The 72,089-nt window shown below is 39.7% G+C and overlaps 1 long non-coding RNA gene across 1 annotated transcript; it reads right to left on the bottom strand.

Moving 5' to 3' along the window:
* Positions 1-31,551: 31,551 nt before the first annotated feature.
* LOC109461246 (FMR1 neighbor protein) lies at positions 31,552-66,468 on the bottom strand. Its single transcript, XR_002139663.2, has 6 exons — positions 66,189-66,468; positions 49,684-49,803; positions 46,396-46,533; positions 44,969-45,065; positions 33,066-33,217; positions 31,552-31,583 (listed from the first exon to the last, which is right to left on the bottom strand). It is a non-coding gene; the product is annotated as an FMR1 neighbor protein (long non-coding RNA).
* Positions 66,469-72,089: the final 5,621 nt, after the last annotated feature.

The following is a 72,089-nucleotide window of genomic DNA, read 5'->3' as shown; positions in this document are numbered from 1 at the left end:
AATTAAAGTTTATTGGGGTGACAATTGTTAGTAAAGTTACATAGGTTTCAGGTGTACAATTCTGTATTACATCATCTATACATCACATTGTGTGTTCACCACCCAGAGTCAGTTCTCCTTCCATCACCATATATTTGACCCAATTTACCCTCATCTACCACCCTCCGCTCTTACCCTCTGGTAACCACTAAACTATTGTCAACAAAGGAACAAGACAAACACACAAAGAAACAAAAATTCAGCTCTCTTGTTAAAAAACGTCAAAGCTACCTAGAAATGTCCCCCAGTTCTAATGTCACATCAGACAATTGACCTTCATCCACAGAGTCCCAAAACTTAAAATGACCTACCTCCTATTGTCAATTACGCAAACTACCATCTTTGGTTACTTCAAGGTCAGATGACCCTCAGGCTGTCAAGGGTCTGAGATCCTTGAGAGCTAGTGTTTGAAGTGACTCCTGGGCGGAAGAAAGCTATTTCCCAGTTCACTGGAGGCTCCCCTCAGAGTGGGCTGAAAGTCATGAACATGGGGCCTCAAATTGCCTAATCTGCTCAGAAATCCTAAATTCACCCGCCCTTGAGGTGGCTATAGACGAGGTCCAACTGACATGCTAATCTACAGACAGCTGTCTGACATTAGATCTAAAAACTAGCCTCTAAGCAAACACCCTTGTGTCAAAAAGTTATGGATGGAAAATAACTTTGCTATAAGAGCAAGAAGACTATATGGTGCTGAGAGAAAAAAAAACAACAACATTCAACTCAGAGTCAGAAAAACGAGACTATTGCCCCTTCTCTGCCAAGCCATCAGCCCTGGGACCTCTCTGAGCCTCATCCTCCCCAGTCACAACTTAAGGAAATCAGGTGTAGTGATACAACTGTGGCAGAGATTTCTGGTTGTCCAACCCAATATCCATTCTTCCATTTAGCCTGAGTTATAGAACCCTGAGGATGAAGTGCTAAACTGGCTGCAATACGAGCACAGCTGACCAGCTTGGAGCCATGTGCAATGTTCAAAGGGCAGCCAGTTGCATGAGTCCCCACTGTTTCCCATGGTTTCAACAAACAGCAGCAGGTATTGATCCAGATCTGAAATTCAGATCTACCTCTGTCTGGGCTATTAAGTCCAGAAAGCATAGGCGTCAGGGGCTCAGAGTAGTTCATGATGCTATATGCCCTCATTGTCCAATATGTTACTTCTGGCCAATTTTTTTATTTCACAAATTGGACACTGTTTTATTACTTTATACCATCAGTGTTTCTTTAGATTTACACACATACCGGGGGTGCTAAAAAATGTACACATTTTAAGAGATGTTATCCATGTATTACTTTTTGAAGTTGAATTGAATGAGGGTAGCAATGTGCATGTAGTAGGACGTTCGCTCAAAAGATGGCGTTAATCAAATGAATGCTAGTGTCATTCATTGTATTACAATTTTAATTCAGTTGTTTCCTTTCTTAAGATCTGCATACACTTTTTTTGGCACCCTCTGTATTAACCAACACCTTTATTCATATTCCCTGTTATCTTCCAGGCTTTCTTTCTGGGATCATTTATTTTTCTCCTGTTTGAAGTATAGCCTGCGCTTTTTCCATTAGTGAGGGTTTTTGATAATAAACACCCAATTTTTGTTTTTCTGAACATATTTTTAATTGCCTCATTTTTGAAACATATTTTTGTTGTGTGTAAGCCTAGGTTGATAGTTATTTTCTGTCATCCTGCTGAAGATATCATTCCACTGTCTCCTCATTCCAATTGTTGCTGTTGAAATGTCATTTATCATTGCTATTCCTGTTTTGGTGATCTGTCTTTTCTTTCTTCCTGCTTCTAAGAGATCCTCTTTTTCTTAGATGTTCTGTGGGTTCACTGCAATATCTCTAGATGAGGATTTACTTTTTCTGCTTTGGATTCATTTTGGCCTCCGAACCTGAGAATCAGTTTCTCTGCGTAATTTTGGAAAATTCTCAGCAATTACTTCGTTAATATTCCCTTTTCCTCTATTATCACCAACAGAAGCACCAATTACATTAAAACCCTCACCCAATCCTTCCTGTCTTTGGTCTTGCTTTCATATTTCCCATCTCTTTGTCTTTCTGAAGTATAGAGGGTGCCAAAAAAAGGTGCACATATTTTAAGAAAGGAAAACTGTATTAAAATTGTAATACTCAATATATATCGATAACAAAAGATGAACACAAGTCACGTTTGACTTCTGCAATGATAAGAGGTGCTCAAAGTGGTTACCATCAGCGTCCAGACACTTCTGATTATGGTGAACTACTGCTTGAGCAACGTTGACCAAAGTGTCCGCTTGTATACATTATTTCAACATCCCTGGTATATTCTGGAGAAATTCTTCAGGTTTATCTTCTAATTCATGTATTTGTTTTCTAGCTATGTTTATTTTTCTGACTAATACAGTCATTGAATTTTGAATTTCAATTATTTTAAGGTAATATTCAAAATTTTTGTACTTTTTTATATTCCTTAAATTATTTGTAACTAGAGTTTCTCATTTATACCAAAATAACTCAAATTGTTTTGACATTTAAAAAAAAAAAATGAATGAGGAAGTAATTTTGGGGGCTCTCTAATATAACCATTTCACTTTACATATAAGAAAATGAGACCCAGATCATGCAAGACACCATTTCAGGGTCACACAGCGATTTAGGACAAAACCAGACTTGAATCCAATTCTCATAACCCCCAATTTCCGGTTCACTTCACCACACTCCAGTTCTGAAACAAGGCTCAGGTTCACTACACAGAAAAACGGTATTGCCACCTCTCCAAACCTGCACATTTTTCTTTTCTCTATACCTATTTTAGAATAGTCTGATTTCTCTTAGTGACAGCTCAGTCTCTTTTAAGGCCTGAGTTCAAAGGCTCCTCTTTAATTGATTTCCTTTTTTCATTCAAATTATCATTTCCATGATAACATGGAATGCACCTTAGAAGAGAGATCAGGTAAAATTTCCTACATGTAAGTAGTCAAACTAAGAATTTCTATGTAACACATCAAATTAACCATTCTAAAGTTTGTGCCAATCTTGTAGCCATACACTTTATAGTATACAAAGCATTCTCACATCTTTTACCTCTGGGCTCCTCACCAATCCTGAAGTATAGATACCCACAGGTTGTTATTACTCCAGACGTGGATTAGCTGGAAACTAACGAATCAAATATCCCCTTTTACACCTAATTTTGTTTTGTAATTTCTTATTACTTTTCTTCATGAGGGGCCCCCAAACAGTGTAAGCTTTGAGCCCTGTGGAACCTGGATCTGATGCTGCTAAACCCCATTTTACAGACAGCAACTGAGGCTAGGTAAAGTTATGTAACTTCTCCCAGATTTAATCGCCATAAAATTATGTATGTACAGCTTGACCTACTTAATTATTCTGAAGTCAGTATTTTTTAACATGCAGCATGGCAAAATTTCCCAAATACCAATGCATTGCAACGGAGTTGATAGTTGAGTTAAGATGACTCAATGGTAGATCATTCTGAAAAATTCACTGATGTTTTCCCACACCACCGCGCCCTTGCACCACTCAAGCCCAAACAGCTAGAGGGTTACACACAGACACATGCGCGTGTGCACACAGGTTAGGACTGTCACAGCAGAGACGTAGAGAAGAAAAACACATTAATGTCCTTCTCTTGAGTTTCAGCTTTTGAAGCCCATGGCAGAAATGATGACTGTCAGGTGACAGCCTGGCAGGAGTTCCTTGCACCACCATGGTATGGGATGGCACACATAACTGCTGGCAATGCCAAGGGCAAAATTAGACCGTGACAGCCCTAAATGATGAGAGAGAGAGAGAGAGAGAGAGACCCTTACTCCTAAGAAAAAGTATGACTGGAGAGCCCCAAAGATTCATGTGGTTGTGAGGAGCAGCCAATGCTGGATAGTAGCATGGACCGTATGGTGGGAGGCCAGGTGAAGGTGCAACAGTCTCAGAGGATGCTCCATGGAGGTGACAGTGGACAAGAACCATCGGGAGTGGTGTCCATCACAGCAGCGGCTGGCATGACCCTCCCTTTCCCCATGCCACAGGGTTTTATAAATCCCCTGTAACCTAGAAAACAGTCATGAAAAGAGGCTGACGAGGAGGATTCTGAGGGGAGCTAAGACCTGAAAGTGACAGAGATAATATTTTGCGCCATCTGGCAGAGTCAGGTCTTTAGAAAGAAGCTAAATTCACTTGTATAAATAATGAACTAACTTGTGAAACCGATTTGTGTGAGCTATGAAATCTGTATCCACTATATGATTATTTTTAAACCAAACATTACCACGTTGGCAGGAGAAGGCATGCTTTAGTAGAAAAGACTTCTACTTAGAATCAGAACCTCTCTCTTCACGTCCCAGCCCTGCCACTTACTATCTTTGTGATCGTGAGCATGTAATTTAAAATCTCTGAAACACTTTTCTCATCCATGAGCTGGGATCCCTAGCCTGTGTTCCTCTTAGTACCCTGTTCCCCTGAAAATAAGACCAAGCCGGACAATCAGCTCCAATGTGTCTTTTGGAGCAAAAATTAATATAAGACCCATTATTGTATTATATTATACTCTATTTTGTTATATTATATATTAAATTATATTAAAGACCTGGTTATATAGTAAAATTAGATGTGGTCTTATATTAGTTTTTCCTCCAGAAGATGCATTAGAGCTGATTGTCCAGCTAGGTCTTATTTACGGGAAACACGGTACCATATAGGAGAAATAAAATCATACAGGAGAAAGAATTTTGTACAATGTAAAGCTCTCTAAAAATATTAGGGGTTGTTATCAATCACACATTTTCATGCATCTTGTACTAGCCTTTCTTTTTTCAATGTGGGTATTATTGTCAGTGTCTGGAGAAACATCTGCTCTATAATGCGTTTTGTTCTTTTTCATGGAATACACCCAGAGACATGTGAGTGAAATAGCGCAAGTCCTTATTCTAACCCCAGTGTCCATGAGGGCAGCTGGATGCTGGATGCTGGCCAGAGGCAAGGCTCCCAGGTTTTCCAGCATATTCGTTACTCATGGCTGCTGTATGAAATCACCAGAAACGTACCAATTTAAAGCAATACAAATTTATTATCTTATACATTTACCTGGAGGTCAGAAGTCCAAAATGGGTCTCAGTGGGCTCAAATCACATTGTGAGGGCTGTGTTCCTTCTGGAGGCTACAGAAGAGAACCCATTACCTTGGCTTCTGCAGCTTCTAGAGGCTACCCATATTCCTTAGCTCATGGCCCCGTCCTCCATCTTCAAAGCAGCAGCAGAGTATCTTCAAATCTCTCTGCTTCCAACTCTCCTGCCTCCCTCCTACAAGGACTCCTGTGATTATATTGGGCCCACACTAACAAACGTGGACAATCTCCCCATCTCAAGGTTTGTACCTTTCATCACATTGGCATGAGTTTTCTGGGACTGCCATAACAAAGTCCCACAAACTGGGTGGCTTAAAACAATAGAAATGTATTCTCTCAAAGTTCTGGAGGCTGAAAAACTGAAATCCAGATGTCAGCAGGTCATGCTCCCTCTGAGGGTTCTAGAGGAAAATCCTTCATAGGCATTGCTTGGCTTACAGAGGCAGCACTCCAATGTCTGTCTCCATAGTCACATGGCCTTCTCCTTTCTGGAGATCCCTGTGTCCCAATTTCCCTCTCCTTGTATCGACGCCAGTCAGATTGGTTTAAGAGCATGCACACCCTGTTCCAATATGACCTCATCTTAACTACCTAATTACATACGCAATGACCCTATTCTCAAATAAGTCACATTGTGAGGTAACTTGGATTAGCACATCAACATTCTTCCGGGGGGAGGGGGCACAACTTAACCCCTAACACCATGTAAGGTAGCACATTCACAGGTTCTAGGGGTTAGGACATGGACACTGGGTTGGGGGGGTCTGTCCCCTGTATCCAGGTTCTCCACATGGCTTCACTCACCCACACCATGGAGACCTCTAGGCCTTGCAGAAGGGGCAAGGGCTAGCTGGTGACAAGGGCCAGTGTCGTGGCATGGAAGGAGTTTGGCCCTTGCCTTCAGCGAGATCTGGATTCAAATTGGTCTCTGCTCCCTGCAGTTGAGCAAACTCAGAACAAACGCTTTTACCTCTGTGAGACTCAATGACATCGTCTGAAAACAGGTCTAATAATGTTTATCTCCGAAGGGTAGCTGTCCAAGTCCATGAGGCCAGCCTATGAAGCACTTGGCCCATCGAAAGCACATATGAAATGGGAGCTGTTATCAGGTGTCCCCACACCCCGATGTTTAAGAAAAAAGTAAAACTTTGTTCCACATAATTGCTCCCATTGCTACTTTCATTCCACTTTAAAACAACAAATGTGTCTGTGTTCCCAGCTGGGCCTGCCAAGGCAGAGTAAGAGTTAAATGAAGAGGCCACAGGCCAGGTGGGGGCAGGGACCACTCCAGGGACCCACTGCCTCCCTCCTCAGGTCCTCCCTTTTCTCTGTCCACCTTCCTTGAACTTGGGTCTGAGCACTGCAGAGACCTCCAACCCCTGGGATGCCCCTAAAGCCAAGGGCTAGGGCATTTCTGAACATGCCAAAGTCCCTAGACGTAAAATTTTAAAAGAAAGAGAATCTCAACTGTCCATGGCCCCTGTCAATCTGCTTCAAGTCACTTCCTTGTGTCTCCGAAGACAGCACTGCCTCACTTGAAGCCAGTTTTGGGGCTGAGCCACATTTTTCAGGGAGAGCCGAAAGAAAGAGGAGACGACAGGACCTGGAAATCCTAACTTTGCCACCATTTGACCACAAGTACACAAGGCTGGGTGGATTTAAGACTAACGCAGGCTGTCAGGGAAATAAGAAAAATAACTGTTCTACTACCTGTGAACTTTGTTTCTGAGTGAAGTAATCAGCGAGGAAGACTCAGGAAAGGGATGAAGGACAGGCATGAATACACCAGGGGGTTCGGTTGTGTTTGCTGTTGGCCTTTAATCTGAGGCTCTTCAAAGCAATCCTGAACCCCATTTCAGCTATAGGTTAGAAAGTTGTCCTATTAGCAACGCATTCCCTCCAATCTCTGCCTTTCTCTTCACATGACCTTCTCCCTGTGAGTGTGTCTGTCTTCATAGAGCCGTCTTCATATAAGGACACCAGTCATGCACGAGGACCCACCCTACACCTCACTTTAATTAACTACATCTGCAGCCACCCTACTTCCAATTAAGGTCACATACTGAGGTACTGTGAGTTAGAATTTCAACATATCATTTTAGAGGAGACACATTTCAACTCATAACAGGTAAATCAGGCCCTATTTGCTATACCAACATGCAGCCTGCTGGAAGGGCCGTCATGGGCTACACCAGTGGTTCTCAACCAGGGGTGATTTTGCCCCCCAGGGGACACTGGGCAATGTCTTGAAGATATTTTTGTTGTCCCATCTGGAGCTACTGGCATCTAGTGGGGAAGAAGCAGGGATGCTGCTAAACATCCTACAGGACAGCCCCCCACAACAAAGAAGCATTGAGCCCACAGTGCCCAAGTTGGAACCCCTCATGGTACAGTAACAAAACCTCTTCTGCCTCCCACTCTCTTCCCATCAGAAGTGTCCGTCTCTAACCAACCTGCTGCCAAAACAGTCTTTCTCTCTCTCTCTCTCTCTCTCTCTCTCTCTCTCTCTCTCTCTCTCTCTCTCTCTCTCTCTCTCTCTCTCTCTCTCTCTCCATCACTGGTCCTGTGACTTCAAGTTCTGTTTACTCCTCTCCCCTTCAGACTTGCCAATTCGAGGCAAGGTGTTCAAATTGATGATTTCAAAGGTTTCTCTCTCTGCCATGCGGCTTGCTCCCGCCTCCCTGCGGCGCCAACAGATGAAGTTGTGAGGGCTGCTGGCCTCCCCGCATCTAATCCTGAGCCTCGGCAGCAGCAGGGAAGGTGGCAAATGTTCAATAGCAGTTGTTGGCAAAGAAGCACAGCAGTGGCCAGACCCGATGATGCCACTGCATGCGCAGAAGTTGCTTTAGCAAATTTCTCCTACATGGTCAGATTTGCAACCAGGACAAAGCCCTCTGCAGCATGTGGGTTCTGGGAACAGGGAAACGCGGAGCTCCTTTTGAATTCTTTGCTAGTTAATAAGTTTGGATGACTGGCTGGGATCTCTTTTTTCATTTCTGTTATTAATATTGGTCAATGAATGTGATCTGTGAAATGCAATGGGGGGTGAATATATGTGGCAGTAAAACGTAAAGCAGAAAATTTCCACATGAGTGTGGGTTTATCTAAAGTGAAATGCCTTCTGCATTGATTAGGCTCTGGTCGGCAAACCATCATAAACTACTCGTCAGTTTGTTAGATTACATTAATTAATTAACGATTGGGTAATACTTGCAAACTATAAAGCACCGATTATTATTAAATAACCTGATTAGGCACAAATATGATTTTTTTTTAACTGCTTATAGGGTCTTTGGGTTTCTATTCTTGTCTTTTCATATTATGTTTGTCAATCAAATACATAGCTATGTGTCAGAATTCAGGCATTCATCCTCCCAGTAACATCAAACAGTGACATATCCTTGTATTTAATTAGGGAGTAAAATGCGTTGTCTCAAAATTTACCATTTGGGTCCTAGTTACCTTTTGGTTTGGATTCAGGACTGAGGAGTTGACATGAGATTCCTAGCATCCTTCTATTTTTCAGATCAACTGTGCAAGAGAGCATTCAACCTTGGTCATAATCATAGTAAGGGGCCTAAGAAAGGTAGTTAGACAGGGATTTCAGACAGTGCTTTTGTCTGTTTCCAGGGCAAAATATCCTTCCCCAGAATCCTCTTCTAGTTAGTTCCCTTTGCCCATAGCTCCCTCGTGTGATTTGTCACTATAATTGTCAAAAAACTGCCAATGGCAAAAATCCAGCTCGTTTAGCTTTAGAAATGCCGTGCCTCCATTTTAAACCACTCACCTCCTAAGACCTGAGATTGGAACATCATCTCCATCAGAGAGCATGAAACATGACGGAACAGGGATTTGTTTAGGAAGTTTCTGCACATCTTTTTTCTTTTGGTATATTTTGCTTTGGTTCAAAGGAGCATGTCCCCTGTTTCTGGGAGTCTGGCACTTCAGGAAGTGATTCTGAACTGGCCTAAGGAAAGAATTCCATAGTTTTCAACTTTTATCTGAGTGTGAACTAGTGGTCAGAGACAGGGGTTAGTGCTCTCAATTCCTTTTACTTGTCTTTTTAGTTTTATAACTTAGTATTTTTCATCACCACTAGTGAAACATTTATATCATACAGAAAGTAACATGACCCGTGTACTCACCACCCAGCTTTACCAGAAGTGAAAATTTTACCATATATGCTTCTGAACTTCATGTTTTAAGGAATAAAATGTTACAGCTCAAGCTCCAAACCCCTCCTATATCTCCCCTCCTTTTCCCTCCCCAGAATAACCACTCTCCTGAAGTTGGCGTGTTTATTTCCCATGAATGTTCTTGTTCTTGTCTCTCTATATATGTATTCATAAGCAACATATGATATTGTTCTGGGTGATTTTTAATTTGCATAACTAGCATCCCACTGACCACATCCAGGCTGCTATCCTAGGGCATCTCATGCATGCACACAAGGACACATGTAGATTCATTGTAGATTCATTATAGCAGATTCATTGTAGTACTAATTGCAATAGCAAAAAGGAAGGTGAATGCAACTTAATCAGCAGGGGGATGGATAAAGAAACATGTGCTTTCTTCATACAGTGGACTACCATACTGCAGTTAAAAGAAATGGACTAAATACATGGATTTATACAAATAAATCTCCAAAACAATGTTGAGTGAATATAGCAAGTTGTGTAAACATTCACTCAGGATGACACCAGCAACTTACCTATTTAACTCATCCATAACTCTAATGTTTCTGATATCTGTCTGTTTCTTCACATTTAAAACAAAGATCAAAAATGGTATTTCAGTTATTTTATTTAAATATCTCTTCCACTTTGCCAAGCACTTCCATCTACACAGTGTCATTAATAACATCAAATGTGAAGTACAAACGTGTTCATGTGAAAAAGTGCTTCTTCAGTTTTTGGAGTCCCGAAGATTTTTCATAGACTTGGTTAGCTTGAGAAAGCTACTTGGATGGGTTATATTCTCATCTGTAGGACCATCTGCGTAATATGTGAAACTCATTAATTAACATAAGCCTCTGACCTTGGCCAAACCTCCCAATCAGCTACGCTTTGAACTAAAGAAGAGGAGAAAGTCCCTCCCCGGAAGGACCTCTGGGCCTTTCATGGTGCTGCCTCTACAGAAATCTCGCTCTATAAAATGACTTGAACATTTCTCTATGACTCCTCAGGGTAACACAGAAGTTCCTTGTTTCAACTTTCAAAATTCCTCTAGCAGATAAACTGATTCAGCGTTCATCACATAGTAGGACCTCAACAAGACAGCCTTAACACACAGTTCTTCCCAACTCTCTTCTCTCATCATGGAGAAGCCAAATAATTTGAAGGCAGGAATTATGACTCTATTCGCATCCTGAAAGGCATGGCTTTTGCACATGAACGCTGCTCAAACGTGAAGGAACTACAGAGCAGTGGCAAGCACACAGTCTGAAGTCACACTAAATAGGCTTGCCTTCAAATTGCTGATCTGCCAACTAACCTTGGGTTTGACTTGCCTGATTACTTGCCAGATTCAGAAAATAAAAATCTAGGACACCCAGTTGAATTGGGGGGACATATTTATACAAAAAATTATTCATTGTTTATCTGAATTTAACATTTAACTAGGCATCCTGTATTTTATCTGTTGATCCTTCTTTGAGCAAACTACTTGTCGGTGTTTCAGGCAGGTTTCCCTGCAGAAACGGCCCAAAGGGGAGCAGCATGCCCTATACTAAGAGTCACACATTGGATGGGCAGAACCCTGGCCTATCCTGCCTCTCCAGAGGATGGGTCCGGGACTCCTTGGCACTTAGTGCACTGAAGTCAGAGACCCTAAACAACCTATTCAGGACAACCCTTCCCAATGAAGAACAGTCCCTCCCCCAGTACTAATTGTGCCTTATTCAAGAAACACTGTATCAGATGCCTGTGGAATAAGGGTAACTGTGCTTATTTTATTGTTGAGTTGGGTGTTTTATACCGGATGGAAATTGTTCTCTTCTCCCTCCCTCACTTTGAACATGTATGGTCCTGTGCCACACATGAAAATGGTGACATTATGGGATAACAAAGCATGAGCAGAAATCACTCGAATTCTGTTGCCATCACTCCCGTGACAGGCAACAAATTCCCATCAGTGAATCCTCATGCTTTCCTGAGAGAAACTTCCTCTTTAACTCAGAATTTGTTCAGACAAAACATTGGACAAATACAAATGCATGCTATGTCTCTCCATTATTTTTTCCCAATATATGTCACTAGCTAAACCCTGAGCATTATAGGAATACACAGGAGGTACAACAGCTTCGCCCCACAATCTAATACTGAAAATAGCATACAAGGAGGAAAGATGAGAGGGTACTTGTCTTATGTCTGCTCCGAAACAGTTGATCATTCAATAATAACATAATAACCAGACAAACTTTTGGTGTGCCTGCATCCTTGGGTGGGTATCTTAGCTTGTACTAAAAATGCTCCCTTCCCCTTTTAAATGCACTATTACCCTCAATACTGCAGCTCCTGAATCTGGTCATACATTTGGCCAAAAGAGAGGGACTAAGGAGATAATGAGCGTCAAAGAGAAAAGAGGTCTCAGCAGTTCCATAAATAATTTCTGAGGTTCTCTTCAATGTCATGTAAGGGAGTGGAAGCTTTAGCATCAAACACCTGGGTTCAAATTTTGGTTCCACCATGTACTAGCTCTGTCACCCTAAAGTTCTTGAACCTTTTTCTGCCTGTTTCCCTATCTGTAAAATAGGGGTAGTAACAAATACCTCAAAGAGTTATTATGAAGATTCGAGAAATAATATGTGCAAAGCATTTCACACAATGTGAGACGGAGAACAAGTGCTCGGTAAATATCTACCATTACTGTGATCCTCTCAGAGAAGCGTCCCCTCTGACTTGAAGCCAACACAGCCAAAAGCAGACTGAAGTTAGCCTTGAATAATACATGTCTGGACAGTCAGGGGAATGGTCAATGTATCTTTTAGCTCAATAAAGACTTCCAGGAAGTACACACACACACTTCCCAAGCAAAACAATAGGATAGCAGTCCACATATAACCAAGATTCAGTCACATACATACTTAAAGATTTTTCATAAGCAACTTATTATTTGGGAAAAATTGTAATTCTCAATTGAAGGTAGTTGGCTCAGATGTCAGTGCCAATTACAAATGCCATTTTCGGATCATGGCCATCTATAAAATGTCTTCTATAAAAGGGGAAATATTAGTTTCCATTTTAGCCTCTGTCTGGAAAGAGTATCTCACTCAGTTTTACAAGTGGATGGCACTATCTCCATGTTTTGTGAACCTCAGGGCCTTCCTTATCTAGTTAGATCCAGCTGCTTAGCACTTTTGATTGATGATTGTCCTTGAAAGAATCCTTTGACACTCAGTATTCATTCCTACTCTCTTCCCTGCACTTGCCTATATACTACGGGGATGGAAAAACTACAAACTCTATTTCCCAGGCTCTCTTGCAGCTAGGATTCTGGACGTGAATTCCATTCAGCCAATGAGATGTGCTTGCACAAGGTTTGGAAGGTGGGAGTGAGGCAAAGGCCATCTTCCTGCTGCTGTTGTCACTGTAGGTCCAATGTCACTGGTCATCCCTGAGCTCTGTGGGGTAGAGAGGGAGTGAAGGCAACAGCAGTGGTGACAGGGACTGGAGCAGCAGCTTCCTAGGCTCTAGGTCGTAGTTATAGTGGTACTTCCTGATCCCAATCTTCTACTCCTTCCAAGTATTTTAAAAGCACTGAACCCTGACTAATACAATTCCCTTGTACTTTAAAAAATCTTTCCATCAACAATATTTTAACAGTAGTGAGGCATGAACTCTACCTCCTTAGGCTTTGGAAATATAGCCTCAAATGAACCTTTGCACGCATTAAATGTCTAAGGCTCATGTTTTATTCCAGAAATTAATGCAAAATTTGAATTCTGCTTCATAATTCATCTGCTTCATAATTCATAATTGTTTTAATAGGAAAACTTTACAATTTATTTACCTTCAAATAAAACATATCCCAGAGGAAAACGTGCTATGCTTATTGTGTATCACAGATCAATGGTTCCCAAGCCAGGATTTGTATCAGAATACACACAAAGCACCATTAGCTACAGGTTCTCAAGCCCAACGCTAGACCTTTGGAATGAGAATCTCTGAAGATGCATGGTGGACCATGGAATCTGACTTTCTAAAGTCCCCCCCACCCACCCACCCCCGTTGATTCTGACGTGCAGCCAGATTTGAAAATTATTTGTTTGGATCATCAGGAAATTATGTACCTGGACTTTATTACCTCAGTTTACCCAAACAGATTTGTTTCAGTGATTGAGTTGTGATTTGATATTTTGGCTGTGGTTTTATAGAGGGTAAATGGAGAAAATATTCAGTCAAAAGTTTCTGTGTCTTTTTAGAACATACAATAAAAAACATTGCCCAGTATGTCACTCAATGTTGCTTATATAAGATACCACACAATCAATTTCTGGTAATATTCTTCAGTTTGTATAAATACAAATGTAAATACAAACAATACAGCCAACCTATTTACCTTTTCTGTTTGGGACCCAGAAATCTCAGAGCTAAACTCTATGGTCTATTCGGTAGAGAAGTCATTCCCTATTTCTGGTATAGTTATTTCATTCTTTCTAAATGGTTATCTCATTTCTTCTAAACAATTTGGTTTTGTTTTAGTTTATGGATTTATTTTTATTGTTCCATTTCAGGTCTTTTAATATTGTAAACATCATCAAATGTAGAAAGGATACAATTTATAAGTTAATTAATTGGCTTTCTTTGGCTTTGGTCTGTTCAAGATGAATGACAGAATTGATTATACTGAGCAACAATTATATTCAGCATATGAAGGTCTCAGAGGATTGTGCCAACATATGCTCCCTTTAAATCATTATTTATTCAGATTACATTGTCATAAAAAAAATCCAGACAACAGAAAAATATACAAAGTAGAAAATGTAAGTCCCCTTGTATTGCAATACTATTCCTTCCCTCACAACAAAAATGAACCACTTTAAGTAAATTAGTATATAGTCTCTCTGATCTTATTTTCTAAACATATAATAGCAAATACATATTTCAAACTAGGATCATACTTTACATACTGTTTCATAACGTGTTCTGTTTCTCTTACTATTCAATTTGGATACCTTTCCATGTCAATATTTATAAGTCTGTCATAATTTTCAACAGCTACATACAATCTATTCTATGGATGTGTTATCATTTATTTCACTGGTTCTTTACTGAACATAAGCTCTTTTAGCCAACAGCATAGCATGACATGCTGTTTCCACTGGGAATGCTGGGGGGAGAAAAGTTAAAATTTCCTTTCTAAAGACATGACCTTTTACTATAGTCTTGTACTTTTAGTCATATTGCTAACTAGGAGCTCATAGTCCCTCAGTAAGGAATTCTGTAACACTAATAAAGTGGAGAGAGCGGAAAATGGTTTAAGAACCCAGTAAACGATACTTTAAAACAACTACACACTGCCAACACATCTTAAATGGGCATTCCATTTTCCCTTGGTTGATTCTAATACATGATCCCTTTTTGAAAATCTGTACCACCCAGACAGCCAGATCAAGGCACTTAGCAGGGATTTTCTTTCACAATCAAGTCAATATACAAGTTCTTAAGACAGCTAGCTGCCAAGTTGTTTTCAATGCCACAGAAAATAAAGCCTGCTCTTTGGTCAATGCATCAAAAGGAGAAGTGTTGTGTGGTTTGGCTCTCACATTGCAAGCTGCTCACATTGCAATTTGTAGAAACCAAGTCCTAATATAAACCAGGAACTCTTGGAAGAAAACAAGAGGTACAGGTGATACTCACAGGAGACTAGACGCTTTCTGTAACCAGAAGAAGCTTGTTCATGTTATCCTAAAAAATGAACTCGTTCGCTAAATATTTATAAAGAGAAAGTTTTAATATGGCTAGTATCTCCGTTGACCAATAAACTATTTTTCATTGTAAAGATTTTGTAGGGGGTCAGATGGCCACATGTCTTATTGGGGAGACCACCTCAGGGTCAGTGGTACAGCCTGACACTGCGCTGTACACCTGAAGCTGAAGCTGAATATTGAATGTCAAATATAATGTAATATATATATATATATAGTCCCCTGACTATATGTGTGTGTGTGTGTGTATGTGTGTGTGTGTGTGTGTGTGTGTGTATACAGTCCCCTGACTATAACATATATATATACATATATATAAATTATAGTCAGGGGAGGTCGAGTACAATATAGGAAATACAGTCAGTGGAATTGTAATATCTACATACGACATCAGAGGGGTAATAGATGGGGGAGGCGGGTTATCACTTTGTGAGGGGTATAAATGTCTACCTATTACACTGTTTTGTACACCTGAAACTAAACAAATGTAAAATGAAATAAAAGTAAAAATAAATAAAGTATTTTTCTATGGGAAGTAAAAAATGAATAAACAGAGACAAATGACTTATCCTGTTTGGTAGGGACTTGTTTATATGACCACACATATTTTGCTAAAAACATTTTATCTTGGTATGTGAGTTTGGGGAGTGGGGTAGGGAGGGGGGTCACATAAGTGTCACACTCACACGTAGGTCTGTCTCCAATCCATCCACATCCACTTATTCTTACATCAATCCATTTAACAAATACCCATTGCCAGGGGGCTTCACTAAAGTCAAACACTTTCAGACAACTTATTAAAGGGAAAGGCTTCATCTACTACCAACTCTGATGTGGTCGAATCATTGACCTAGTGCTACTTTCTTGAGCCCCTCAAGGTCCTCTCTCAGTTTTGCAGGTGATAACCGACTACTTTGGGACATGGTGAAAGTTGTGGATATTCTTACCAGAAAAAAATGCTCATAAGACAATATTTTAGTTAAACTTGAAGAGTTCTGTGGACCAAATCTAACAAAATGGTATTTATTTCAGTAAACACCACCTGTAGAATGATACGGCCAAATGGCTTTTTGTGGTCATCTTTATGTATAACTTTTCATATAAATGTATTCACAAAGCAAATACATCCTTTGTTGGAGCTCACAACCTGCTTTTCAAATCAGAAAATAGGGTCACCTTATAAAAAAGGCTGCAAGGAAACAGAGGCTAAGAGTGTTCCTCTACTGCCACCTTGTGGATTTTTGTTGAAAAAATATCGTGAAAGGCTACAAGGGGTTTTTTCTTCTAATTTTTAAAACCTGTATACCCCTCACCTATATTTGCCAACTCTTAACATCTTGCCACACCCACTCCATCTCACAACACACCCACACCCCATTTCCCTTTTTCCAAATCATAGAAAATTAGGCTATGTTCATCATTACCTCACCACAAAGTATTTCAGGATGCATTTCCCAAGATAAGATCCGGCTATTTACTACATCAGCAGACCAAATAAATAATTAAATAAAATAAAATAAAAACCACCATATATTCAATATCCAATATACAGCCCGTACTATGTTTTCTTCTATAGTCCCCCAAATGTCCTTTATGGCTTCTGCTTTTCCCATCTTGGATGCACTCAGAGCATTTGGCTGCTGTTTCCTCTAGTCTCCTACAATCCAGAACAACCCCCTGCCTCCCTCGATTCTTCAGGACATCAAATCTTGGGAAGAGTCCGGGTCAATTGTCCCTCCTCATGCCTAACATTGTAGAACTGTCTGTTTCTTCATGATGAGATTCAGATCAAACAGTTCCAGCAAGAACCTCACGTAAATGACACTATGTACCTCCCAACGGGTCATACTAGAGGCACACAGTGTCAGGCCAAACCACTACTGGTGCTGCCAAGCTTGACCCATTATAAGAGCACATTTTCCCTTTATTTAAAGTACTCTGTGGAATGATAATTTGAGACTTGTTCCCAACATTCTCCCCAGTTATATGTGCATCAACTGAGGCTCGTGACCTGAACCAATTTTTACTTTGGAGGTTACAAAACAGCAATTTTCTGATTATATCATTATTCCTTCTATGTTTAATAGTAGGCATTATTCTCTAAAAACAAAAACAGAGCTTTCCTCTTTTTGTCTCCTCTCCTTTTCTGTTCTTTTAAATAGCACCATGGATTCATGGATTGTTTTTAAACTCAGTGTATTAGGAATATCACCATCATTATTATTTTTAATGTTCAAATTATTCCAGACTTAGCCAGTGCATGTCCCTTCAAGTTAGCTCCTGTGTTCTAGAACTTCCATCATGCTCTAGTCATTTTCTTACTCTATGGTACAGAAAGATACCCAGGTTTGTGTTGTACTTTCCTTGAAACCAGCCATTTCTTCAAGGAAACCTGATGCATCTTAGTGGTAAATGATGTATAGAAACAAAGAGCTGGGTGCTAAGTGTTTTCACTGCTCCTGGAGAGTTACTGCTACTGTATCCTTTCGATCCATGTACAGAGATCAGGGGAAACTCACACACATTTAATCATGTGTTCAGAAGACTTCTTCTATGATGGAGTGGCTTTGTAGCACACCAACATTTTAACAAGAAAAGCTAGAAAAGTCGGGTTTTTAAAACTATCTTTCGTGAAGGAATCAGAGGGCTACTGAGGCAGCCAGGACTTAGAGACCAGACCCAGAAAGAAGGGAAGCTCATTAAGATGAGCCTTACTTTCTGCACACTACTTTCCCTCAGGATTTGGCATGGAGCATGAGACAAAGAAGCCAGTAAATCATCTTTAGGTCACCTCATGGGGCTGCGAAGACTGTAAAAATGAAGTCTGGAGCTGCCAAGGCAGCTGAATGTTGAGAGAACAAGTTTCTAGAGAGCTAGGAGGACACACAATAGACTTCAACACTGGGATTCTTATTGGATGAAGCCAGCATAATCCAAACTTGAAAATAAAATGTCAAGAAATGAAAATCATATAATAATTAAAGGGGGCAGGACAACACTTTGGGAGTGATAGATGTATCTATGGTCTTGATGGTGGTGATGGTTACACGGTGTATACTTATCCCCAACCTCATCGAGTTGTATACATTAAATGTATACATCTTTTTACAGATCAATAATGGAATAAAGTGGTTTAAAAAAAGAAATGAAAATTATAAATAATATGTGTGTGTAAATCTAATCCAGTGATATTTAACAATGAAAATACATCTCTACCAAACGGGGTATATGGGAAAATCCATTAGTGTAATTTACCATATTAACAGAAAAAAAGTAGAATATTATAGGACCACTTCAATAGATGCAGAAAAGTTATTTGATCAAATTAAACTCCTACTTGTGGATAAAAAAATCAAAAAATAAAATAAAAATAACTCTTAGCAAAATTGGAAGAAAAGGGAACTTCCTTAATCTGAATAAATAGCTATAAAAAAATCATAATTATTGTTAAATTATTTTTTAAATTTCCTGAGATCAGAAATAAGACAAGGATGTCTGCAGGCAACAATTCTATTTAACACTGTACTGAAGGTCCCAGTCAGTGTAATCAAGCAAGAAAAAGATATAAAAGGCATAAGGATTAGAAATGAAGAAATAAAAACTATCAAGAGAAGGAAGAGCAAACTAAAGCCAAAGCAGGCAAAAGGTTCTTTGAACAGATCAACAAAACTGACGAATGCTTTAACTGCACTGACCAAGCTATGAGAGAAGGCTCAAATTATTAAAAATCAGAAATAAAAGAGGGACCATTACTACCAACCTTACAGAAATAAGAAAGAATATAGAAATAAAAAGAATAGTATGAAAAATGATATGCCAATCGTTTAGACAACTTAGGTAAGAAATAAATTCTTAGAATGGTAGAAGTTACCGAGGCTCAAGAAGAAATAGAAAAGTTTAAATAGATCTTCAAAAGTAGAGATTCATTTAGTAATTTTAAAACTATCCTCAAAGAAAAGCCCAGGTCCAGATGGCTTCACTGGGTTTCACAAGGTCTATGAAGCAATGGAAAAAGAGAGAACACTTCCCAACTCATTCTATGAGGCCATTCTTACTCTAATACAAAAGCCAGAAATTGACACCACAATCATGAGAAAACTAGACCAATATCTATTATGAATATAGACACAAAAATCTTCAACCAAATACCAAATCAAACAACATAGAAAAAGGATTATAAACCATCACCAAATGGGACTTACCTACCTCAAGAATGCAAAGTTGGTTTAGCACATAAAAAGCAATCACTGTACTACATCATATCAATAAAATAAAGAAAAACAACACATGATCAACTCAATGCACACAGAAAAAGCATTTGACAAAATCTAACACTCTGTCAACAACAACAAACTAGGAATAAAAGGAACCTTCCTCAACCTGATAAAAGGCATCTATAAAAACAGTACAGCTAATGTCATACTTAATGATGGAAGATTGGCTGCTTCTCCTAAAGATCAGGAACAAAACAAGGTTATCCATTTTTATTCAACATTGTACTGGAGGTTCTAGAAAGGGCAATCAGACAAGGAAAAACAATAAAAAGCACCCAGATTAAAAAGATGGAAATAAATCTATCTCTATTTTCTATTTCTATCTATATATAAAAGATGACGTCTCTTATTATACATATAAAATACTAAGACGTGAGATTGCTGTCAAAGGATTAAACTATTGCTAAATCTCTCTCCATAGGCATCACTGCAATTCCACACTGCCACTAGCGATGTTAGAGATGACTGTTTTCATAGAGTATTGCCCACAGAATGTGTTGCCAAGTATGCCAAAACGCCCTATCCTCATTCACAGCTGATGATGTTGCTTCCTACTTAACTGAGAAAACTGAAGCAGTAAGAACTTCCAGACTCCCATGGCCACAGCCTTGGGTCCCATACTCTCTGCCCTCTTGCCTCTTCCCGTGGATGAACCGTCCTTGCTCCTAGCTCATGCCACTTACCCCGTTAGAGCTCCATTCTCACCTGTGGAAGCACACTGTCATGCGGGACGGCCTGCGGGGTCTCTGGTCCCGCTCCCCACATAAGAACGCAGGATGTGGCTAGGCCAAAAAGGAACACCCACGGAGCCATAGGTAGGGGGTACATGCCACTATGGTCTCACTGGAGGCTGGATTCATACGACATGCGACCTGCTGTCCGCTTTTCTGCCAACCAACCTACTCTCCTCAACTCCCCTCAACTCTCCAATGTAGCCACGGCAGTTATATTAGTGGCCAACGACTCAATGGCCACAGCTGACGGCCAACCAGCCACAGCTGACAGCCATCTACTTCCCGAGCCAGCACCTTTCCACATGAGGCCGAGAGCTTGGAAACTGCTCTCTGGGGCTCTGTCCGCACAACATCCTCCAACAATTTTACTTACACCCTTTCTCCTAGATCACCGTTGTGCTCTCTACTGAATCGTTCCCATCAGCATACAAATATGCTGTTTACTTCTCCCATGACAAAGACAGAGACTTCCTGGTGGGTGGAGACACTTGAACAAGATGGGATGGGAAGGGAGAGGGGGGATAACATACCTTATGCTCTTCATGAAGAAATGGAGGGATTCTCTGTTAATGATTTTGAAGCATATTCACCTGATAACAGTGCTCTACACCAGTGGCTCTCAAGTTTTAGGGTGCAGCAGAGTCACCTGAAGGGCTTGTTACAGCAGAGTTTCTGAATCAGTAGGTCTGGGTGGGGCCCTAACATGTGCATCTCTAACATATCCCCAAGTGTTACTGATTTTGCTGTTCCCGGCACCTCACTTGGCAACCTGCTCCACCCCTCTTTGTCCATTTGACACAACACGTCTAAATTCAACACAATCTACATTAATTGTGCATTTGTCAATAAACTTCAAATGGGGAAATGATCTCTTTTTTTCTAATTATAAGCTACATAACCTTAAAAAAACACACAACATTCCTCTTGGTCTCACTCCCCTCCACCTACCAACTACTGTTTGATTACCTTGTTCCTCTCTGAAGCAAAATCTCTCAAAAGAGCTGCCTGTTACCTGCTGTTTCTAATTCTAAGTCTTTCTTAAACTCATTTGAAGCAGGCTTTCCCTCCTTCCATTCCATCCTGCTGCTCTCATCAAGGTCTGAGATGCCCTCCATGTTGATAAACTTTCAAGTCTAAACTCTCATCCGATTGACCTATCAGCAGGATTTCACCATGGACACACCTTTCCCCTCTCCTCCCTGACTTCCAGAGCACCGGACACTTTGGGCTTCCCTCCTACATCACTTGACACTCCCAGTCTCCTTGGTGGGTTCTCCCCTTTTTCCCTTCATCAATTTTGGCATGTCCCAGGCATTAGTCCTTGAGCCTCTTCTTGAACTATCTTATTCATCCTACCCTGTGGTGATAAATACCATCTACAGGCTGACAATTGCCAAAGGGTTTTATCCAGCCCTAAACTCCGGACTCATAGATCCAGGGACATCTCTACTTGAATATCTAATAATCATCTCAAGTTCAACATGGTTCATTCCTGATTGTTGCCTGTTCCTCCTGCAGCCCTCCCCATTATCAGTACTGATAGCAACTCCGTCTTTCCCATGCTTCCTGGATTACTCTCTTTCTCTCACACCTCACATCCAAACTGTCAGGAAATCCTATCACCCCTTCCTTCAAAATAGCCCCACCATCAGACATCCTTAACACCACTTCTCACTTGCTTCTGCTCTGGTTGGAGCTCCCTCCATTGCTGCAACAGGCTCCTCACTGGTATCCCTGCTCTTTCCTCCTGCCATTCTACAGTCTATTCTCAACACAAGCCAGGTCCCATGCCCCCTCTGCTCGAAACCCCACACCAACTGCCATTTCACACAGAGTGAGAGCCCACATCCTCCCCTGGTCTATAAGGCCCTATTCGTCTCCTGGCCCTGACCACCGCTCTCACCTCCTTGCTCTCTCAGTCAGCCACACAGGCCTCTTAGCTGTTCTGCAAACATGCAGGCACATTTCTGCCCTGGGGCCTTTGCCCAGCTGAACATCGGGGGCAATGTACTTCCCTTAGGTATCAGCTCCACTAACTCCTTTAGATCCTGCCTTGCTCAGGATGCTACCTCCCGGTGCTCCCAACTTGCTACTTCCATTCAGTCCTTATTGCACTCAACACACACTATATTTTGAGGAGAAATGGAAAGAATCTTCTCCCCATAGGACTCCAGACTACTCTACGGTGCCAATCAGAGAAACGGGCACTCTGCTCACCCATCCATCACCAAAATTTTGCCCACAGAGGCCAGACATAAACCAAAGTCCCCCAGGGGCCAGACACAAACCAACCTAGACCCCATGCCTGATTTAAAGAACCTATAAAAAGGGATGCCCAGATATGTGTGAATCTTAGTTTTTACTCAGATATAAACCTCTGCTCCATATAACATGATGAGATTGGATTAGGCAATTTTGGGTCTTTTCTACTCGTAAATGTTATTACACTTAAACTTATCTTAAAGAGTTAAGATCCATTTTACAACGTACTAATTATTTTTAATGCTTATTCCAAGTATGATCCTCTACTTAAAAAAAAAAGTAAGTCAAATTGCCTAAAAGCTATTCTGTGAGCTATTTTATCATGAACAGGAGTCCCACATCTATCCATACTGGGTAAAGGGCTTGACATTCTGATTGGTCAATCATTCAATGCATTAGCTCATTTTTCCACCCTCCTGTGAATCAACTGGTCATTTGACTAAACTGTCTGAATAAACCAGTTGTAAAAGGACATTTGGGAAGACCGTTTCTCTAACTGCAATGGGATACTGTGGCCTATATAAAAGTGGAAATGAAATCTATGTAATTTTACTAACAATTGTCACCCCAATAAATTTAATAAAATAAAATTTAAAAAACAAAAAAAAGTGGAAATGAACAAGGATCTTAAGAGTATATTTAGCTTTCCGTTGTCTAACGCGCTATTTGTTAAAATAACCTCATCTCCCAGCCTTGGTGCTCAACTAAGACAAAGCAAACAGAATAACTACGGGTCAGGTTGGCTTTTTCTGGGAGATGGAAGTCTATGTGACCTAATTTTTCTTGTCTATCTATTTATTTTAAACTTTTATTTGGAAATAATGATGGGCTCACACGAAGTTGCAAAGATAGAACAGAGGGGTCCCTCTTAGCCTTCATGCAGTTTCCCCCAATGCTTACATCTCACATAGTTACAGTCTAATATCAAAACCAGGAAATGGACACTGGTGCAATGTGTATGTGTAGTTATATATCATCTTATAACACGTAGGCTCATCACTGCAATCCAGATACAGAACTAGTCCATCACCACCAAGATCTCCCCAGTACCACTCCTTCATAGTCAGACCTCCATAGTTAGACCTCTCTTCTCTACATAACCTTTTTTTTTTTTAAATTTATTTAAGGCATATACTGCATCAAGCAGAATTCCCCTATTGTGACACAGGTATTCCTAAAAATTCCAAGGACAGACCTCCATTATTTTCATGACCAAGAAATCCCTGACAACACATCAAAGCTCTCTTCTGAGCCGGGGCTCACAGCTATGGGTTTACTTTATTGCCAAAAAATGTTTAATTAATTAATTAATAATACAATAAAATAATAAAATGAAACAAAACCCTCAGATGTATCAGATCCTTTCTAGGAACATTTAACATTCAAATATATTTTAGTTCACTTACTCTATTTTCACCCTGGCTGAAGCATGGATTTTTTGAAAAAACAACCTTAATAAGCAATTGTTTAAAATGCCTGTTCCAGTGACCTATTTCCATGCTCAATGAGACAATGCAGTTTGGATCCAGGGTTCTGACGAGTAACATTCCATCACTTTCTCTCTCCAATGTGAGAGAAAAGTCACACCATGTTAGAGAGAGAGCTATCAGTCATAAGTATTTAAAATACAAACCCTCTCACTGCCATGGAAACATTCCCTCTGTGTTACCTCGCCCAATCTTCACCAGTTTTCTCCCCCTACTGTACCATCTTCCCCCTTTTCCAGCTGCAGATCCTATAAGAGTCCTTTTCTTCCCACTTACATAATCCCTCCAAATGCACTGAAGTCAATTCTATCTGCAGAAGTTCTGCTAACTCAAAATTTTCAAAGATATGGATACATGGTATAGTTTTATAATTAAGCAGTACCCAACTATACACAGAGCTATGTAATCTGCTTTTTGCACTCTACACATGAACATTTTCCCATGTTGTTAAACATTTCATTATTTTTAAAGACATATTAATAAGGAGAATTCTGGCAAAAGAGCAAATGTGAATCCATACTCAATGCTAAAAATATCTAGAAATGCTGGATAAAATGTAACACTCAAACAAATTTTAACACATACCCTCCCTTGAAAGAAGAGTCAATTTCCAGGGTTCATAATGTAAGAAAGAAATCAGAGCCTCAGGTTAGGCATGGAAAGTCCTGCATCCAGAGAAATGCCTCAGTCCTTGGCAACCAGGAAAGCGGTCAGCCCGGTGGTCAGCCAGGTCCAGAGAAGTAAGGGTCTGACATGCAATGGACTTGTTTCAGGCCAGCTATGGACTCCAGGGCAGAATCTGACACTCTTAACTCTTAGTCCCAATTCTTTGCTGATTCTCTTGGATTGTCTATGTAAATAGTGACATTGTACGCAAATGACGGACATTGCCTCATTCAGGCTTTACAAGTGGTTTCTTTCTTTCACAGGATTTCTTGGGCTAGACGCTCTAGTATTATGTTAAATAGTAGCTGTGATTTCAGGCATCATTTCCTTGTCCCTGACCTTTAAGGAGGAATACGGCTAAATTTTCTCCAAGTATGTTCATTTTAGTTTACTTATATAAGGTTAGGGGAGTTCCTTTCTGTTTCTAGTTGGCTAAGATTCCTTTAAATCACAAATGGGTGTGAAAGCAATTTATCAATTGCTTTCTTCTGCACCTTTTCAGAACATCATATAATTTTTCTCCTTCAGCCTATTAATGTAATTATATTCCTCTGCATTCCAGCACTGAAACATCCTTGCCCTTCAGGAACAAAACCTACTTAACAAGTTGTTGGACTCAGTACACACACACACACACACACACACACACACACACAGGATTTTTGTATCTATTGAGGGGGAACAGAGTTTGCTACCTCAAAATATGCCTATTTTGGACTGCTGATTATTTTGAGCTGGCTATTTTTAAGAAACAAAAGATTCAGGAACAAACTTTGACCTTTCGTCTCACTTCCTAAAAAAATTTAAATGGATGATGTATTACAGAATTGTACACCTGAAACCTATGCAGCTTTACTAACCATTGTCACCCCAATACACTTTAATTTTAAAAAGAAAATAATTTAAATGGAGAACCTTTTCCAGGAAGGGAGCGCTTCGCACAATATGAACTAAGTGTGGCAGACAGGGAGGAACCTAGCAAAGTCTGTTAGGTACTCCCCTCAGTGTCCCATTGTTTCTGGGTGGCCTGGCAAGAATTTGTTTACCACACGTGTGCTCCTTCTCATCTGCCTGTGAATTGCTTTCCTCCACCCACTCAAGTTCAAACCACTACCAACCTTTCTCCTTAACTCAATATGGGTATAAGCCTCAACCATCCCACTTGTCTTCAGGTCCTACATTCTAATGGCTATTTATATTATACTATATTATATTACATAATATATTATATTATAATATATATTATATTACATTATAATATATTATGTTATATATTATGTTATATTATATATTATATGTAATATATAATTATAATATATATAACATAATAATATATAATTTATATAATATATAATTATATAACATATCATATAATATAATATATAAATGTATAATAAATATATAATATAATGTATATAATATATTATATTATATTATATTATATATTATATATAATATAATATATTATATGATATATATTATATAACTTATATATGTAATTATAATATGCATAATATATAATACATAATTTATATAATATATATAATTATACAATGTATATAATTATATATAATATATATAAATGTATAACAAATATAACAAATATATGTATACATTACATATATTATGATATTATATTAAATTGACATGAGAGAGTATCAACAGACAGTAAACACAAATGTGTTTCTGTCTCATGCCAATTTAATTCTTAGGCCAGCTAGAAGAACTAAGGGGGAAATTTTCCCCTCCCCCACACTATGTCCTTAAGTTAAATTGGTTTCTTACATTCTTTTCTTGCACTGTCTTCTGGTTGTGGTATCCACAGCATACTAGCTTCATAAAAGTGATGGGCAGCTTTTTCTGTTATTCTACTTTCTGGAACAATTTGTGGAAGTTTGGGTTTATCTGTTCTTGACATTCACCTTAATATTCACCTTAAAATTGGAGGTGTGACTCTGGGGACAATGAGGGAAAATGGTACAACTGAAAGCTCTGACCCTAACTACTCTTCTGTCTGTAGGCTTTGTCCGTCTCCTACAGTCCCTTTCATGAACTGACCCTGCCTCAAAGCCTTTGATAGATTTTTAGTTGTTATGTTTGACACTGAGTTCCATTAACTTCCCTGTCACTTTTTTGGCATTGGCGGGGGTGAAAGTGGGGGAGGGATCCACATAGGACAACTCGGTTTGTGTGGATGAGAAAGGGGACACATACTAAACCTGACAAGCGCAGGGGAGGCCTGCATGGGGCAGGCTCTGCAAACTCAGACACCAAAATTAAAACCACAGGTTGGTCTGAACATAAAAATTCCCAACTAAAAGCGGGTCATGGCGGGTAGTGACATCCTAGGCCTGTAGCTTCCTTGACAAAGGTCAATCTTTATCTTAAGTGAGCCTGTCTAGTGTCTTTTTGCCTCTTAGATAACATACCCTTGAAATGTCAGAGTCATCCCCTTTTTGCGGACCCCTGAGGGCACAATCCACAGACACCAGAGCAGGAGACCACAGAACCCCTCATTGTTACCTGGTTCCCCGAATACCAACTCTATGTGCTGTAATGGTAATTATTAACTACCCTGTACCCACCAATGTAAAATAAGTCCATGTCTCTCCATTTTACTTTTTATCCAATCCCAGAGATTTCCCAGCTGTGCTTTCTCCCACCCCCTTAAGGATCTACCACCCACGGATTTCATGTAACCCTCCTTATATCTCCTCCTTTGATTCTAATGTATAAAATAAGCTGCAAAACTGCCATTCTCTGGAGCTTTTTCTCAATCCATTGAGATTTTGCTTGCCAGCAACTGTCATCAGTTTGGCTCAAATGAACTTATTAAACTTCTCTGCAGATTTAGACATTTGGTACGCCAACATTTGCCATAGATGGTGATTATCCCCCATGAATGGTTTCACGGGTGTGCAGTCACACAGGGCCCAGCTCTTAGCAGAGGGCCCTGTACTTGGTTTAATGCTCTGTTGTTACCACGTTGAAATTTGTAGTAATTGTGAACCGGGAGCCCCACATTTTCATTTTGCACTAGGCACCACACAATATATAGCCAGTCCTGCCATTCCTGAATATCATTCCATTTGAGTGTCACCTCCCTCTGCTGTGTCTTCTACCCTGAACTTATATAACCCAGGTACAGCTATGTTTTCTTGGCAAACCCTCTGCCTGAGATCTGGGGCCAGCAGCAGCTAACCTGAATGGAACACATTACAGCTCGGTCAGCCTGGCAATCCCATAGTAGATATTACCAGTTCTCCTAGTCCCCCAAGGGAATGCTGTACGTCATTTAGACCATAAATAGACAAGAAGTACTCACAAAATGCTGTGATGAATAAAAGGTGCCTTTACTACACAAAAGAAAAACCCTTATTTTGTGGAGAACTTCCATTGTGTGTGATGCTGATACCCAGGACAGATCCTGTCCTGATTTTCCAAGCAACCGAAATTCACAGCTATCCAGTTTCTCTACCAACGTCTAGTTGGCCAGGGCCGAGGATGGAAAGATCTTTGTTTTTGACCATTTGGTGATTCTTGGTTTAAAGTCTCAATGTCCATTAAGTTGGTAAGAATATCCATCACCTCTGGTTTTAAAGCAGTCACCCCACTCAGTGTAAGTTCAAGCTCTGCAGCAAAGGTACTTCTCACTTAGCTGGTGTCTTTTCATTTGGAACAGTGCCGGTAATGGCTTGAGGGAAACGGCTGTGACTGTTGAGGTTTGCATGGTAGCCACATGCTTAGGATCTACTCACCTGTCTCTCGCAGGGCTTGGTCATCTATCAGACGTGATTTAGGGGTGCATCAGGCACTGGTGTTGGAGATAGCACTCTGAACAGCCTTATTTCCTTTCCATTCTTGTAAGGGTCCCTTTGGCCTTTAATCTTGAATAGTAACAACCCTCAATTGCTTCAACTTGTCACGTCTGGTCCCGTTGATTCTGCATCTTTAATTGTTCGATTGCCACTCTAAACTCACATTCTTTCTCCTCAGCATACCCTGCAACCTAGCTTGCAATCTGTTAGATAGAGAACAGTGATGGATGCTTTTCTCAGAGTATGTTTATCTTTTTTACAGATCGCGGCTGCTTTGCTAAAATGTCCATCTTATATTCTAAAGTAGCTGTTTCCTTATGCAGTTTTGTTGTATTACTTATTTCTACCCAGAGAACTTTTTTGGTTCTTCTTTTTTATTTAGTTTGCCCTGAGTGCACTTCTTAAAATTTACAGCAGCAGTATCAGATGATTGGGGATTGGCTTTAAAATCAAGCACTTGTTTAGTGAACTCTGGTGAGCACTTGTTGTACGGTTTGACTCTTTTTCTAAGATGTCAGTTCACCTTGGAAGTGCCTGTTCATCATAGCACACTGAAGAAGCCCACAAAAACATCTTTGCTTCTAACCCAATCACCTAATAGGTGTTTTATTTACTGAGCAGCTACTATATGCCTGACACTGTCCTAGGCACTTGGACACTGACCAAAACACACCAAATTCCCTGCCCCAGGAGAGCTTATATTCAGTAGGGAAAGGCAAATAATAAACAATAAGCACAATAAATAACTAAATTATAGAGAATGTTCACAGGTGACAAATGCTATGGAAAAAACAGAGCAGGGTAAGGTGGGGATCAGGAGGGCAGGCTGAAACTTCCTACATCCCCAGCCTTTACACTCAATGTTCCTCTCTGCTCTCCTCTCATAAACACTTCTTCTCCCCATCCTATACTGCCAATCAATCACTGTCCCATATTTCTCTGATTCCCTTCACAGCCAGCCTTCTTCAACAAGTTGTCTACACCCTCTGCTTTCACTTTCTCACCTCCCTGCAACTCAGTCGTTTTCATGGAAACTGCTATAGCCAAAGGCTCCAAATGACTTCCATGTTACCAAAGCCAGTGGAAATGAATCAGAAGTTTGATACTGTTGATCACTCCCTCTTCCTTGAAACATGTCATCATCCTCTTGGGGGTCATTGTACTGCTCTCTCCTTCTTATCCTCGTACTTCTCAAATCTCCACTGACAGCTACAATACTTCTGACCATCCTTTAAATGCTTGTGTTCCTCTGTATTCTATTCCATTAACTTCTTTTTCACTTATTCTTCCTGGTTTAAACTAATCATAGTCTGTGACTTCAATTATCATCGATGACTCTTCAACCTTGATATTAAAACAGACCTTTTTCTTGTGCTCCAGACACATGCATCTAATAGCCTATTAGTCATCTCTACCTAGACAGCCCATAGGCACTTCAGCTATCCAGAAATGACTCATCTTCCCTTGCGAAACCTGCCCTTCTTCTCGTTGTCCCATCTCAGTGAATAGCACCACTATCTTTCCGGTTGGCCCATCATTTAGAAACCTGAAATTCATACTCCCCTTGAAATCCCCTCATTTATCCCTCCATGTACATGAATCACCAAGTCCTGTTGATGATACACGTTAAACAGCTGAGATCTATTTACTTCTAGCCATAGGACACTGCCCTAGTCCATGCTACCATCCATATTTTCTCATCCATAGTAACACAACAGCTTCACAGCTGGTTCCCTTGGCCCTAGTGCTGCTCACTTCCAATTCTCCACACACTGGTCAGGTCGGGGTGACCTGTAAGGATACAGATGTAAGCGTCTCATTCCTTTGCTTAAAACTCTTCGTCGGTTCCCTTTTGTCCAGAAGATAAAAGCCAACTCTTTAATGTGAGTTATATTCTGATGTAACAACTGATTCAAAGTTACTGTCATCCTGAACTACTTGTGGTGCAGCTAATGCTCTATGCACTGGAGCCTTGTACCTGAAACATAATTCCCACCACACAATAGGTGATTACATGGTGAACACCTGTTGATCCTTCTCATCTTTCATTTTATGTCTCTTCCCAAAGTCTGGGCTATGTGCTACCATAGAACTTGCCACTCCTCCTATAACAGCCCTGTCCTTACTTCTTTACCTGGCTTCCTCCCCAGCTGGACTACAGAGCTCCATGAAGGAAAGGCCAAGCCTATCTTGCTCATGACTATGTCCCCAGCACATGGAAAGTTCATGGCCCATAACAGGTGCTCAATAAATGTTTGCTGAATGAATGAGCAACAAGCCCAGGTAAACTTGAGCCCCACACATGTCAAAAGGGAAAAACGAATCATAGTGTGTGTGTGCATGTGTGTGTGTGTGTGTGTGTGTGTGTGTATACACACACATATACAGAGGGTGCCAAAAAATGCATACATATTTTAGGAAAGGAAAAAAACTGTATTAAAATTGTAATAATATATACCAAGAAAAAAAGATGAATACAAGTCACGTTTGATTTCCGCAATTACAACAGGTGCTCAAAGTGGTTACCATCAAAAACTATTATAATAGTTTTTTTTTTTTTCTTTCTTAAAATGTGTATACTTTTTTTGGCACTATATACATATTTAAATTAATTTATGTATGGCACAGAATATAATCATTTTCTCTGAAAAGTAAAGAAAACATAACAACAATGTTTAGTTCTGGCTAGTATGATTATGGTTGATTTTTTTCTTTCTTTTATATAACCTTATTTGCCATATTTTCTATAATAAGTATGTCTGACTTTTATGGTGGAAAAACTACTGTTATAAAATATAAAATAAAATGAAGAACGCTAAAAATATTTTTACCTCTTTCCCTCAAAATAAACAGAGCATCATATACAGTGAAAATGATCTCTGGTTTTTTCATCCACTTTGCTGGAAGGTAAATAACATGAAATCTCTGCCTTATTTAATGCCAACTGAAGTATGTGTTGATAACATAACCCAAGTTGCACAAATCACATCACTATCCAGGACCTCAAATACCACCAGTGCTCTTCATATGGTTTTTAAACATTCCGTAGAAACTATTTTGAATAAAAAGAATCCGGATTCTGGTTTGATGCACAAAAACAGAACTATCAACTTTATTTTATATTCTAAAGAAAACATGACAACAATAGGAACTAACTGTTGTCGTAAAACTCTCCATCGGGGTTGGATGACTGAGACAGTCTCCTGTGCTCCGAATGGTTTGCTGTCTTCTCACTTGTTAAGTAATGCTATGGGAAAAAAGGGAAGGAGAGCTCAACAACATGAAAGGACTGGTAGACACACATCACGCTTTGTTATAAAAGGAAATGATCAACAAGATTCTTAAACTCTCTATATTTAATGTCATGATTAACGTACGTGTTTTCAGTTTACCAGTGTATCATCTTCCATTACTGTGAGGCATACAGACAAGATACACTATTGCAAATACCACTACAATGACCAGTTTTGAATAACAGGGATAACTTCCATGCCCCAGTGAATGGCCCAAAGAAATCAAGTTTTGTTCATCTAGTTGTAATGTCATATATGTGTGCAGGTGTGTGTGCATATATGTGCATGTGTTCATTGCGTCACATTTATACAAAGTAATATAGAGGTATGTGCAATAATATACATGTATGATTATTATATATACTTATTACCTTCGTGAATAATATACACACACGTACACATATAATACCTTATGTAAGTATTTTCTTTTGTTTCTTCCGAGATAATCACTTTTCTTACTCATCTAGCCCCAACCTCTCATTTTACAGCTTGGTGAACTGAGACCCAGGAAAGTTAAGGGACTTGCCAAAGCTCCCACTATTATGGTATAACTGGGACTAGAGTCAGTCTCCTGACACAAAATTCAATGGCCTGTTATTCCACTCCTCCGCTTCTTTGTAACTGAGGCTAGAAATGAACACCTTACAGTTGAACAACACATTGCAATTTTCAAAGCATTTGCACCTACATTATTTTGTTTAAACTACACAAAAATCTCAGCTGATTGCATTAAGCAGTTGAAAGGTTGCGTTACTTGCCCATGGAAACGCCACTAGTTAATGACCTGAGTCTCCTGACTCCCAGTCCACTACCCTATTCCCTGAAGTATACCTCTTTCCTACCAACCATTTTATTCTTACTTGGCCCCTTCACAATTATTGTAGGAGGAAGAGACCCAAGCCAAGGTTGGGGAGTATGTAATCTTGCACAAGGAAGGCCCAGGTAGGTCCTGGTGCATGATTCTGGGATGCCCTCCGTCAACCTCTTCTAAAACTGCATTGTGTGAGTTTGAGGGGCAGGGAGCTGAAACTAACAGCTGAAATCTAGGATTCGATCCCCGATATGTCAGACTCCTGAGGCTAGGCTCCTTCCCCATGGATACAGGGTATGGTCAACATACGTGGGGGACTACGGCCCTTATTTAGCGGAAGTGTCCGTCATGGAGCCTCAGAGTCAGAGAGGCCAGATTCCATTTCTTTGTTTCCCCTGAAGGGCTGAACCATATATAACAAATAACATGGTGCTCAGACAACTCAGTGCATTTCTTGACCACCTTCCTCCCTTCCAAATATCCCTAATGATGATATCATTCCAGAAGCTGATATTCCCATGGTCTAAACATTTGTGGGGTAAAAAACAAGCATCGACTGACCCAAGATGATGGTAATAAGAATCACATATCAATTACTCCAACTTGGTATCTTATTGTGAATTACCTTTGGTTTCGTCCTCCTTTCTTTCAATAAACTCCTCCTCATCTTCCATCTCCAATCCCAACATTTCAGTATCCCTCCTTTGTCTGTTTCTTCGCGCCTTAAAATCCTTGAAAGCTTTGTCAATTTTTCTTCGTAAAGCATTGGCCCAAGTGCTGTAATATTAAAAGTTTGAAGTAAAACCTTATTTCTCAACAGTGATAGAACAATAAAAATGGCGAGTTATAAGAAAAAGGCTATTTGCTCACATAACTGTTTCCGTATTCCCACCTGATGGTTTAACTCATGAAATGTAATAAATCTGATCAAGAGCATTACATTGGGCCCACTCCTATTTATCTTTGTAACCATTATTATTACTCTGTACAGAACCATTTTCATCATTTGATTCTCCGCAACAGGAATACCGTCCTGGTTCCCTCTGCTGACATCAACGCCACCCACTCTTCAAGACCCAGCTTATGTATTATTTTGCCCTTTCACTCATTATGGTTATCATTTGGTTTTCAGTCCTCACTTCCTTGCACTTGTGTGGACAGTGGATGGAGGGGGGCAATTGAGAGCCTGTCATAGGCCAAGAACGTGGCTAGACACTTTATAATTTTTCTCATTTAATCCTCACAACAATCCTGTAAGGTGGATATTATGTTCCCTATTTTGCAAATGGTTCGACTGGGGCTTACAGAGGTAAGATAACTCACCCTACGTCACACCTGGCTGGTGAATGGAGATGCTAGCATTTGAACCCTGGTCTGTCTGACTCTGAAGTACAGACTTTCCCATAGACCACACCACAGCATTAGCGAATAAGAATTAGTAATAACAAATATGATAGACTTCCTACATGCCAAGGCCTGTGTAGAAGCGCTTCATACACACAGTCTTATTTAATCTGCATGAGGACTTGATGAGGCAGGTACCATTTCCATCATGTCCATTTTTCAGATGGGGAAACTGAGGCACCAAGAAAGAAAGTAACTTGCTCAAGGTCACCAGGTGACTCAGGAGTGGAGCCAGGATTCAAATCCAGACCTGCCTGAACCTCAAGCACAATCTCTCACCCACTATGCTAACCTGTCTCTGTTTCCCTTGGAGCTTGGAAATAACTTCAGGTGAGAGTCTTACCTACCCCACAGAGCCTGGGAACAAATTAGGGCTCAGGAAATATTAGCTGATTTTTATGTTTATACAGCTTTCACTTTCTAAAGACCTAAACACAAGCCAAGGAGAAAAACAGGAATGCTCAAAGCACAGGTAAGGATGGAAATCCAAAAGAGAAAGATTTGGATATAATATTATGAAGAGGCAATGACAAATGCATACTCCTATCCTCAGCTCAATGCTAGGCAGTGTACAGAATAGGATACCTGGTCCCTGACGGGGCTACTTAGCTACACAGAGCAACCAGGTTCTGAGTATGTGGGGCCCAGATAGATAAGCCTGTCTCAGAAATGATGACTTTGAAGGTAATGCTCACTTTTCTCCCCTCAAACTACATTACTGGGTTGTCACTGAGCTATACTAGGTAAGACAGATAAAGCAAATAAACACTTTTTCCTCAATTAATCATAAAAATGTCACCAGGCATAAATGAAATACTGGGTGAAGGCCAAAACTGTATTTATATAATGTACCTACAGCCTCTTAATGTTGCAGTACTGTTAACTACAGTCTCAAAAAATAATAACTAAAACAACTACATAGTTCTCAGTCCCTTAGGGGCCAGATGTGTTTCAGAGTGCAGAATATTTTCGATTTTAGAAAGGCAATATCACATGATAAACTGAATATACTTGATACTCCCATGATACTCCCATGGGATCTGAGGCAGCATCTCATGATCAAACAGCAATATTTCTACAACAAAATATATAAATATTCACTCAAAGCATTAAATAGCAACTAGAAAGTATGTCAGGTCAAGTCAGATCAGAGTTGGCGGTCAAATGAGTTAGGAAAAAAGCTTTAAGTTTGCAGAATGTTTGAATTTCAGAATTTTAGATAAGAAATTGGGGACATACTTTTTTCTAATGCTGTGACTTCAATATATCTTACTTCACGTAATTAAAATGACTATGTTTTCTTTATCCGCAGATTTTATTATTTTAAGTTTAATAGTGAACATTTTACCTTAATTAACAAAGAAAAATGTGACAGCCTTATTATTTCAAAACCCACTGCAAAGGACTTCGTTTTAGGTTCAGCCTTCTAACATTCATTACTGAGACCCAAACTTAGATATTCTGCCCAATATCTAATGAGAATGCCCAAGGTGGGAAGTAGAGGTGAAAAGATTTGTTCGGTGTCCTAGAGGTGATTTTCTTCTTTTCATATAAAATGTCGTATCTTCTGGCCAGCAATTGTATGGAACTTATCCCATATTCATTCACACACTGACATATTTGCTCAATTAAGAGAAAAACACTATTCTAAAGACTATCGGCATAAAGATGACTAAGGCATCGGATCTGCCCTCAAGGAGATTAAAATTTAGAAAGGAAGACACAGATATAGGCTGATAATTATATCACATTGAGATAATCCAAGTAGAGGTCAGCAGATTGGTAGGAGACAAACAGGAAGAAGCCTGACCCAGTTTGGGCAGGAGGTTTGGGATCAGCTTCCTGGAGGAGGTGACATATAAGCTGAGGTCTACATCCTGGCTGGAAACACCGAGTGGGCCCACTGGGAATTTCTAGTGACACCGATGCATACAGTTTGGGAATTCTTATCTCTAGGAATTCCGAGGAGCCTTGATCTAGAGGCAAAGAAGTGGTGTGGATTCAGTTTCAAAGAAACAAAGGATTCAGAAAGAATGGATTCGGTAATGTATCAGGCAATAGGATCCAGGCTGGATTTAAAAAAAAAAAAAAAATCAGAGGATATTAAAAAGATGGAAGACCAGAGAAAAACAAGAGTTAAAGACCATGGAGGTCTCAGTGAGAACAGGTGTAGCAAGAGCAAAGGCAGGAAAAATCTCAAGGACAAGGTTTTCTTCATTGGTTAAAAAGTAGGATTTTCAAGTTTAAGAATTCAGAGACTCAGAGGTTCAATTTTTGATGAACGTCAAAGTTCAGGATTATGGGTGTGAAAAGTGGGTGGCCCATGCAGAGTACAGAAGAGACTCCTTAGAACTGAGTCCAGTAGGGAACTCTGGCGCTATGGGGTTAGATGGCTCACGATATGGACAGTGCAACTGCCCAGGAAGATGATCAAATGGAGAAGAATGCAACTGCTACCAAGTGCCTGGAACAAAGGAGGAGCTCAACAACTGTCGGCAGAAAGAATGAATAAATGGGGCCTGCCCGGTGGCTCAGGCGGTTAGAGCTCGATGCTCCTGACTCCGAAAGCTGCCGGTTCGATTCCCACATAGGCCAGTGGGCTCTCAACCACAAGGTTGCCGGTTCAACTCCTCGAGTCCTGCAAGGGATGGTGGGCAGCGCCCCCTGCAACTAAGATTGAACACGGCACCTTGAGCTGAGCTGCCACTGAGCTCCCGGATGGCTCAGTTGGTTGGAGTGCGTCCTCTCAACCACAAGGTTGCCGGTTCGAGTCCTGCAAGGGATGGTGGGTAGCGCCCCCTGCAACTAGAAACGGGAACTGGACCTGGAGCTGAGCTGCGCCCTCCGCAACTAAGACTGAAAGGACAACAACTTGAAGCTGAACAGCACCCTCCACAACTAAGATTGAAAGGACAACAACTTGACTTGGAAAAAAGGCCTGGAAGTACACACTGTTCCCCAATAAAGTCCTGTTCCCCTCCCCCAATAAAAAAAAATTATAAAAAAAAAAAAAAAAGAATGAATAAATGGCTGAATGGGAGAGTCCAGTGGACTTCCAAATGGCCTGCATGCTAGATTCATGTGCACTGCTGTAAAAAAAAAAAAAAAAAAGACACATTTCAGGACCAAACCACGGGTTTATTAAATCAGAATCTCTTGGGTATGATCTGGGCATCTGTATTATTAAATATTCCCAAGGTTACTTCCATAGAAGCCATCTACAGACCAGAGTTTGAGAGACACTGGTCTAGTGGGTTGATTTTCCTATGTTTCTTAACAAACTAAATCTATCTATCTATCTATCTATCTATCTATCTATCTATCTCTCTCTCTCTCTCTCTCTCTCTCTCTATCTATCTATCTATCTATCTAAGTTAATTGGGATGACAGAATAAATACATATTCTTTAAGATAGTTAAAAACATAACATCAATTTTATAGACAGTAAATTTTATAAGTTTACTTCTCATTTGCAACATCACAAAGATAGAAAATCCACAGAAATAACTAATTAGATCATTCCAATCATTATTTACTGAGCTGCCTACCACATAGTTTAGAGACCAGTGGTTCTCAAACCTGGATGTATTAATGCATGAAAATCACTGGTTGGGATTGTAAAACAGAAATTGCTGAGCTTTAAACTCAAAATTTCTGATTCTGTAGATCTGCGGTGGGGCCTGAGAACACGCATTTCTTATGTGTCCCCAGGGGATAATAATGATGATATTGGTATAGCTCTAGACTCAGAGAAGTATGCCTCTTATCCTCATGGGAGTTCCAATTTAGCCAGAGAAAGAAAACTAATACCGAGGAACAAAGTATAATTATGTTAGATTATGTGGATATGAATACAAGCACTGCAAAAGGTTCCAAGAAAAGAGAAAACACTGGGACCTGGACCAGTTGCAAAATCCTTCATGGGAGAGTTTGGACAGCTGCAATTTGAAGGTCAGAAAGAACTCAAGTAAGTAAAGATGACCAAGAAGAACAGTCCCAAGATCTGGAAGCAACATGGGCTAAGTAAAGAGCAGAGGCAAGACTAAAGCCTGGGGTATGCCGAGAAAGTAAAGGGAGCTCCCTGGCTGGAGCAAAAGATACACAGAGTGTTCTGAGACACATTACTGGAGTTATAGGATGAGTCCAATACAGATAACATTGAAAGCCACAGCCCTTTGAGTAGACCTGAAGCAGTAAGATGCCATTGTGTTTTACCTCCATTTCTTCTCTTCCTATTTTCTATAGTAGAAAACGCAAGGAACTCAGAAGACAGATTGGAATCCCTGCTATTTTAGAAAGATACATCTGGCAGGACTTTAAGTGATGGATTAGAAAGAGAGTAGACTAGGAGTCCAGGTATATGTCCAAACTGGGCTGGCCAGCACCCTTAGTCATTCCCTCCTTCCCAAGGGTACAGCCATACATTCCCATGGAAGTGCCAGGAAACTTCCCCAAGACCCAACTCCTAGCCATCTCCCAAGCCCCACTTGCAGCTCCATCCCAGTTACTGTCTCTCTTGTATAAACGCTTTGGATTGGGTATCTCTGATGCCCTCCTTGGCTCCCAATCCTGCCATTGCCCGCGGATGCTAGCTAGCCTTGTGGTATGAATTGACTGTTCCCCTAAAATTCATATGTTGAAGCCCTAACTCCCAGTGCGGGGCCTCCAAAGAAGTGATTAAGATTAAATGAGGTCATAAGGGTGGGGACCCAATCGGTAGAATTAGTATCATTATAAAAACTAATGTTTGGGGTTTTATTTTTATGTATGTATCTACTTTTACTAAAATCCAGAAAGCATGTTCTTTCTCTCTCCCCCCACTCTTGCATGCATCAAGGAAAGGCCATGTGAGCACACAGCAAGAACGTGGTTATCCACAAGCCTGGAAGAGAGCCCTCACCAGAAACCAAACCAGCTGGCACCTTGATCATGGAGTTCTAGCCTCCAGAACAGGGAGAACACAAATGTCTATTGTTTAACCCACCCAGCCTGTGGCGTTTTGTTATAGCGGCCCTAGCAAACTAATACCTCTTGGTTCCCTTTTGCTCTTCTCCTGAAACCACTTACCCAGGACAATAGTTGAAAGCATACCAGACCTGGACTAAGCTGTGACAATGAAATGGGAAAAGAGGCAAATCCCAGACTCATTCCGAAGAAAATCAAAAAAAAAAAAAAAAAAATGAGAGGGAGACTAAGAGAATAGATGATATATTAAGGATAAAGGAAAGTAAATAGTCACAGATGACTCCAAGGTTCCTAGCGTGTGAGACTAAAGAAATCACTGACAGAAATGAACAGGTGTCAAGGTGAGATGATTTGAAAGAAAAAGAAGACAAGTTCAATTTTGCACATATTGCCTTTGAAGTACTAACAGAACACCTAATTCATGAGGGCAGGTGGAGATGGAACAGGTAGCGGTGAGGATTTGGGGATTCAGATTTAAGAGTCATTCACCCAGAGAAGCACAGAATATTATGGTTAGAAAAGACCTTCAAAATTACCTAACTCAATTCTCCACTCTAATTTTATGAGAAAACCAATACCAAAAAAAGTTAGGCTCACCATAAAACCGGTAGTCAAGGCAGAAGTACAACACAGAGCTTTTTAAAATGTACTTTCTGCTACATACTTGTAATATTCTCTGACAGGTAAGAATAAGGCTTTGGAAAACAACCACAGTTGGGAGGACAAAGAAAAGCGAATTGTGATGGATCAGAATGATAAGGGGAACAATGAAATCCAAGGAAGGAAAGTTTCAAGAAGGGAGCAGTCAACAGTGACATAAAAAGGTCAAGTTGGATGGGAACTGAGAACAAGCCACTACATTTGGCAGTGAGGTTATTAGTTACTTGGAAACAAACTGTTCTTTTTAATAGTATCTAGTATTGCAAAATTCTCAAATGCTGCCCTCAGAGTCCTTGCAATGGGAAAACCTCAGACATATCATCCACATATAATGAGGTTCTCATTATTTAAGAAACTAAGTTACCTTGAACAGGGTCCAAAAAGAACTGGCTTTCTGCAAATTTCAAATCCATAGTGACTCATGTTAGAGCAGGGTTCCAATTTGCTCACGTTTTCATCTGATAATATTTTATGAAGGGTCTTAGGGCCTAGCCATACTTTTAAAATTTATAGGCTTTATTTCCTTTCTCTGAATTAATATGTATATAATCCTCGGAACTTCAAACCTTGCAGCAGTTGGCTAATTACTGCATAAAGTTTTTTTTTCAAAATAACATTACTAATTACAGTGTACTATATAATGAAACACACAAACATGGGGATTTGAAAATGTAAATGCCCATTTTTAAAATTCAATGGGTGATGATTTTTTAGGCAATTTTTGTCACATTTATTCCCAATTCTTTACCTCCCATTTTAAGAAAGTAAGTGGTATTAAGACTATCTGCATAATGAAAACCACATTACAATACAGAGAATCACGCAGGAGGATTTGTCTAAATGTAGAAATTTTCAGGAATGGCCATCTGGCAAGTCGCATCATTGGATGGGGGAAAGTGTATGGGGAATGCGCTATCTGGGTATCAGATGCTCCACCATCTTTAAAAAAAGACACACACATGACTCATTAATTGAAAGGAAACACAGTTTTGTCATTTTAAGACAGTTCTGAATTTTTCCTGATTTCAAAATTACAAATTCAATCTGATGGGAAGAAGAAGAACATGAAAACACACTTAATCTGAGTTTAACAGGCACGGTATTATAATGTTTGAAGTTCCCACCTTACCAAAGCTATGTACACACTCAACTATCATATCTCTATATAATGCACAGACGCTTAACTAACATACGCATACAGATTAAACTTTATCTAAAAACAAATAAAGATCAGAAACTGAATTTGGCACTCAGGCTGTTATTGGCACTCTATTACTATGCCACCCTCATTCTCCTCTCTCCCTCTAAAGCCCCCCTCCCCGGCTTTCTTTTGTCCCCATCCACCTGATCTGTTCTTTCCTTTGTATCTACGTAAGTCTTTCTTTTCAAATATTTTGTAACAGCTTTATTGAGATATAATTCACACGCCATACAATTCACCCCCCTTTTTTTATGGAGGGCGCAGCTCACAGTGGCCCCTGTGGGGATCGAACCGGCAACCTTGGTGTTACTGGTACCATGCTCTAACCAACTGAGCTAACCGGCCACCCCCTCCCTACATAAGTACGTAAGTTTTAAACCTACCAGTGACACCCAAACCTAATGAGGATTGTGATCCTTACTAACGAGAATGAAAATACATCTTAACCTTGAGGATGCAATGAATTTCCAAACACATCTTATACGCAAGTTTAATAAGGCTATCAGCAGCAAATTCTTCCACAGCTTTGCACTAATGCTCTCTGCTCCCTGTATTAGAATGTACAACCAGTCCGGGCTGGCTTGAGTTCTCTGTGTTCCTGTCACACCTGACCTCCAGTCAAATGGCTGTGGTGAGCTAGAAAGTTGGTGATAGAGTATCCCGGGGGCAAAGTTCAGTTATCTCTGCTTAGAAATGACAAACAGTGAAGGGGTTTATACAGAGGAGACTCTAACTGGGTGTAATGAATTCTGTGGCGGGGCTCCTCCCCCTCAAACCCAAATGTTGTCCTCCCTTCAAAACCCAGCTCAAATAGCACTTCCCGCGTGGAGCCCACCCTGCCCTCCCCCACTCATCCCAATTCTCACCAACCACCTCGGAGCTTTTATTTATTCATTTATTTTGGACTGATTAATTTTTCCAAATGCATTCCTTTTACGTGTTAAGTCCACCTGCCCTTCTGCCTCAGCGGTGAAGGCTATCATTCTCTCAACCAATGGTACTCCCTCCCCTGGACACTTAACTCGTCCTATGATGGCAGCTGTCTTTAACGTTCCTTTCTTTTCTTTCTTTTTTAAAAATTGTACAGTAAGCACTTAATAGAACATTTGGAAATGAGAGAACATGAAAGGACAAACTGCCCATAATTTCACCCTTCTAATGGTAACTGTTACTTATGTACATGCTTTCTTACCATCTTTCGTAAGGATGCACATTTTGTACCTAATTGCAATCAGTGAATGGGTTTTAATATTCCTTTAGTTAACATTAAACACATTCAAAAATTTCATAGTTTATGTTAAGGCTACAAAAAATAGCAATAATATATACACCTGTGTCCATAGTTTAGCTTGAGGAAGAGAACGTGACCAACCCCGTAAGTAGCCCCCAGGGGTCCCTCCCTCCTCCTATCCTCTCCTCCCACCAATATCCTGAAATTTTATCTGTGCTCACCCTGCCTCGGAACTTTTCAAAGTTATTGCCACCACTCATTTTAGTTCTTAATTATATTCCATCTTATATTATTGAACGTGTCATGCTTGAGATTCATTTTAAGGCAGATGCAAGCTCCTTATAAGTAGGGCCTGTGTCTCAGACATTTCTGTATCCTCCACATTACTTAGCACAAACAGTGACTAAATACGATCAATTGTGGAAATCATGAAGTAGGCACCCAAAGAGCGCAATATGTATGTTTGGCTCTGGAAAGTGATTATCCTCTTCATCTGAGTCACTTTCATTTCTCCTACCTGCTCATATTCTCATTTTTTCATCCCTACAACTCTCGCTGGTTGTTAGGTCCTCAGGTGACTTGTAAGTAAAAGGCATTGTCTACATTGCAGGAGCTGGGGGATGTTAAAATATCAGTTGAAGGCCGAGAGACGAGAGCTGCAGCAGCGTTTTCCTGAAGGAATGTATAACTGAATGCATAGGGCAGGACCCAACAAGGGGAGGAGCTCAAGAGTACCTTCCAATACCTCAAGAATTCTTCCAACAAAAGGCCTAGATCATGGTCCAGTAGATGTGCATTTGGCTTTTAGCCCTTCTGTTTAGACAAACAACTGTATTTGACTTCTTCCTTTTCTTTTTTAAACCACTACAGACTGACTTTACTGTTGTATCATCCTATTTCACTTTCTGGGGTCATTTATTTCACCAACTGTAATATTTGATCTACCTCTTTATTCTTTGACATGAACAGGAAGTGAGTTAAGGTGATAGTTCTAAAGAGACATCTTGCCCTCCAAAAGAGGGGTTAGCAGGCTTTGGACTCCATTTAAGCTCCTTGTTTTGTATCAAGGATAAGATCTTTTTTCTAACACAATTATCCCCCTTGCCTCTAAAATCAGCTCACCAGGAAAAGCTGACTGTGCCCCAATCACCCTAAACCACCCATTGTTCCTGGAAATTCAGCTAAGCAGCAAGATGAAACTGACACTTGCTCTGGGGTTGTAACAAGCAGCTCAGGATGGCTGAAGGAACATACCACTCTTACGGAAAATAGTAAAACAAATAAACAGATAAACAAAAAAACTCATAGTAAACCAAAATTTATAGTGGTCAATATATATACTATTTACATTTTTCCAGTCTCTTAAGCAGTCCGTATTATGTAGAAAGAAGAAAATATATTCCTGTCAGGGGATAATCCTTTGGAATTCTTTTTAGAGAAAAACCCAGTGTACCTGAGCAGCCCCATAAAATCCTTGGCAGAGACACAACAGAGGGGCCATAATGAAATGATCATGCAAGGCCTATTATACAAGACACTCTAAATTGCATAGCATTAGCCTAGCCATCGGTTTCTAGCAAATATAATTTCATTTTCATATATGGGTGATCTCTTATATAATATCAAGCTTCAGAGGGATGAGGAAGGAGTCAAAAATTCCACTCCTATTCCCAATCACCTGGGAAAAGAAAGGAAAGGAGAGCAGCCTAGGAAGAGACATTGCCCACTCAGTATAGGAAACCAAGTGAAAACTGAGAAAAGAATTGACAGTCATATACATACTGGAAGAGCTGAAAGGCTGTGACCCAACAGTGTCTTCAAAATGGTCTGAGAAAGTGATGTAAGCGATGAGAAAGCTTAAATTATTATAGGACTGCCTTCCAGGCTAGGCAACTCCATCCCGTTTTCTTTATTTGTTCAACCGTTGATTTATTCAACAAAAATATACTAAGCTTCCATTGCATATGAGGCACCTTGCTATACATGGAAGATACAATGATGAACATGACAGATTCATCAGACTCAAGGAAAATGTCCAGAAAATTAAAAAAAAAAAGATTTAATGATCTTTATGGAAAATTAGGTAACATGTATAGACTAAATCTTCTAGTGAAAGCTAAACAAATTTTGGTAACTCAAATACCAATTTCTCATTAACTCAAATAAAAATATCAAAGGTGTTTAATATTCAATAGGCATCTTCTCTTTACCTGAAAATTTAAGGAGGTACTTACTCTCAGTGCCATCCCTGCACCTGCACAAACCTCCTTAAATTTTGTGTTCCAAGTACCTCACTCACCCCACCTTAGTCTTGGCCCTGCTCTCTACCTCCACACTCACTCTGTCCAAGTAGGTGGGGAGCTATCAGAAAAAAGAAAATCTAGAAGCATCATGCCAATAGCCCACTGAGATTTTGTATAAGATGCTAAGGGGAAATCTGATACAAATTGGCTTGAAGACAGATCAAGGCTTCAAGACCCAAATGTCGATGGCCATCTACTGGATGGAAATGAACATTTCTGGGAATTCTTCTGATTTGCAGTTAATAACCATCTCTACTCCACACACCCCCAACTCACTGATGTACTTTGCCTTCCCATTGGGATTTTATTTGATGAGGGAAGGTACAGACTACACAAGAAGATGTCTTACATTTATGGAGAAAACAAAATAACCTGTGTTTTAAAAAATATTATGGCAATTCTACTTCTAGGTTTCCCCCAAACCTACCTTCTTTTAAACGAAAGAGACCCAAACATAATCCCAGTGTTTCTGGAGCATATGAATGAATGCGTCTACACAGAAATATCCACATATACTCAGCAATTAGCAAATAAAAGTTGATGTGGGGGTGGGGGGTGGGAGATGAGGATAAGGGGGATCAAATATATGGTGATGGAAGGAGAACTGACTCTGGGTGGTGAACACACAATGGGATTTATAGATGATGTATTACAGAATTGTACCCCTGAAATCTATGTAATTTCACTAACACTTGTCACCCCAATAAATTTAATAAAATAAATTATTAAAAAAATAAATAAAATAAAAGTTGATGTTTGCTTACCTGTTCCGACAAAGAACAAAGAAATAAATGGGCACACATCCCATGCTGATCAGGCTGATCATACCAAACACAAACAAGCGAAGCCTCTGCGCGGGTTCTGTTGGTTTAATTATATCCTGTTAGTTTTAGGACTTAAGCAAGAGAATCAAATCTGAACTCTTTCATAAAGTCTTTACTTCAAAACCTATCTGTTAGTAATGTAAAATAAGGAGGTATTCTTATCGGACAGGTAAATATCCTTGCTACTCTGTAAGTAGCAGGAGTTTATGAAATGCTCTTGAAACGCAACTCAAGACTACATTTGAAATACGTGCCTCCCAATGGAAGCCTTAACAAAATGATTGTACTGTTTCTGTTAACAGATTATTACGATTCAGACTCTCTATTTCTTCCTATGGCATAAGTGTGTTTTCTCCTCAGCCATATGTTATACATCCTAGAGCATTCAAAGAGTGAATTAATCTATGAATGGTTAATGTGATAAAGGAATGACTTCTTAAATGTTTACCTCCAAATTATAAAACATTAAATTAAACAAGAAATCAAGAATTTGCAGGTGAATAAGCATATTTTACTCTTGTGTTTATTTGGAAATGCATTCTAATATGATTGGGGAATTGTAAGTCACAGTTCAATTTTTCCCTCTACAAGAACCAAATGTCTCTTCACACATAATATAAAGACTAAACTGATGACTGAATTATAAACACCATGTGACAATGTTAAAATTCTAATATTATATTCATGATCAGGTTTCAGTTTCCATTATTAATACTAGATGTCCGACCAAGAGCTATAAATGGAATAGTGACAATATTAACGTAAGACATTGTTTTGCATGCATCCGTTTTGCAGTATTTGCTAGTGTTTAATCATAGCAAATATGTCCACCATGGGACTCACTGGTAATATGTCCCCAGTATTCAAATAAAGGAGCAAAAACAGATGGTCTAGGTCTCAAAACTTTGTAAAGAAAGAAAAATCTTAACAGAAGAACCTAATTCAAAAACAGTAAAACAAAGAGAAACAAACCATAACAAGAAACACTTAGGTCTATGGTCGCTGAGATGAAGACAAGATAAATGGGACGGGAAGAGAAAAGTAAGCTAAGGCATGCTGATTGGTATTTTCTCCCAAGCATTGAGAGTCACATCTCAGAGAGCCTGGAACCTTTGGGACAAGACAGACAGTGACTAAAGCAACAGAAAAGATGAGATTAATTTTGAACCGCCATAGTCACAACTAAGCGCTAAGCAGAAACTGCTCATACATAGAGGCGTGACCACCTCTGGACGTTCTGCACACATATATGGCGGGGAGGCCCCTTTAAGTGTTAAGCTAGGAGAGCCAAATTTAGATTGATGCCATTGTGCCTGTTTATTCAATTAAAAAATAGAAATATAATAAATGTAAGAAGATGAACTTACTATCTTTAAATGGGGCAAAACAGCTGAAGTTAGTGGCACTTGACGAATAACAGCAATTGCCTTCCCAACATGCACTGGGCTTCAGATCTCCTCCATTATCACAAGCCTTCACCTCCTGATTGTCCTTCGGAATGCATGCTTTTGGAAATAAAATCCAAGAAAGAGAGTTCAGCATATTAAGAAGCACTTTCCCTACTTAAATAGTTCCTGCGAGACAAAAAAAAAAGTTAAAGAAAAGATTGAACAACATATAACAAATAGCGATGAATGCTGACAAAATAAGAGTGAACTAAAAATTACAACAGTTATTTAACATCACACTTTCAATTGTATTAATAGATGAACAGCAGAAAAACATAGATTGTTAACAAATCATTGGTAAGGTAGTTAAAAGCGCTACATATCATAAGCTGAGTAGTAGTGGTACAAATAAAACACAGAAGGAACAAGAATAGGCCAAATGCCCTTAAAACGAACACCTTGTTAAAATAATACCACAGATATCCTCTCCTTCAATTTTACTAAGGTATAGAAGAACAATAAACGCATCAAGGGAAATGAATTTAAGTAAAATTCACACAGTTTACTGCTGGAAAGTAAGGTAAGTGATACTACTGGTATTGACCCACTTTCTGTGAACATTTATCATATTGGCATTACCATAGGTTTTAAGATACTTCCTTTTGGACTGAGGTGATGACTATAGCTTTGAATAGGCAAGGATTTATGGCATAAATGCCAAGATTCATGCAAGTGCAATAAATTCATCCATATTTGAATCTGTAAGACTCACAAGTTCAAATAGCTGATTTGTTTCCTATCCTGCTTTATAAGAGAAACAAATGACAACTAAAAAGGCAGCTATCAGATGATGATTCAAAAAGAAAACCTCCTCAGGATGCCTTAAGACCAGCATAGATTCGGTTTGATCTCTAATACCATCAACAACTACAGACTTAGAAAAGTAATAACTGATGTCTTATGGTCATGCTAAACCACTTCAACGTCAGCAAAGAACAATGTAATGGTTATAAGCTTATTTTTAACTCTTGGTATATTTTACTGTATTCCACTTCTTTAAAGATTGGCAATTCCTGAAGCTAAGGTAAAAATAGTAATAGCTACCATTCACTAGGTCCCCTATTTGGGCCAGGTACCTTGCTTTCCACACATTATTTCTAATCTTCACAACTCTCAAAATGAGATTTACGACCTCCATTAAAACGCATGCACACACACACACACACACACACAGAAACACACACACACACACACACACACACACATCAAAGTAACTTGTACAAGGTCACAAATTTAATTCATTACCAGTTGGCCTGGATGTTCATTTCCCAAACATTTTGGACATGTGAAGGTTTAGCCTACTTTGATGGTATATATGCTAAGAAATCTGGGGTAGGCCCCAAGTGACTCTCCTCCTTTGGCTGGGCTGTATCTGAAATACCACGTTCAGGTTGGGTATCACACATCCAGAAAAGGGTGACAATCAACAGGACCTGGTCAGAGATGGGATGGATTTCTTGCGTTCTCAGTTCCTCATTATTTGGCGTCGTACAAAGACCACTTTCCAGGAATGGAAATCATAGAAGAGATTTTAAAACCTGTAAGAGACTGGACTAGATGATCTCTAAGGTCCCTTCTGATTTGAGCTTCTGTTATTTCATACTTGAATTGCATGTGATGGACTTTATGCAAGATACTGAAATGAATTTTAAGACTCAAATTACTAAGAGACACTTGTAATTTTAAAGACTAAAAAGGGCAGAACAATTTTTATCAGCTTTAAGCATATCATTTTGTTCAAAGGGAGAAGAATCATGTGACCTCTCAAGCTTCCATGCCAGTCTGTCTCAAGGTTATCATTTTCATCTACAAGAGATGAATCTTTTACAAACAGCCTGATAACAAAACGACAGCCTTTTGTTCTAGTGCTGAAGTGGGAAGAATGTTCATTTTCAATTACACAAAAGGGAAATAAATTGCTTAGAAGTATTTCACATTTTATGAACTTGTAGTTATTCTTTTCAAAAAAGACAGCATATATATTTTCTAAATATTTAATCACTGTTTTGAAAGATTTGAATTAACCTAGGTCAGACGTTTTTCTTAAAACGAAATAGTTTGATTTTGTTGGGCAAAAACATTCTCTCATATAATTGATTTTGACTCAACTTACTGTGCCCAGGTTGGAGGAGTATTTTGGAAATGCAGGTAAGTATCTTATTTAGACTTTTTAAAGGTGGCTTCAGTGTTTGTATAGCGTAGCTATAGGTAACGATAGGACAGTTCGAATCTGTTATCCTCATAAGCTCTAAAGCTTAAATCATTGTTGTTGTTTATGACGAAGTTTGGTACTCACTAAATCATTCTTTTAGCTTCACAACATACCACCTTCTCAGATTTCTCTTTCTCCACTCAATTGCACCCTCACAGTATTTTTAATTTATTTAAGGAGCTCTTTTATTTTGCTGTATTCATTGGTAGTAGGTGTTATAATGCCTGTTTTGTACTTGAGGAAACCAGTATAAAGAAACATAAAGAGATTTATGCAAGGTTACAGAAGAATTCAGTGCTAGAGTCTGGCATTAAACACTGGATATAACGTTGTCCTTCTATCTGCACATCAAATTCTGTTACAATAAATCTGTACGATTTTAAATAAAAGCTTCATCTTTGTAATCCACATACGTCAATTTAGTTGAAGATTCTCCTTGAAGGGTATCACATGCTGTATAAAGTGAAATGTGTTTATTTGTGGTTAATCCTTCTCGGGGGTCATCATGTACTTGATAAACCCATTATATACAGAATCACAAAAGACAATGTGACTTGAAACCTGAAGTTTTTTTCATTAAAACAGATGGGAAAACATCTGGTATATTCCGTACATCAAAGCCACACAGAACCCTGATTAATGCCACGGAAGATATTGATTTCACAAAACTGGGTCGGTGACTGAATTTCAGGCAATACCATTAAGGTAAATTGTAAAAGGTTTAGATATTTGAGAAGGAGAAGTATTTTATAATGAATAACAATCAGTTATGAAACACATTAAAAATGCCGTCTGTTTGTCCTCGCAATTCTTTGTGGTAAATATTTTCATGTTAAAGATGAGGACACTGTTCAGAGAGGTAACCTTCCCCAAGGTGAAGGACAGAGTCAGGTCTATCCTACTCCAATGCCAGTAGGCCACACTGCCAACTAAACATTTAACTACTATTTTCCAAACAAGGATATCAAGAGGAAAAAAATCAAACAAGAACTTACTTGTTGGAAATACGAAATTTAGTATCGTGTTCCATGTAGAAGATTTTTTCACAGGTTGGTCACCAGGATTGTCATCACTCCACTGGTTATAATCACCTGGAGACATAGAATTCAAGAATCCTTAAGGAAAAGTGAAACTATTAATACCACCATATAAAGCATTTATAACTCTCTATGACCTTTTAATAGTAATTACGTTGCTTCAACTAATTATGGCAAGTCTAAGAGCTAATAGATATTGTACTTACATCTCATAACATCTTAGTTACTATTAATAATCAGAGTATCAAAATGCTTAAACTATAGTCCAACACATCCCATCATGCTGTAAACTGATTAACAGTGGTGAACTTGCTTCTGACAAACAACATTCACATTCAGAGGCCCAATCATTTGACAACTTGGAAACAGTATGTAGTCCAACTAGATCAGACCCCATTACAGAAATGCTTGGCAAATATGTTGATTTCTTTATTTACTGATAAAATTCAAAGGCTTGCGAGACACTGTAAAACCTTCCTTAGCCTCCTTCTTCACTACTTCAAACGACCTGCTTTTAGTTTCTTTTGCATGATCCCCTCTTATACCGTGTTTCCCCCAAAATGAGACCTAGCCGGACAATCAGCTCTAATGCGTCTTTTGGAGCGAAAATTAATATAAGACCTGGTCTTATTTTACTGTAATATAAGACTGGGTCTTATATAGTATAATATAATATAACATAACATAATATAACACTGGATATAATATAATATAATATAATATAATATAATATAATATAATATAATATAATACTGGGTCTTATGTTAATTTTTGCTCCAAAAGACGCACTAGAGCTGATTGTCCTGCTAGGTCTTATTTTGGGGGAAACAGTGTATAAGAGGAAAGGATATCCATCTTTGTTTTCATAACATGGATTGTCCATATCGTTAAATATTTCCCAACACTATGTTTAATAACTTCACAGTATTTCATTATATGGCTCTATTATAACTGAGTAAACCATTCCCCCAAAGGAAAACATTTAGGTGGTTTACAGTTTACTGGTATTATAAAGAACACCATAGAACTCATAGATACAGAGAACAGATTGGTTGGTTGCCAGAGGTGGGTGGAAGAAATGGGTGAAAGAGGTCAAAAAGCACAAACTTTTGGTTATAAAATAAATAAGCCATGGGGATGTAATATACAACATGGTGACTATTGTTAACATTATTATATTGCATATTTAAAAGTTGCTAAAAGTATAAATCTTAGAAGTTCTCAGCACAAGGAAAAAAAACTATCCACTGCAATGGATGTTAACTAGATGTATTGTGGTGATTTCATTACAAAGATCGAATCAAATTATGTTGTAGACCTGAAACTAATATAATGTTATATGTTAATTATACCTCAATTAGAAAAAAGTCAAGAACACTACAGTGATGATTACTGGAGCTATATATTTTCAGATCTACACAAAAAAAAATCCCTTAGGATAAATTCTTAAGAAATGGCTCTTGACCTTAACCAAACTACCCTCCAGCGAGGCTGCCCCAAGGTACACTTTTACCAGTAGTGGGGAAAAGTGCCAGTTTTCTTGCACCCACATCTTTCTGTTGTTTCTAGTTTGATGGCTAAAATACTGGTCCCTCTTTTATCTTAATTTGCAGCTTTAGTCATCAGTGAGTTTACATCTTTCATACATTTGTCGCAGAGTAGAGAATGTAACCTTTAATCTGCTCCATATGTTCCAAATATTTTTCAAGCTAGCCAGCTACCTTTATATTTTTTATGGTGTTTTGGGAAGTTGAAAAGTTCAAAACATTTTATGCAATCAAATGCCTTTCGAGTCATGTTTAGAAAGACATTCTACACTCTAATATTTCCTTCTAACACTTCTATAGGGTCACTTTTTACATTGAAACTTTAATTCACCTAAAATATATTTTGGAGTATGTTATGAAGCAGGAATACCTTGTGTTCCAGTCGTCCTAATACCATTTATTAAATCCACCCTTTCCTACTTATGACATCACCACCATATTCTGTTTCTTGACTTACTATACGCTGTTCCACTAATCTATCTGTTCATACACCGATACCACTGTTATAATTTATATTATATTGTTATATGTTTTAATAACTGATCTGGCAATCACTTCATTATCAAAATTTTATTCTCAATTCTGAAGAATCTTTTAGATGAACCTTAGAATCGTTTTGTCAAGTTAAAAAAAATTATAGTAATATTTTATCATACTTATGGTCACTTATTTAACATTCATTCAACACAGTTTTATTGTGTGTCTCGTGTGCTAGGCAAGAATTCAGTTAAATGTAGATTCATTTGGAGAGAACTGATAACTACAAAATTTTCTCACACAAGAATAGGTTTGTTTCTCCACTCATTCAAGTCTCTTTTTATCTCTTTGAGTAGGGTTTATAGTTGCATTCATACAGGTCCTGTACCTTTCTTATTATTCTCATGTATCACATATATTTTGTCATTATGTGAATGTGATCTGTATCACTACATTTTTGTAGCTGATTACTGCTGATATGTATAAAAGCTATTGATTTTGGTTCAAGTATTTTCTAACTTATTACCTCATTTGACTCTTGTTAGTTCTCACTGTTCTTCAGTTTCATTCCAGATCCATACAATCACATTATCACTAAATATAGATGGTTTTGTCTCCTTTCCTTCCAATGTTAACAGCTCATTTATTTTCTTCTCTCAATGCAATGCCTAAAACTCCTGAATCTATGCTGAATAATAGCTATGATAATGGGCATTCTCGAGTCAATCCTAACTTTAATGGAAACGCACTAGTGTTTCATCATTAAGTGTAACTTTGGTTGCTGGCTTAAGATAGATATATTTTTTTTTTATTAATTTAAGGATGTAGTCCTAGTTTACTAAAAATTTTCTGTTGCTATTTTGTTTCATTTTTAATCAAGAATGGAAGAGGGTAAAAAATAAAAATAAAAAAATAAGAAAATAAATAATAAAAAAAGAATGGAAGTGGGATTTTATGAAATGCTTTTAATATTTACTGCCATTATCATATTTCCCTCTGCCTATAAATTGCTGAATGCTAATATATTTTACAATATTAAAATGTTCTTGCATTCCTGAAATAAAGCCCAAAACTGCCAATGCTTTATGTAGGATTTGTGGGTCAACATTCCTAAGAGGAGCATGTCTGCAGTTTTCTTTTGCGCGCTATCGCTGTAGGTTTTGGCATGAGGATTATATCTGCTTCATAAAATAATGTGGGAGGCTTCTTGTCTTTTCTTCTATACTGAAACAACTTAAACAGCATAGGAGATATTTAATCTATTAAACGTTTGGGGAAAGTCATCCATAAATAGTCTGAGTCTGTATTTTGTAGAGGTGTAGCTCCTTAACAACTTTTCACTCCTCCGTGCTCATGAGTCAAATTTAATTTTAATTTTCCTAGGAAATCATTCACTTATAAAATAATTATTTGGATTGAATCATAAGAATATTCACTGATAATTTTAAATCTCCTTTATATCAATGATAACATCCATTTTCACATTTTAATGAGGCCAAGTTCCATACACATCCACTTGAATGTGTATTTTCAGCCTGTAAGGTACTTTATTGTGATATGAACTTTATTATTTGAATATGAACTTCATTATACATGTTAAATCAAACTAAATTGCATTGTTCAAATGCTCAGTATCTTTATGTTTTCTGTCAAGGACTAAAAGATATGTATTAGTCTCCCACCACAATTGTAATTTTGTCCATTACTAGAATTTCTAAAACTATTTGTTTTATGCATTTCAACACTATGCATAAATGTTCCTTCATTACAGTTTTATCTTCACTATGTATTACAGATCTTGACAATACCAAAAATAACCCATTTTGTCCTGTTTGAGTTCTACTAACTCCTACTCATTCAAATAAATATGTATTTATTGCCTACTATGTATATTCTAGGTTTTGGGGAAGCATCAGTGAACAAATCAGATAAGATCCCTGCCCTCATGGAGCTGACAATATAGGGGAGAAAGCATACAAAAATGAACTAAACTAACAAATTAAATAATTACAAATTGTAATGAGTGCTGTGAAGGAAGTGGATACCAACAGAGTATAAGGTAGGGGACCTACTCTAAATAGGGGCTGGCCTCACTGAGATAATATTTAAACTTAAAAAAAAAAACGATTAGAAGAAGGCTGCAACACAACGGGCTTAGAAGAGGAAGAATGCTTCCAGCACAGAAGAAAATGAGATTAATATTGCCAGGCAGGCACACTTTGCCAGATTAGAGGGTTTGCTGCCCTACACCATACAGGAAAGGAGCTACGGCTGAAAGCAGCCTCAACAGGACCTGTGGTCTATACTAACATTTGACCACTCAGTGCCCCTCTCTTCCCCAATGTCCTTGTCAGCACATCATCTGAAGGAAGTGTTGGCTGGCAGTAGCACACTGCAGCCTGAGTTTTCACTCTACGTTATCTTCTGCAGGGGGTGTGCTCTCTGGAGTCCCTCCAGGATAGACATTGATCCCCCATTGTGAGTATCCTAGCATCCAGCCCCTAACAGGGCTGGCCTTGGTGAAACACAGGTTGCAGCAAATTCTCTCAGTAATGCCTGGCCTGACCTTCTTACTATCTTTGAGAAAGCCCTCCAAATTTCTAGCATATCAATGGCAGATGGTACCCTTCTTGGTTCTCTGGGTTTTCAACCACCATAGATCTTTTGGTCATTTCAGTGGGCATTTGAAATGGAGGAGGCAGTTAAAAATTTACTCAGATAGGCACCATCAGTGAAGGCCTGAACCAAAAGTCTCCAACACATTTAGCCTGCCCTCTACCCCTAGTTTTTTCCCTATAAAGACAATTATTTACAAATTAACTTAAGCAATATTTCCCAGTGTGGTGTGAGTACCATCAGCATTACATAAGTTGAGTGTAGGTGGAACATAGTTGAATATCTGTGGATGTGTTTACCCTTTGCTATTTATATATTTATTGCCCTGTCCTGATGATTTCCTGAGATCCCACCCCATCCAACTTGTGGGACCACCCAAGCTGCTTCCAGTGGTTTTTCCATACAAATGGCCTGTCTTGACTCATGCTGTGGACTTTCCTAAAATCTCTCAAAGGTTCACAAAACCCCAAACAAGCCTGGCCTCAGCATGCCACATAACTCTTGCTAAGCAGCCCCAAGCCCGGAACTAGTGGTAGCCAGTCTCGGTTTATGCCTTGGCCTCTCAAGGCACTTCCAAGCCCAGCACACGTGGTGGCCATCTGCAGATTGATTTGTGGCTTCTGACAGGTGGCACTGGGCAAGGCACAGGCTGCTGCTGAACTTGGACTGTGTCAGGGCCCCTTCCAGGAGGCCCCAGGGCCAGTAAGCCTGGTGGCCAGTGGCCAGTTTGAGACCCAGCCAGAGCACCGCCAGGACAACACACCCAAAGGGAACACTGGGCAAGCTCCAGAGCCCTGCTATAGCAAATCCTGCTCTATAGGGTTAGTCCCTACACAACAGCTTCTCCACTGTAGTCACAGCCAGTCCTCACAACTAATCAGCCTAAGGGTCAACCCCTCCCACTGATGGACAAACAACAACAAAGGCTCAGCTGCAACAGGAAGGCACACATGGGACACATCTGGAACACCCAGCTCAGGTGACCAGAGAGACTGCGCCACTGGGCTCCACAGGATTTCCACTTTATAAGGCCAGTAGACATCGGAGCCCTACCTAATAATAGAAACAAACACAGGGAGGAAGCTAAAATGGGGAGACAAAGGAACATGTCCCAAACAAAAGATCAGAACCAAACTCCAGAAAAACAAAATGGAGACAAGCAATCTAGTAGATGCAGAGTTCCAAACACTAGTTATAAGGATACTCAATAATCTCAGCGAGAACGTCAACAAAGACATAGGAAACACAAAAGTGGAGATAGAAAACATAAAAAAGAACCAGAAGAATACAATAATTAAAATACAGAATATATTAGAGAGAATCAACAGTAGATTAGATGAATCAGAGAAGTGAGTCCATGATTTAGAAGATAAAATAGCAAAAAGCACCGTATCAGAACAGCAAAAAGAAAACAGAATGAAAAAAAGTGAGGATAGTTTAAGAGGTCTCTAGGAAAACATGAAGCACACAAACATTCACATCATAGGGGTACCAGAAGGAGAAGAGAGAGCACAAGGAATTGAAAACCTATTTGAAGAAATAATGACAGAAAACTTCCCTAACCTGGTGAAGGAAATGGACATACAAGCTCAGGAAGCACAGAGAGTCCCAAACAAGATGAACCCAAAGAGGCCCACACCAAGATACATCATAATGAAAATGCCAAAGGTTAAAGATAAAGACAGAATCCTAAAAGTGGTAAGGGAAAATCAGTTAGTTACCTACAAGGGAGATCCCCTAAGACTGACAGCTGATTTCTCAACAGAAACTTTGCAGGCCAGAAGGGATTGGCATGAAATATTCAAACTGATGAAAAGCAAAGACCTACAACCAACATTACTCTACCCAGAAAAGCTATCCTTTAGAATCAAAGGACAGATAAGGAGCTTCCCAGGCAAGAAAAAGCTAAGAACTCATCACCAACAACACCAAAGAAATGTTAAAGGGACTTGAAGAAGAAGGAGAAGGAGGAATAGGATGACAGGAGGAGGAGGAGGGAAAACAACAACAAAACAACATCAAAATATGAACAATAAAATGGCAATAAATATCTATCAACAATTCCTTTAAATGTAAATGGATTAAATGTTCCAATCAAAAGGCTGGCTGAATGGATAAGAAAACAAGACCCTTACATATGCTGTCTACAAGAGACTCACTTTAGATTGAAAGACACACAGAGACAGAAAGTAAAGGGATGGAAAAAGATATTTCATGAAAATGGAAACAAACAAACAAAAAATAACCCTGCAGTACCAATACTTATACCAGAAAAAATAGATTTTAAAACAAAGGCTATATAACAAGACACAAAGAAGGACCCAGTAATCCCAATTTCTGATATTTATCTGAAGAAACCCAAAACTGTACTTTGAGGGATATGTGCATTCATATGTTCACTGCAGCATTGTTTACAGTGGCCAAGATGTGAAGATAACTTGGGTGTCTGTTGATGGATGAATGGATAAGAAATGGTGGTACATATATACAATGGAATATTACTCAGCCATAAAAAAGAATGAAATCTTTCCATCTGCAAACACATGGATGGACTGAAAGGATATTGTGCTGAGTGAAGTCAGACAGAGAAAGACAAATGCTATATGAATTCACTTATATGTGGAATCTAAAGAACAAAATAAACAAGTAAACAAAACAGAAATAAACTCATAGATACAGAGAACATTTTTATGGTTGCCAGATGGGAGGGAGATTGGAGAGTGGGTGAAAAAGGGGAAAGGATTAAGAAGTACACACTGGTAGTTGCAAAGTAATCCCGGAGTTGTAAAGTACAGCATAAGGAATATAGTCAATAATATGGTAATAACTATGCATGGTGTCAGATGGGTACTAGACTTATTGTGATCACTTCGTAAGTTATATAAATGTCTAATCACTATGTTGTACACCTGCGACTAATATAATACTGTATGTCAACTGTAATTGAAAAATAAAAATGTATATATTAAAATAAAAGCTATCATGACACCAAACAAGGTATACATCACTCACCATATGGCAAACCTTTTGTAAAATCTCCTTTTAACATCCCTATTCTTTCATCCCTGGGAGCAACTGTCCTCCTTTCTTCTCTCCACCAGCAACCACAGGTTCTCAGATCTTCCTCTCCACCCTATTAGGTTCTAGCCTCTTCCCCTCCCACAACACTTTTCATATGCAGACCAATTCTATCTTTTATGCCTCTAATTTGCATATGTACACTCATTAACATCCTCAGCAAACAAAAGCTTAGGAGCCAGCTTCCTTAAATCGCAGCAAGAAAAGGTAAAGAACCAATTACGTTTGCCTGTCACAAAGAATTTTTATTTTTTAATTTCCCTATTACAAAAAAAAAAAGACTGAAAATATAACTACATTTCAAAGGGAAAAAAACAGATGCATATCTGCAGAATTCACGGGCATACAACCTGTGCGATCTGCAGAGTCCGGTTCTTAGAAAGGGTCCCAACTTTGCTTTAATATTCTTGAAATTTGTAATAAATTTTGAACAAGAAACCCTGCATTTTCATTTCACAAATTATGTTGCCAGCCCTGCTCAGAGCAAGGTCTTTAGATGAGGAACTGGATTAAAGAAAGGATGAGGAGACAGAATGGGAGCAGTGGCTAATGATATCAACTTGGAAAGTATTCTGCTTGGGCTTTAGTAAGTTGCAGGTCTATCTACACTGTAGCCTTCCTGGGCCATGGCCTCCAATAGACCTGAATTTGCATTCTGGCTCTGCCACAGTAGTTGGTGAACTTGGGTAAGTGAGTAAACTTCTCTTTGCCTCAGTTTACCTATCTGCAAAATGGAAATAATATTTGTTTTGGAGGATTGTAAGGATTAAATAAAGTCATACATGAAGTGCCTAGTACAATGAAAACAAGTAAATTTATTTTTATTGTTTATAATTTTAAATTCAGTCACATTTTTTTCAGGATATTTATTTTTATAAATAATTCGTTAATAGTAAATATGGCCACTTTTCCATTTATAATTGTGTTATACTTTCCTTTTAAAGTAAATGTTTATGTAAAAAGTGAGGCAGTTTAAAGAAAAATATGAACAACTGGTAGCATTAAGAAAACCAAGAGTAAGAAAGATCCAAGACGGCAGAATAAATAAACACTGTCCCTGCTTCCTTTCATGAACACATTCAAATTACAACGAAATTATAGAACAATCAACCTGGAAAACCATTTGAAGTCTGGCTGAACAGAAGTTTTGTAACTAAAAATATAAAGAAGACACGTGGAGACTGGTAGGAGGGGGGGAGATACAAAATGGTCTGGTCCCACACCCATGTGTGGGCAGTTAAAAATCGGGAGAGATATTTCAGCCACAGATATTCCCCACGAAGGAACGAGGGATCCCAGCCCCCACACCAGGCTCCCCAGTCCAGAGTACTGGTGCTAGGAAGAGGAGCCCCCAAAACTTCCGGCTGTGAAAAACACTGGGGATTCCGACCATCCAGGTGGGATGGAAGCTGTAAGACACCCAGACATTCTCTTAAACGGCCCGCACAGGCACTTACCCTGGGCTCTGGTGGAGGGACAGTACCTCTGGGGCCGTCAGAGACATATGCGGAGAGACTGAGTTGTGTAACTTTGGGACAAGGACTGGAAGAATAGTCTCCATTCATCCTGTGTGGGGCCTGCTCCCATGCAGCTGGCAGGTGGGCACCATCTTTCCTGTGTTGAGCCCCCCTCCACACACAGGCCAAATCTGAATCTGATTGGCCTGATAAGCTCTGCTGCTCCAACCTGCTGACTCACTGAGACCCTGCCTCACCCAACCTGCATACTGCAGGAGGCTTTATCAGCACCTGAACCTTACAGGAGCTGGCAGGTGGCAGCAGGCCTCAGAGTGTCTTCACTTTTGCAGAGCTTCCCCAGACCCGGTACTGGTGGCAGCCATCCTCGGTTTGCAGTGTGGCCTCTCCCACATGCCTCCAGGTACAGCACAGGCAGCAACCAACCATGGATCACTTTGTAGCTCCTACCATGTACTCCCTGGCCAGTCACAGGCAGTGGCTGACCTGGGCCTGCACTGGAGTCCCCCCAAGAGGCCTGAGAACCAACATACCTGGATGTTGGCTTCAGATCACAGCAGAGCCCCACCCAATTATCCCCACAAGCGGCACACAAAAAGGGCAGTCTCAACAGGCACCAGAGCCCACTGGGGCCAATCTTGGTCCATGGGGTAAGCCCCCAGCACAGCAGCCCAAAAGCTGTGGTCATGGCCACACCCCACAGCCAGTCAGCCTGAGGGTCAATACCACTCACTGACGTGCCAATAGCAATCAAAGCTCAACTACAACAGGAGGGCACACACAACCCACACAAGGGGCTCTCTGGAGCACCCAGCTCATACAACCAGGGAGACTGTGCCAGGGCCCCACAGGGCACCTACTATAATACATAAGACCACCTGGCAAGACTGGGAGACATAGCAGATCTACCTAATACATAGAACAAACACAGAGAGGCAGTCACAATGAGGAAACAAAGAAATAAGCCCCAAATGAAGAACAGGAGAAAACTCCAGAAAAAGAACTAAATAAAACGGAAGCAAGCAACCTACCAGATTCAGAGTTCAAAACAATGGTTATAAGGATGCTCAAGGAACTTAGTGAGAACTTCAACAAAGAGATAGCAAGCATAAAAAATGACATGGTAACCATAAAAGAGAACCACTCAGAAGTAAAAAATACAATAACTGAAATGAAGAATGCACTAGAAGGAATCACCAGCAGACTAGATGAAGCAGAGGGTTGAATCAGTGATTTGGAAAACAAGGTAGCAGAAAACACCCAATCAGAACAGCAAAAAGAAAAAAGAATCCAACAAAAAATGAGGATAGTTTAAGAGGCCTCTAAGAGAACATCAAGTGTAACAACAACATTCACATCACATGGGTACCAGAAGAAAAAGAGAGAAAGCAAGGAATTAAGAATGTATTTGAATAAATAATGACTGAAAACTTTCCTAACCTGGCAAAGGAAATAGGCATACAAGCCCAGGAAGCTCGGAGAGTCCAAACAAGATGAACCCAGGGAGGCCCACACCGAGACATATTATAAATAAAATGACAAAGGTTAAAGCAGTTAGTTACATACAAGAGATTTCATAAGATTGTCAGCTGATTTATCAACAGAAACTTTGCAGGCCAGAAGGGACTGGCATGAAACATTCAAAGTGGAGATATTTCAGAATTACCTCAGGTCCCTCAACCTCAATTCCCCTTGGTGGCATTAAGTCTAAGAGAACTCAGATGGGTCTGTCTAGGAAGGAGAAGGGGAATTTTAGCTCTAGGACTATGTCCCTGCTTTCACCATAATGTTCCAAGTCCATATCTTGCCTCTCAGTATACATTTGCAATACTGTTGCAACAAAGCACCATAAACTGGGTGGTTTAAAACAACAGAAATGTACTGTCTCACAGTTCTGGAGGCTACAAGTCCAAAATCTGGATGTAAACAGTCTTGGTTAGTTTGAGGGCTGTGAGGGAAGGCTTTTCTTCTTGCTTGTAGATGGCTCTCTTGTCTGTGCTTCTATTCACATAGTCTTTCCTCTATAAATGTCTACTTCTGTGTCCAAATTCCCCTTTTAATAAGGACACCAGTCATATTGGATTAGGGCCCACCTCATTTTAACTTGATTACCTTTATAAAGACCTTATCTCCAAATAGGGTCACATTCTGAGGTACTGGGGGTTAATATTACAACATTATTTGGTGGTGGGACACCATTCAAGCCATACCAGTGCATTTAGTTACATTAATTAAGTTAAATCATTTTAAATGAAATTTAGTCCAGCCAGTCACATATTATCTTCTGGGAATCTGGGAAATCTGACAATACAAAGAATGAGTCAGGGTTTTGGTTTTTTTAGGGAAAAACATGGTAAACCTATATTGGAAAAAGTCCTCATGGAGATAAAGAAATCACACTGAATAACAGTATTTTTTTTTTTTTGTAAGAGATCTACTCAAAATAGAAATAGAAAAATGAGGAATTCACAGACTAAGAAAAAATGTCCAATTTATAGCGTTATTTTTAACTTACTTTTTCAGAGAATGAAAGAACTCTCAGTTTACAAGGATCTGAGTTGTATTTGCAACTAACGTTTATCAACACAGTAAAAGTAATTCAGAAATATTTTAGTATTTTAAATGAATAGTAGAAAAAATAAGTAATATGGGTTATAAACCATTATTAAAGGGTATCTTTCAATAGTTTTTGAAGAGCAGAAGTCATATTTTTCTAATTTACTTAAAGTAGTTTAGATGAAAGAATGCATAGTATATACTTTATTTAACTTTGAATTTCATCCCTCACAAAAAGTTATAAACCCACACAGTTGTGACATAATATACAGAGGTCACTGTTCCTTTTGCTTACCATGCCTCTGTCCAATTTTTGCTTCCTTTTTTGACTGTGGTAGGACCTTGGTTGGGGGATGGAAGGCCTCTGGGGAGGACAGGAAGAGAGAAGTCATTGAGATTACAGGTGGGGAAGGTGGAAGGTGTTTGGGCTTGAGGCTGGAGCTTGAGGGATGGAGGAAGGCTTTGAGAAAACCAAGGTCTTTATGCAGATGACAAGCATACTACCTAAAGGGAAAGTATTTGAGGGCGTTGGGGGGCGAAGGACAAGAAAGAGTTGGAGGAGGAGTTGGGAAAGACTGTGTGTGAAGAAAGGGAGGCAGAAAGACCACTGAGTAGAAGGAGGAAACACGGACTTTTTGGGGGAGGCAAAAAGTACCTTTGGGTGTTAAGGGAGGAGAAAGCTGTGAATGGGAAGAAGGGGAGCCCTGGAAGGGCTAAAAGTGGCGTCTGAGAGAGGGCTGAGCAAAGGCCTAGAGGAGGGCAAATAGGGAGGTAAGGGAAGGATTTTGACTGAAGGAGGGAAGGACTTTGTGAAGATCAGCTAGAGAGAGAAGGACAATGTGAGGTCAGAGAATAAAGTCATTTTAAAAGGGAGGTTAGGGAGTGAAGACCTTTGAGTGAGGGGAGTAAATGGCTTTATGAGATAAGGAAGCAAGGTTTTTGAGGAAGGGGACACAAGGCCTATAAGGTGAGCAAAGGAAAAGTTATGGTGGGGAGGTGAAGAATGAAAGGTCCTTGACTGAAGGTTAAGAAGAACTTTTGGAGTGGTGATGAGGGAGGGAAGGCATTTGTGGAGTAAGGTGACAAAGGGAAGGCCTTTATGGGCATGCGTAAACGAGGCTAGTTCTTTGAGAACAGAGATGAGTAGAGGGCTTGAGAGAAAGAGGACTTTGAAGGAGGAAGTGAAAGAGGGAAGTCAATCGTGAGGGTAGAGGAAGCAGGGAAGGCAACCATAAAAGAAGGGAAGGTCTTTGTGAGGGGAAATGAGCAAGGAAAGGTCTCTGTGAATGGACGTGATAGAAAAAGGAATTTGACAGGTGAGGTTGGGGGTGGTTGGTGGTTTAAGGTGAGGTTAGGGGTAGAAAATCTTTAAGAGAGAAGGTGATGGAGGTTAGTACTTTGAGTGGGGAAGTGAGGGAGGTTAGTACTATGTGATGGGAGGTAATAAAAAGAAGGCCTTAGAAGAAATAAGGGAGAAAAGTCATTCATGAGGGAAAGAAAGGCATTTGTGAGAGTTAGTGAGAGGATTTAGTACTTTGTGAAAGTAGGTTAGGGAAGGATGACCTTTCAGAGAAGACCTACAGCAATGAAAGAGATTGAAACACTAATCAAAACCTCCTAACAAAGAAAAGTCAAGGAGCTGATGGCTTCACTGGTGATTTCTACCAAATATTTAAAGAAGAATTAACACCAATTCTTCTCAAACTCTTCTAAAAAATAAAAGAATACTTCTTAACTCATTCTACGATGCCACTATTAACCTGATACCAAAGCCAAAGACACCACACACACAAAAAAGCTACAATCCAATATCACGTATGAATACACATGCAAAAATGCCTCAACAAAATACTAGCAACACAAATGCAACAGCATATTGAAAACAGTACACACAATGGTCAAGTCAGGTTTATCCCAAAAATACAAGGTGCTTCAACATAGAAAATTAATGTAATATATCACATTAATAGAATGAAGGAAAAATATTCATAGGAATATTTTTGACAGGAAAAATGTTCATCTCCATTGACGCAGGAAAAGGATTTGACAAAATTCAACACCTTCCATATAAAATCATCTAGCAAACTATGAATACAAAGGCTTTTCCTCAATATGATAAAGAGCAATTATGAAAAATCAACACCTAACATCATAATCAATAATAAAGACTGAAAGCTTTCCCCCTAAGATTAAGAACAATGCCCACTTTTACCATTGCTACTCAGCATTGTACTGGAAATTATAGCCAAAGCAATTAGGACATAAAATGAAATAAAAGGCATCCAAAGTGTAAAGAAAGAAGCAAAACTATCTCCATTCACAGATAACATGATTCTACATATAGAATATTTTTTAAAAGTCCACAACAAAACCTACTAGAGCTAATAAGCAAATTCAGCAAAGTTGCAGAGTACAAGATCAACATGCAAAAATCAGTTATGCTTCTTTACACCAGCAATGAACAATGCAAAAAGGACATTAAGTAATTCCATTTATAACAGTATCCAAAAATCTAGGAATACATTTAACCAAGGAGATTAAAGACTTGTACATTGATAACTACAAAACATTGCTGAAATCAATTAAAGACATAAATAAATGGAAAGACATCCCATGTTCATAGATTGATATACTTAATATTGTTAAGATGGCAATACTGCCCCAAGTGATCTGCAGATTCAATGCACTCCTTATCAAAACTGCAATGGTGTTTTTGTATAAATGGAAAATCTGATCCTCAAGTTTATATGGAATTGCAAGAGGTCTTAAGTGCTCAGAACAATATGAATAAAGAACAAAATTGGAGGACTCACATGTCCCAATTTCTCAACTTGCTACAAAGCTACAGTAATCAAAAGAATATAATACTGACATAGGGATAGACACATAGACAGACAGAGTAGAATAGAAGTAGAGTCCAGATATAAACCCATAAATCTATGGTCAACTGATTTTCCACACGGGTGCCAAGACCATTCACTGGGGAATGAGGAATGTCTCTTCAATAAATGGTGCTGAGACAACTGGATATCCACATGCAAAAGAATGAAGTTGTACCTTTAACACACCCTATATAAAAAATTAATTCAAAATGGATCAACAACATAAATATAAGGGCTAAAACCATAAAACTCTCAAAAGAAAACATAGAAATGAATCTTCATGTCTTTGGATTTGGCAGTGGATTCTTGGCTATGACACCAAAAGCACAAGTAACAAAATAAAATACCATATTAATTGGACTTCCTCGAAATGAAAAACTTCTGTGCATAATATGTGTGTGTGTGTGTGTGTGTGTGTGTGTGTGTGTACATATATATGTCAAGAAAGTGAAAAGACAACCTACAGAATGGGAGAAAATATTTACAAATCATACATACATTATATATAAAGAACTCTTACAACTCAATAACAAAACCACAATCTATTTAAAAATGGTCACAGGAGAGGGTAAAGGGGGTCAAATAAATGGTAACAGAAGGAAACCAGACTTTGGAAGGTGAGCACATAATTGAGTATACAGATGTTGCATTATAATGTTGTACACCTGAAATTTATATAATGTGATTAACCAATGTTACCCCAATAAATTTAATAAAAATAAAAAATAGAATGTTATATTATAAAAAACGGTCAAAAGACTTAAATAGACATTTCTCCAAAGAAGATATATAAATGTCAGAAAGCACATGAAAAGATGCTCAACATCATTAGACATGGAAATACTAATGAAAATCACAATAAGATACTACTTCACACCTGCTAGAATGGCGGTAATAAAAAAGGGGGGTGTGGTAACAGATGGTAAAATTGGGACCCTTGCACACTGTTAGTGACAATGCAAAATGGTTTAGTTACTTTGTAAAACAGGTTGGGACTTGCTCAAAAAGTTCAACATGAAACTCTCATATGACCCAGCAATTCCACTTCGACCTAAGTCTATGCCACAAAGAATTGAAAAATATATTGACAGAGCAACTTGTACATGAATGTTCACAGCAATATTATTCATAATAGCCAACAACTGGAAACAACTCAAATGCCCATCAAGTGATAAATGTATAAACGAAATGCAATACAGCCACACAATGGAATACTCAGCCATAAAAAGGAATAAAGTACTGATACATAGTATAACATGGGCACATCTCAAAAACTTTATGTAGCAAAACAAGCCAGACACAAGAGGATACATATCATGTTACCATTTCTATGAAATGTCCAGACTAGGTCAATCCATAGAGACAGCAAGAAGATTGGGGGTGACCAGGGACTAGGAAATGGGGAGGAACTGTGTTATTAATGGGTGTGGATTTTCATTTGGAGTGATGAAAACATTTTAGAAATAGAAGTGGTGGCTGTGCAATGTTCAAATATACTAAACACCACTGAATCGCCAGTTGTAAAATAATTAATTTTATGTTCTGTGAATTCCACCCTCATTTATCTAAACAGGCGGGGAGGTCAGGGAGGTCAGTGTTTGGTGAGGGAAAGTCTGGGACAGAAGGGCTTTCTGAGGGAAGCCAAGTGGGGACTAAGGTTATGAAGGGAGACAAGGAGAAGAGAGGCCAGTGGAGTGGAGCGGCTGGCGGGAGTGGATGGGGGCAGGGGGAGGGGAGTGGGTGCGGGCGGGTGGCGGGGAGAAGTTGGGGGGTGCAGGCTCCGCGGGTGGCTGCCCCATGGCCTGCTGCTAGGCCCGGGGGAGGACACTCACCAGTATTCAGGGAGTAGCACAGCAACATCAGAATACAAACGGTTGGCAGGAGCATCCTGAAGTGCTTGCGGGCCCACCGGTACGCCTGCCATGATGGCTGAGACATGGCAGCCATGTTGGCCTGGCCCTTGGGACTATTGCGCCCGGAGTATGACGCCACTACAGGGTTCTCATCAGTGAGCCCCATCTCAATATCGCAACTAGTCAACCTTGAGCGCATCCCATGCAACGCCCTACTCTGAGACCTGGTTCTCCCAACTATCAACCTCCCCAACGGCATGGACCGCCTTCTGCCTAGCTGAGACCACGCCTCACTGCCGGCCACCGGTGATCTAGAAGCTTCCAGGAACTGACGCATGCGTGGTACCCCTCGGCAACGCGTGATTTGCCAGCCATTGTTCCCAGGCCCCGCCCCCTTTTAACGGCTGGCAGAGTATCTTGTGCCCCCTCCCCCACTCAAGGCCTGGCCCTTCTAGTGCTTGTTAATTGTTGAATGAATGGGGCCTGAGGCCTACCCCAGAACCATGGCTGCTTGTCACAGATCAACAAAATGGTCTCACTGGAACTCAGACTCCAGCCTTGACTGCTAATTCCTCCTCAGATTCAGTCCTGTGACAGGCACTGTAGCATCTACAGTCACTATAGTTGCTCTCCACAGTATCCAGTAGCCAAATGTGGCTGTTTAAACGTACATTTTAATTAATTAATTACACAGAATTAAGAAATCAGTTCTCAGTCACAGTAGCCACATTAGCAAATGCTCAATAGCCATATACCCGGGGTGCCAAAAAAATGTACGCATTTTAAGAGCTGTTATCTATGTATTACTTTTCGAAGTTGAACTGAATTACAGTGCAGTGTGTAGTACAACATTCACTCCAAAGATGTCGTTAATAAAAGGAATGCTAGCATCATTCATTGTATTACAATTTTAATACAGTCTTTTCCTTTCTTAAAATGTGTATACATTTTTGGGCACCCTTTCTATTTAAATGTATAAGTACTATGACAAAGCACAATTCTCATGTCCTTCGAACCCTCATCACGTTGGCTAAATGTAGGTACTACCCCCAAGATTTAGCCCCCTGCTAGCTATTCTTTGTGTTCTCTAGCTTTTTTCCCCCAGAGTGATATATTTACTTTCATGTCTTCAGAGGTCACCACTATGGCAACAACGCTTTCCTGTTTGAATATCTAGCCTCATCTCTGTCCTGTGCTCCAAGCTGGAGGTCAAGTTCAACATTCTTGCTTCTAGGAGAACCAGATGGAATAAATCAGAAGACCTGGGCTAGTGTGAGAAGCAGGCATGTACAATACAATTCTATCACAGTGAGATGAATATCCTTAAAAACAAAAGTATGAATACAGAGCTGTAGGAACACAGAGGAGAGGACAAATAACTCAGCCTAAACTTGTCAGTGAAAGCTACTGAGAAGTGACGTTTAATTGGGGCTTTGAAGATTGAATAGAAAATGTCCAGGCAAACAAGATGCAAAAGGCATTTTTCATGGAGGAGGCTGAACAGAGACTCAGAGGAATGAAAAAACATGGTAGATATGGTATGTGTGAGAATTAGGGATGATATCCTGCCACACCCACAAGTATATCCAGGCCTAACCATTAGAGCTTTTCCTCCCAAACTAATACCTCCGCCTCACTTCCCTTTTCCTGTGGATGTCCTGATTGTACTCCTGACCCTGTAGATTTAAGACCTCGGAGTCCTCTTGGATTTTTTATCTCTCATATCCAATTATATACCTGTTGATTTTGCTTCAAAATACCCCACAGTCCCCTTCCTCCCTTCTATTCCTACTTCAACAGTCCTAGCTTAGACCCTCATTACTTCTTCCCTTGTCCAGAAAAAGTTTCTTAAGTGATCTCCCGACAAATTGGGTCTCAATTCTAATCCATCCTACTCACCACCGTCAAATGATTCCTCCGACTTAAAAATCTCTATTGGCTTCCTGGAGTCCAAAGGATAAATGATGGCACTAGATCTGCTCCTTCTTTCGTGAAGCAGCCTCTCCTTTTGGTGCTTTGAGATCTCCACCTTCTGGTTTCCTACATGTCTTGTTGCTGTTTGGCATTTACTCTGCTGAATCCTCGTCTTCTAGGCCTTTCTCAGGGTCTTCCCCTGGACCTTCTTCTCTTTTCTTTCTCACTTGACACTATTTCTGCAATGATTATGTGCCCTCCTGCAGCTGACTGCCATTATATCTCTAAAATTATAGTTTACATCTCTCTTCTGAACCCCACTGTCATGCGGGGCCTGTGGTCCTGCTCCCTGCGTAAGAACGCAGGATACGGTGAGGCCAAAAAGAAACACCAACGGAGTCATGGATAGGGGGTTCATGCCACTATATTCTTGCTGGTGGCTGGGTTGGAGATATAAAGCAAACATCCGCCACTACCCCAACAAGGGGTCTTCCTGTACCCCAGTCTCACTGGCGACCAGGCGAGACACAGGAAGTAGCAGCCACACAATCCGCAATCCGCCATCTAGTTCTCTGCCTGCCAACCAACCAATCAACCAACGTAGCCATGGCAGCTATATCAGTGGCCAGTGGCCAATTGGCTAACTGGTTACAGCTGACGGCCATCCACCACCCGATCCAGCACCTTTCCATGTGAGGCCCAGAGCCTGGAAACTGCTCTCTGGGACTCTGTCCCCACTTCTCCACTTGGATAACTCAAGCTCTTAAAACAGCTCACATCCAAAATTAATGACTATCTACCACGAACCTTCACTTTCTCTATTGTTCGCTGTCTCAATCAGTACCATTACCTTTGATCCAGTTGCTCAAGTGGGAAATCTGGGAGCCTTCCTTGATTCCTCCATAGCCTTCAATCCCCATTCATTGAATCAACACAAGTTCTCTCTTGCACCTCTGAAACTATGCGTGATGGTTCGTTTTATGTGTGAATTTGGCCAACGTATATAGTCTAGTCATTCAATCAAACATGAATCTAGGCATCACGATGAAGGTACTTGAGAGCTGTACTTAACATCTACAACTGATCAGTTGACTTGCAATAAAGCACATGACCCTCAATCATCTGGGTGGGCCTCACCTAATTAGTTGAAAGACCTTAAGAGCAAAACTGAGGTTTCCCTGAAGAAGAAATTCTGCTTCAAGATGGCAGCATCCACTTCAGCCTGCCAGCCTGCCCTGTGACCTTTGTCATTTTATTTATTTATTTATTTATTTATTTATTTATTTATTTATTTATTTATTTATTTTTAAGGAGGGCGCAGCTCATAGTGGCCCACACGGGGATCAAACCGGCAACCTTGGTGTCATCAGCACCATGCTCTTACCAACTGCCCAGTGTGACCTTTGAACATACCAGCCCCCACAATTACATAAGCCATTTTCTTATTTCTTAAAATCAACCTCTATTTTATATATCCTACTGAGTTTGTTTCTGGGGGGAGCCCTGACTAATACACAATGTCTCTATTCCATCCACTGTTCTCTGTCTCCACTGCCTCCCCCTCATTATCTCTGGACTCTTGAAATAGTCTCAACTGGCCTCTTCCCTGTGGTCTTGCCCACTCCAATCCATTCACCACACTGTGACCATTGCATACTTGTGAAGATGTAAATCTGATTATGTCATTCCCCTGCTTAAGATCCCTCCACAGCTGGTATTTGCCCTGACAACCCGAATTCCCTGGTTCATGGTTCAGGAGAGCTCACCTGCTCTGGGCCTTACCTCTTGCTCTTTTTCCTCGTTCATGTGTTATGGCCACGCCCAACTTCCCAGACTCACAACACTTTCTCCTGCCTTTGCACACGCATGCTTTCCCTTCCCCTTAGCTAACTCCTCCTCCTCCTCCTTCAGGCTTCCCCTTAAATATTACTTCTTCAGGAGGCCTTTCCTGGCCCCCAGACCACATTAGATCCCCATTCTTATACTTTCTTAGAAGGTTACGCTATAGTAGTATTAACCCTATGGTGTTTGAAAGTGAAAACCAGAATTCACAGTTAATTCAGAGCAAGAGAGGCTGAATGTTTACTGCTTCCTCAGCTCCCTGTGTGGGAGCTTTTGCAGGACCAAGATGGCTTGACGTAGCTAGCCATGCATCTTCCTGGTGGCATTTCTCTCTTTACATTGAGTTGGAATTCCTCTGTTAAAGAAGCATGCTTAAAAACCTTGCATCCAAATTTATCACCCCATCAACAAGGTGGGAGAGTGAATGATGCCTCTTTTCCTGTATCTGGAATTGGCACAGGACCTGCTGACATCTCACCTTGACCTTTCAAATTGCTGTGTCCGGGGAAGAGAGTGTGGAGAGATACAGCAATCCAACTCTTCAATGCTTTGGCCCAGAAAGGCCGCTTCTCCTTTCTGCTTCCACCTCATCAGCCAAAGGAAGTTACAGAGCCACGTTTCACTCAGGGAGGCCTGTGCCTGGAAGGAAAGGAGAAGCAGAAAATCTGGTGAGCCCTGGAAATGTCTAACATCAGTTGTGAGTACAGCTACCCTTTACTGAGGAAGAGCTGTGTGCTGGGCACTGTGGTGAGCACATTACATTAATTCCCCTAACAGGCCTGGGGGAGGTGTTAATATCTCATTCTAGGGAGAAACTGCTGTCCAGAGAGATTGTGTGACTTGCTTGAGGCTTAGTTGATATCTAAGCTGGGATCTGAACTGACTGTATCAACTGCCTGGCTGTCCATGCTGCCCCTCTCCCCACACACACTTGTCAGGTGAGTCTGGCCCTTCTGCCAACCAAAATTGCGTTACCTACGCTACGCTATAATACTCAACGCCATTTCCGGAACTCTGTGCTTTTGCATCTATGAGGCCCTTGGCCTGGCGAAAGTGTGAAAAGTGCATTTTTGGCAAACTCCTGTTCACCTCTTGTGATCCAATTCAAACCATAAGACACTTGGAAAACTTCTCTTGACTTCCTCGGACAGGATTCTTTGTCCCAACCTCGGCTGCACTCAGCTTAACTCCCTAGCAGGGCACTCGTCCTATGGTTTCATTATTATCTGTTAACCTTTTTACTTCTTCCAGTAGACTGTGACTCCTTGAACAAAGGAGTCATGTCCCATTTCTCCCTGTATTCATGGGACACAGGCAGAATAGCTTACATGCAGCCAGCATTGATTATATGTATGCGTCAGACATGGGTCTCAGTTCCACACGTATGCTCACCAATTTCACCCTCATACCATCTCTATGAGGTAAGTGCTATGATTCGCATCATAGATTTTACTGACGAGGAAATTTGCTTTATAGACTATTTAGATAATTGGCCCAAAGTCTCATAGGTAGTAAATAGCTGTGCTGGGATTAGAACTCAGGCACTCTAACCCCACAGCCTAAGAATGCTTAGTCACTGTGCTACTGCTCAAAACTTCTTCCAGTTCATATCTCAGTCCTTTGCTTCTACATACTTTGTGTATTTCCTAAACACAAGAACATTCTCTTATGTAATCACAGTGCCATTACCAAAATTGGCTAATTAGCATTGTCTTATTATGTAATCTATAGACCTTATTCATAGCCCGTTTTCTCAATAATGACCTTTATAACAAAAGATAATAGTAGTTTCAAGTTCAATGTCCAATCCAGGATCACATGTTGCATTTCACTGTCATGTTGTTTTAATATCCTTTGATCAGAACCAGTTCCTCAGTGTTTCTTTGTCTTTCATGACCTCAATAACTGTGAAGAGTTTACACCATTTATTTTGTATGATGTCCATTAATTAGAGCCTGTCTGGTATTTCCACATGATTAGATTCAGCTCATTAATTTTTTTTTTTTTTAGCAGGAACACTGCAGAAGTGTGTTGTGCCCTTCTCAGGGCATCACATGAAGAGGCACGTGGTGTCTATTTGTGATGTAATTATCCTTTATTTTATGCTAATTTCTCTGCTGCCCA

This window comes from Rhinolophus sinicus, chromosome X, assembly GCF_036562045.2.
Source record: "Rhinolophus sinicus isolate RSC01 chromosome X, ASM3656204v1, whole genome shotgun sequence".
Lineage (NCBI taxonomy): Eukaryota > Metazoa > Chordata > Mammalia > Chiroptera > Rhinolophidae > Rhinolophus > Rhinolophus sinicus.
Note: the sequence above shows the minus strand (reverse complement) of the source record. Positions and strands in the feature narration are given on the sequence as shown.